Genomic DNA, 72,089 nt, shown 5'->3' with positions numbered 1-72,089 from the left:
TGTACCCATGAACTACAACATAGACGGTAGTATACTTAACACTGAAAGTGTGATGAGACCTTGGAACACAGTTGGACAGTAGTCTCTCCTTTGATAATCACATCACCACAGTAGTCAGGAAATCCTTCTACATGGCACACCTAATCACAAAAGGTTTCTCATCCAGTAAAAAAGAGGTCATTGTTCCCCTCTACTCATCACTCATTAGACCCATTATAGAGTACAATGCCCCTTTTGGTATGTACCTCACAAGACATCTACAACAACTGGAAAGGCCGCAGAAATACCTCACAAAGAAGATTACCGGCCTCAAACAGATGCCCTATGCAGACCGTCTCAAAAAACTCCAGCTTTACTCTGTCACATATCACCTACTCAGAGGTGTGATCTCTGCCTAACATACAAAGCTATGTCAAACCCAGAGCTGTTGGACATGCTCCACTTAAAGAAATCCCAATCCCTCTGAGCTACACGCTCTAGGGACCTAAACCTTGTCACCACATTAAACAGAACATGCCAGAGGGATAGATTCCTATCCAAGAGACTTCCCATACTCTGGAATAAACTACCTATCTATATCAAACAAAGCTCCTCATTAGCACTCTTCAAGAAAAATCTTGATGACTGGATGGGAAATAGGAAATTCACCCCGGGGATCACCTCTGTGGCTCTGCTCAACAGTGGCACAGGAAAATAATTTTCTTGTGTGGCAAAAGCCAGAGTACCTTTTTGGCTGGGCTTGTATAGGCCCCAGGGCCGATAGCCTAGTACCTACCTATGAACCTAAGAAACCCCTTTATTTTTTTTAAAAATCCAAGTATAGCTAACTGTGGGTGTGCCCATTGCTTAGCTGTGGTTAAAGCAGCTTAAAAGGCTGAAGAGGATAACAAGGAAGATATATGCAAATGAAGCAGCACAGCAATAGTGTAAGTGGGCAGAGCGTTCGCCTAATGAGCAGGCATTCCTGGTTCGAGTCCTACTGCAGCACAGTCTATTTTACATGGCAAAGTATGGTATAACCAATATTTCTATTGCAAAACCCACTAAATAACCTATATTTATGAACTGGACTACTGCAGGAAATGCACATGTGAAGAGTCAGTGTCATAATAGCTAAGGCAGTAGTAAGCAGGTGTATGTACATATAAGCAGTAGTAAGCATATGTAAGCATGTTTAAGTGTGTTTGCGTGTGGGTAAGCACTGCCTACACAGATTAAGTAATGTAGAAGCTAACTTGAGTGTAAGAAACTATAACCTGAAATAAGAAGCGCTTACCACCATGCAAACCCACTTACAACTGCTTTAAAGTGCCTTAATCACTCTGTATCCAATGACGTGTTCTGCCCAGCAACAAAATAAACAGCCTCTGCAAGTCTTGAACCCAGGACCCTGCAAACCATAGAAAGTGATATACCACTAACCCATGCCAAATACAAAGAAATCTGATGTTTTCAGAAACATGTCATCCAGTCCATTCATGCAACAGTACAGAGAATGTATACCAACATCTAGATGTATGTGTGTGTAAATATATTAATATCTAAACAGATACAACATATCTATATATGTAGCTATATATATTTCTAAAACTATATACATATATTAATATATATGAACATATATACATGCAAATGCCTACATCAACGCATATGTCTACACCTGTATGTCTACATATACACAGCAAGTTACATATGTGTATGCAGATATACGGACATAGTTATATATATGTAAGCAGATGTATGGCCATATATACCTATATAAATATATATATCTGTAGATAGCAATGGCAGATTAACAAAAACACATATGTCCACATGCACCTTTAATGGGGTTGAGAGGCCCCACACTATATGTCTTATACGAATAGGCATCACCCCCACAGCCAAACATCTCCACCCTGCAATACACTACCAAGTGTTGCAGGTCCCATAACCAGGACCTGACACGACATGGGCACAAGATGTTAACAGTACTACATCCCCATCTGTATGATGTCAGGCTGGTATTGGTAACATATCATGCAGTACAGTCTGCCTCCCATAGGAAATGTAAAATGTGGAAGCCATCAGCATCCCCAGGATACAGATACACAGACACAGATATATACACACACACACACACATATACATATGTAGAAGGTGTGCACAATATGGAACAGCCACTATGTCTACAGTTAACACCTGAACAACTGGACACTGTATGGGCCACCCATACAAATGACGATTGTTGCCTGCAACATATACCCACAGAGAGGTCATAGGAAAAACACCACTCACAGGTTTGCAGAAATGGAAAACCTTTGTGTACTATTACAGTTCTATATGCCACGTCATATAGCTGTTCAGACACTGACATCCATATAAACAGAGTAATGCAACTGTGAAACAGTTACACTAATACTGCAGTCTGGAAATGTTCACAACTGTTGCTGTCCAGGCCAAGCCTTTTAAATTGTACAATAGTGAAGACAGACTGGGCCACAGGATACCAAACAATCAACAGTATGTAATGCAGGTGTACAGTTCAGCAGTCTCTATCTACACTTTGTACAAAATCACTAGGTGGTAAAGACGTCACCAAATGGGTTGTAACTGTTACATAACAAGGCATAACTGACACAATCACAAGCACACTGACAAACAGAACAGTGTGTATGGCAGGAGGCACTAGGCTTGCATTAACCCATTTCATGTAAGTAATGTAAATATAGGTGAAGTATACAGTACTGTACATTCAGATACCTTAAGGCAGCTCACACCTGCTTCCCCCACATTTTGCAACAGCCTAGGTATGGTGCTCCCCCCTGACTCAAAACTACAGGGCCATATACCACTGTTATATACACTGGCCTCTGGAGTGCATAAGGGCACACATGTATTGTGTAGGTGACGCCCACACATATATGGCCCCAGCCCCACCGTATGTGTAAGGGGATACAACAGCAGTGGACTGATGGCAGCAATGGCAGTGTGACATATTCACAGCCCACTACAGAACAACCCCCAACAGCATGTCATATGTGCAAAGCTTGGTATGTAGGTGGAGGACAGAGGCTGGAACACGGGCACATATGTGGAAAACTGTTGCCATACACTAAGCAAGTTGCTGGTTTTACAGGATAGTCTGCAACATATACCCTTAGTCAGGGAATTGAGGTAAGAAACAGAAATGGATGTAGCCATGTACTGATAGCACTCAACACACACACTGCCAGTGTAATATCTAACACAGGGCCTGTGTGGTGGACAGACAAAACAAGATAGGCATACCTCTGGCCAGCAAGAGTATAGGCCCATAGTTGTGAACTATGCAGACAGACTACATTCCAAGGTAAACTAGTATGTACACACACACCATGTAACACCAGTACTATACAAAGCATAACACATCTCTACTCACACTCTGTCTGTAGTTCCTGAACCTCCTACAAATATGTAGCTGCCCTGAGTGTGCCAGTTCTCCTGTAAGAGGTATTGCTACCTGCTGTCTGTAACACTGATGCCCACACACAGGAAGGATGTCCATCACACAGGAAATGTAAAGGGACCACACCCACATGATGCAGGGATTTATAGTAGGTGGTTGCCATGACAGTGGTAATTGGAAGTTCTACACCTGTGTAATCATACATACATAGCTATCTGAATAATTATATATACATATATTTCCACCATATGTCCTGGACATGGAGTGTAGCCCTACCCCAGCCCCTATAGTCACAAACTCATAGTGCAAGGGGATGGCAGGTATGTATAGCAGGTATATTAGTAGACTATTGCTACTGTCATTGGGATTGTCTCCACAGACATGGCGTGTGTGGGAGGTCACATTTGCTTATAACATGTGTGCCACTGGATACTGACAGACATCCTAAGGACATCAAAGTAAAATACTGCTGCTGGGATGTAATGCCCCTGTGGACTGCAGCAGAGATATTGGCCAATATATGTGGACATTCTGACATACACTGTACATTCCAGAGGTACACACATAACCCCTTAATGCAAAATATGTACCATGCCTAACAATATGGATGTAGACAGCCATGTAGATGGGTATAACACATAATGACTGGTATACATTTGCCACCATAGGTTATGCATTCACACACCCCTGTCTGGCCTGACACACAATAACCACTGGTACAGGGGTGCCATGGCCACATACTACCCACTAGATATTGACATACATCTATACAGCATCCCACTGCTCTGTCTGACATGCATGATTTTTAAGGGAGGCTCGGCAGCAGTACATCTGGAAAGTATTTGCACATGTCATCTCACTGGGTAAGTACACTAAGCTGCTAGGCATGTAACAATGCACTGTGCAGGTTACAGGCAGACTGGTTCAACACTGGCCTACATCTTCTATGGGGGAATGCACATGTACATGCATCTATAGCAGGCTGTACAGGCAAGTCACAGCACAGGGTAAGATACACCTGTGTGAAAGTGCATAACCACAACCAATGTGAACACAGCCACATATGTCCCATACCGCAAACAGCCATCAGACCAAACTGTGCAGCAGCCCAGTATATGTAGGGTCAGTCTTTGAGTGGCACATATGAGGATGTTGTCGAATAGATAGTCCATATACTGTAATATTATGCTACGTTAACGTGTGTGTATGGCCCTACAAACATGTATGCCAATGCGGTACCATACAGTGGAGCAGCATGTAACATCAGATAGGATGGGAACTAGAACAATGACATCTACCACAGTCTGTACACAGGCTAAAGTACATATTAACAATACACACACTGCCGACATTCACCATAAGTACACAGACCTCAGTTCTGTACAAACATCCAAAGAATGTCCAGGTTATGTCATGAAATATAACCCCTACTGTACATAACATGTGTAGCAATTTGATATATCACTGGCTTGTTATCAGATGTGATGACACTAATTATGGTGTACAGCACATATGCACCACTTAATGCATGACATATGTACAAAGGTTGACAGAGTTGTGGTTGGAAGCACATACACAGGGCCAATGTTGACATGTTGCTGTGATAACCTCATACTTTTACTGTTGTAATGAGGTTTGTTGCAGCATATGTCCTATGAGGGATATGAAGTCAGTAACTGTCATGGATTTCACCATCTACAGACTGCAATCCTCACACTACCTTCTGCAGTTCACAGATAGATGCTCTGTGGGTAACACATGAAATCAAAGGCACAGCGCATTGCCCAGTCTGCAGATGGGGATTTCTCATAAACATAGAACTGACATGGCAGGTATTGAGACATGTAGGACAGCCATATCCACACACACAGTGTTAAATCAACATTGCTCCAAATGCGGTATAGCAGCACTTACAGTCTGTAGTCAGGTCAGGCACATCCCCCTCCTGTGTGTTGCCCTGTTTCCACAGTGTATGTTGTTATTGGTAAATCCCCAATCTATCTGAGATGCTGTTTGCCAAGCAACAGATCGAGTTCCTGCTCAAAGTGAATGAAAAGGGCCAACACCAGCATGATGTTCCTAGATATTGGAGTGTGTTTCCATACAATTGGCTATGGGAATGTTACCACAGCTGTTCCACATGCCATCAGCTAGGGGGAGGGCTGCAATTCATGCAGAGGCCATCAGCTGATCATGAGCATCACTTAAAATACACATGCTGCTGCCTAAGCAAACCAGGTGTAGGTATCCACATCCAGCAGAGAGGGAGTGGGAGAGGCAGACAGAGGCAAAGACATGTCGGGGAGGGGTGGTAGAGTAAAACTGAAGCATGTTTGTGTCACACACCTACCAGCACAGGGTATCAAACTCATGATGACTATGTAGTGCTATTACAGTTCTATGCAGTTATTGGATGCACCACATGGGTTACCTGTTGTGGAGCCCTCAGAACATATATGTGATGGTGAGTGACATCTGCAACAGGGATACGGTAGCTATACGGTAGGTGATGTAAACATGCCTGTCCACATGAACAGGTGCCAGCATCAACACAGCCACACTCTCACAGAGCTGCACACACATTGACACACTTGGCAGGGCCAGGAGTACGACTCATCAGTAGTGGGATTGCCATAATACATCACTGTGCAGGTATCACATGCACCACACAGGTCATATGGAGGTTGTATGGGCAAAGGGTATGAGGAGGTGTCTGACATCAGACACCATGTTTCAGTATGCCCATGGGGGATGTAGTGAGTGTGGATGTGAACATACACACACCATACAACACACACACAAACACACAGGGTGCCAGTACTGACATGCATGGTGCATGTCTGCACGGGTGTATGGTGGTCAACTGTGCCAGCAGGCTATACAAGGTTAGGCAATGGGTATACCTTGGCATCAGGCCACATGACAATGGTCTGCATTGTGGCTCAGGGCTGTACTTTCTGCAATTGCCCACACAGGTGGGTATTGTATCCCCATCCAGTCACCTGGGTGACTATTGTGTGTGGCCAATGTTGTGCATCACTTGCCATGTATGTGTTCCTTAGTCCATGACATGGACAGTGTCTGGGATGTGCACACCTCCCACATGCATGTACAGAGACATGTGGAACTGTACCTGGAGTGTCTGGCCCATGTTGTAAACACAGATTATCAGATGTGCCAGTCTTGCCCACCTGTGGCAGGAACTGGTAATGGGCAGCAGGTTTACCCTGCACCTACATTGATAGCATGCTAACAGCATTCCCTGGTGTCAGTGGCATCTGTCCATACAGTGCATGTTGTCAGGCAAGGTATGTCCATTGTGGGTCACGTGTGATGGCACCACAGATGTTGCAGGTGTCCATTGAGGAACATGGGGGAGGTGCACACTCTGCATGTATGTGCATATTGGACAGATGGACAGGGTGACATGGCCTCTGTAGCCCACTGCTATCACTCCATAGTTGCTATCAGTGGCCAATATACGGTGTACTACCCACATATTGGTTGTTGCCTAGGCATGTGTGTGTGCATAAGACATGGATTGAGAGTGTGCCCTGGGTAATACTGGGGTTGCCTGGCCTTGATGCTACATGTATGGGTATGGCTTTGCACCTCAGCCTCTCAGCTATTTCACATCTGTTATCCCTGTATGGTGGACATTGTGATATATAGTAAGGCCACCATATAAGAAATATGCAAAACCCACTCCATATTGGCCACAGGTGTCACACACTCACTACCACCTCTACACAGGATATGAGTTACAAACATACACCTGTCATGTCTGGGAGCAGAACCCCTACCTAACTAGTTTATTGCACTACAGTACTAAGCAGTTATAGTACGCACCATGGAGATTACTGGAGTACTCCTTCCCCAAATGTGTATTTCACAATGAATAAAATCCATAGGATTGCCAAAGTAGGGCATTTGAAATGTACTGCAAGTGACTAGCTTAAAATGCATTGCTCCCTACACAGACAGGGACACGCACACAAAACATCCACAACCAACATGTGTGGGTATAGAACCCCTAATAGAGGTCTATATCACACTACAGCATGGAGCTGTTATAGGACACACCATGGGGATTATTAGAGAGCTCAATTCTCCAAAGGTGCATTTCACAATGAATGACATCAGTAGGATTGCCATAGTAGGCCATTTGAAATGTACTGAGTGTGACTAGCCTATAATGCATTGCTCCATACACAGACATTGAAACACACACAAAACATCAGAACTTCCATGGGTGGGGATGGAACTCTACCACAGTTCTAAATCACACTACAGCAGTACGCAGTTACAGGATGTGCTGCGGAGATCACTGGGCTACACCCTTCCCAAATGTGTATTTCTAGGTGGGTGACATCAGCAGCCTTGCCAAAGTTGAATAAATGAATTGTAAGGAGTGTGAGTACCCTAAAAAGCATTGTTATCTATTTAGACAGGGTCAAACAAACACACACACACACACACTTACTTGCCATGTCTGGGATTAGAACACCTACCTAACTACTTATCACACTACAGCAGTACACAATTACAGGATGCACTCTGGAGATCACTGGGCTACAACCTTGCCAGAGGTGCATTTCTAGATGGGTGACAACAGCAACCTTGCCAAAGATGAGTATATGAATTGTAAGGAGTGCGAGTACCCTAAAAGGCATTGCTCTCTACACAGACAGGGTCAGACAGACAGACAAACACACACATAGACACACACTCGCACCCACACACTTGCCATGTCTGGGATTAGAACACCTACCTAGCTACTTTATCACACTACAGCAGTATGCAGTTACAGGACGTGCTACAGAGATCACTGGGCTACAACCTTCCCAGAGGTGTATTTCTAGGTGGGTGATATCAGCAGCCTTGCCAAAGTTGAGTATATGAATTGTAAGGAGTGTGAGTACACTAAAAAGCATTGCTCTCTATACAGACAGGGTCAGACAGACACACACACACACACACACACACACACACACACACACACACACACAGACACTTGGTAAGTCTGGTGTTAGAACTCCTACCTAACTAGTTTATCACACTACAGCGGCACACTGTTATGGGATGTGCCACAGAGATTACTGGGCTAAAACTCTCCCAAAGGTGTATTTCATATTGGATGACCTCCGCAGCCTTGTCATAGTAGGGCTATGGGGAGGGCAGTGTGTGCATGGGCCATAACCCATTCATCTAGACAAGCCACATGCAGGCACACACAAGGTCATATGTCACAGGTACATGTATACAGCTGCTAGATGACTGCTTCCTTGTACAGTCATGTTGCACAGCCGGCACGTGCACCACATAGTCTGTAATGCTGACAGATACTTGTGGCTAGTATCCGCAGTGAGTGACATCTGCACCTCATGTGTCTGGGGTCCTTTGGCTGTATGCTGGGTGGGACAGGCCTGGATGGCTCCTTGTCACAGTCACCTCTTCCACACATCTATGTACGTCTACCTTTGGCTTATTATAGTGTGTTGTCCTGACATATATGTCTGTATTCCTATCCACTGTGTGTGCAAGACATGAGTGGTGCATACTGATGAGTGTCTGTACTAACAACTGCAACTGCCAGACATTTCTGGTCCCCTGCTCTTTGCAGTCATGGCCTTCATGTGTTTGTGTGTGAGCATGCCCAGTATGACCTTTCTGTATGTTGTTGACTGACATTGCCTTCATTTCTCTAAGTGTGTGAGCATGCCCAGCATGGCCACCTGTATTGAATGTGTGGATCGTGTCCAAGTAGTTTGTGCTGACCTTTGTGTTGTACACTGACAGGTAGCATGCTGTCTCTGCAGGGTATCCCTCGATCATTTGGCTTTGACTGTTACTACATTTCTGCATAGCGGGGGGGTCACACCTGTTTCTACATTTCTACACAGGAGTGGGGGGGGGCACACCTGACTGTTATTCCATTACTATGTAGGATGTGGTAGGCACACGTGACAGTTGTCCACATTAGCTATGACTGTACTGGTATGTCAGGTACTCCATTTCATTCTGTATTGCTAACTATCATGCTGACTAGAGGCATACCTGTGTATCTGTGGCTTTGGTTGCCCTGCATATTATTGTCGGACTTCCTATCCGTCAGAACTAACATCCCACTGTCTGCACTGGTCTGTCTGTGTAGGCCTGGGGGGGGTTAACCATAACCATCATTCTGGCGCCATGGCACAGGCTCTGTTTGGGTTTGTCTACACCTGTCCTGCTGGCTGAGACTGTTGTTGGGTATGTGAACCATCATGACTGGCATGTGTGGGTCATATGGACACACATGTCGCTCAGCACATTTCCTGCAGTGGGTTTTGTCACCCTGTGTAGTACTGGCTACTATGGTGACTCCAGTATGTGTTACAGATGTCATGGTGCCACTATGGATGTCTACTGTCTGCTGCCATAACATTCAGCCACCCAATTCCCTTGCATGCTGACATCCATGCCATAGCTACAGGGTAACAACACATTCTACTCCATTTGGCACTTAGTAGGTTGATTGACGTACCTTGAGAGTGTGTCAGACTTGTTAATGATGCTGGAGGGCTGCCTATGTCTGATGCACATAGTACACTCCATATACATGGTTGAGCACAGGTAGTGTCATGTTTGGCATCCTTTTTACTGTATGTGTGAGTCAGAGAGTCATTCCCTGGGTCCCTACTGTGTCAGCGCATGTGCTATGTGTTGCCTCTTTATCAAGGTCAGGGCATACTGGGCATGCCTCCTTCTGCCTACTGGGGCAGGATCAGGCTGTTCTTCCTCTGGGTTGCTCTGTGCCTGTGCAGGCCTTGGAATTGGTGGGGGGTTGTGTGGCCCTGCCCCATGCTGTTCCTGCTGCAGCTGTTTCTGCAGGATCATATTCTGTAACTAGGCACATACCATAACAATTTGGGTACATGTAGCTGGTGAATACTGCAAGTCTCCACCAGATGTGTCCAGACACTGGAACCGTGATCTGAGCATCCCAAACACATGCTCTATTATATGTCTGGCCTGTGCATGTGCCTCATGATGATGTTGTTCAGGTGTGTGTGCATTTCTGATGGGTATCATCAGCCACGGCTCCAGTGTGTACCCAGCATCCCCCACTATGTGACCGTAGGGTATGTCCCCATTGGTAAATCTCTGGTACAGCTGCGTCAGAGGCCATATGTGGGAATCGTCATAGCTTCCAGGGCAGCCAGCACACACATTCATTATAATGCCCTGAGCATGACATACAACCTGGCAGTTGATGGAGGGGATGCCCCTGTGATTGATGTAGGCCCTACCCTGCTCACTGGGTGGTGCTTTGATGCATATGTGCATGCAGTCTATAGCACCCACTACCCCAGGGTATTCCGCTATTTGGTTGAAGAGATGCATATTGCTGGCCAGCACCTCACGGGTTTTGAGGAAATATACCTGTTCACTGGCATGTGCTGACATGGCATCCAGGAACTGGTGGAATACTCTGGATGCTGCCTGTGAGATCCATGATATCCCCAGTTCTGCTTTGGGAGGTACCTGTGGCTAGTATACCTAGGGCTACACATACCTTGGTATCCACTGGGCTCCAATCTGCTTACAGTATGCCTGACACCCCCCCCATGATGTCACCTATCTCCTAGGCTTGCACCAAGCTATTTCTACTCTTACACTCATTTGCATAGGACTGCCTGCTAATGCATAGTTACATGTCTCACAATGACCCTTCCTCCCTTAGCAACCACTACTCACTGGCCAAGTTCTTTTCTGCCTGCCATTGACTTGCATGGCAGAATGCTGATTTTAGTTAGAATGCTTATTTTAGGTTTATTTCATCATTTCCCCCTGATCTCATTTGTGCACCGGTGCCCTACGCTTAAACAGCCGAGATCGGGTAAAAAAAATAATAAGTTTTTTTTTTGTTTGCAATGCCAGTGGCCTTATACTTGGCCATTAGCATGCTTGCTACTTGATATGCAGCCTTTATTTGGAGCTGTCATAGCTCCATTTTGAATTTTGCAGAAATGTAGTCTGTTACTAACCGAGTACATTTCTGCAGATAGAACTAGTCTTGCAAGGACTGTTGCTAGCTTCCTGGATTGCAAAATCACCTCATTTGCATGGATTTCACCTGCAAATAGGGTGATTTGCATACCAGGGCTTAGTCCGTGCAAGATTAGTGCAGGAGCACCCTTGCACGCCTCTGCGGGCTGTTCCTGGATCGCACGGCAGACATATTGCCTGTTTGAGCTCCTGCACTGATCTTGCACTCCGTGCAAGCTTTTGAGAATCCAGGGGACTGTGCTAACTAACTAGTCTGCTTACTTTACTGTTACACAGTACACCATTATAAAGCAAACAAATTCTAACAAGTAGTGGACCAACTTTCAAATGCAAACTGAAGAACACACAATCTGAATATGATCATGAAACACAAAATAAGAACAATACTGTTTTATTTATACTATTTGAACTTGTGCAAATTTGCAAAACTAAAATACAATATTCTTTTAGAAAAATAACACTGAACAAATTACAATGACATTTGAACTTGTATAAAACTAAAACCTAAAATAAAGTTATCTTTTTATATAAATAAAAATAAAATTGACTGTCTTGTACTACTAACTAACTAGTCTACTTAGTTACTGCTACTACACAATTATAAAACAAACAAATTCTAACATAGTGGTGGTGTTAAAATTTAAATAAATTAAAATGAAATAAGAATAAAATTGTATAAAATAAAACTTAAATAAACACAAAATGACAAATTAAATTTTTACCTGTTAACCAAGTACAGTTATCTCAGTCAGAGGCTAGCAGCTTACACACACACATTTAAAATGAAATTTAAGAAATAGAAATAACAGCAAGCAACCAATTTAAAATAAATAACCCCACAGGCACAGACTTAAAATGAAATAAAAATAGCAACCAAATTAAAAATAATCACACACTTAAAATGAAATAAAAATAGCAACCAATTAAAAATAACCAACGATTTCTTTTTAAAATACTCAAATTAAGTGGCAGAACAAGAGGAAGCAATCGATCTGTGAGACAGTGAGATGAGACTGTGACTCACGCACTCACAGCAGATCATGGATTACTTACCTCCTCTTGCTCTTCTTCACCTTCTGCACTGATGACCTCTGGCTGTGGCCCTTCTGGGTCTGGCTGTGCTGACTGGCCCTGGGCCTGGAGAGCATGTTCTCTATTGTACACTAGACTTGCCCTTTTTGCTGCTTGTAGAATGTGTGGTGAGACTTCCACAGAAGAACAGTCACTGTCCTCATTCATTTTGATTGTTAGCAGTGAGTTGTGTTTTGACATGTAATGACTGCATCAGCTCTGTTTTAACTTTTCTCACCATGCTGAATGCTCGCTCAGGTTCAGTATTCGAATGTGGCAAACAAAGCAGTGTTATAATGAACATTTATCTGTTTCAGATTCCCGGCTGTACTGTTGCTGTGGCAGCTTGATGTTAACAACTTGATATATGGCAAGCTCAGTCTTAAGTTGAGAACGCTGTTCCCATGACTTGCACAGTCCTACATGACTTGCAATGTTCGTTATAACTTCAATGTCTAGATCTAATTTCAAAGAAGGATCCAGTACACTGGCAATATTTTGCAGTGCAGCATCACCAACAGGCAAACGTTTTTTTCATTTTCAGGAGGACTGCAACATAAAATGCTTTTACTTGTTTATAAAAGGTGTGCTCACTTACAGTACCTATGACATCACTATTGTCATGCAGATATTTTTCAACATCAGATCCAACATGGAGGTATTGCTGCTGCAAAATATTATTATTATTCTCAAAAAAAGAATTACTGGTGGTACTGCTATTATCTAGAAATTGTACAGCAGCATGTGGCTTCAATAACCTGGTTGCATAAACCTGTAGAAGATGTGTGATATCAATGTACAGAATTAAAACTTGACTGCTTCTGGCCTGCAACTGCACATTGAACTTAAGGAGAGACTCCATAGCATACTTCAGAAAAAGGAATATCAGTTTTACCTCATAACTATTCAGCCATTCTATTATGAGGTCTATTCTGTGTGACCAGGGCTCTTACGATTGGAAGTATGATAAAAGCGCAGGCCACAGGTCCAGTATTCACTTTATAACTTTATAAAGACTCAACCAATGAGTGGGGGTATGCCAGATAAGTACAAGTGGCTCAATGTCAACAAATAGTGCACAGAGGCAACAGAAGCTAAATTAATTTGCATTATGTGAAAAGTGATTATAAATGTCTGATATGTAACTACATGTGATTTCATTGCTTTTTCAAACCTGATTTGATGCAAAGGTCTGCTATATGGCACAGGCAACCCATACTGAAGAGATCAGGATTGACCGTCTTTAATCGTGACAGTACAGAATTGTATTTACCAACCATGACTGCAGCATTATCTGATGAGTATGTAGCCACATTATTAACTGGAATACTGAATCTGTAAAGAGTTTCCATAAGGCAGTTGTATATCACCTCACCTGTACCTACCACACAGTTGGGCATGTCTAAGAACTGAACAACATTTCTACACTTTGCCTGGTCAAAAAATCCAACCAGAATCACAAGGAGTTTATTACCCCCCATATCAGTGCTCTGATCTAAATAAATGCAATAAGGCTGCTGTCGACAAATTGCTGCTGCATCTTCCTGATATCTTGAACACAGGACATCATGTGTTATGCATGCAGACTGTCGCCTCACAGCTCACCTTCTTCAACACTTCATGATCACCGTAGTGTTTTTTTCATGTATTTCAGCAGATGATCTGCAGCACTAAAGGGCAGGTTGTGCTCTGCAAGTGTGAAAATCAACTTCAGTGCTTACTGCTTTCTGAGCTATACTTGATTGTCAGGCTTGGGTGGCAAACATGTCTGTCACTTTCCTTCCAGATGCCTGCTTTGCATTTGTCTTGTGCTTCTCTGTCTCCATGTGCCTGTGCAGACCATTGCGCCCAACATGACCAATACTAACGTTGCAGTGCCACACTTTACAGAATGCATACCCTTGCCCAACCTTACTCTCATCCAATCAAATGACATCTTCCAAGCTGCTTGGAATGAAGACAGTTGACCTGTTAAATAAGCACAAAACCTCCTGTAACTAAGCATGAAGACATTGATTATCTCACAGATTTTACTGCTTTTACTACTTCTACTTTTAGTAAAGAAATATATGACTGAGAGAGAGAGTGAGAACACCCAATATCTTTTCCATCTTTAGGTGTCTCTGCTTCTGATTGCTCTGCATGGGTGATGATGATTACTGGGTCCTCCTCACTTGCACTGCTTGTGGTTGGTACTGCTACTGGTTCAGCTTGAAATGAAGAAGGCATTCTTGTTTCCTGGACCTGAGTCACCACCTGACCTATTTGTAAAATGAAAGAAAAAACTACTTACCCCCTTCTAAGTATAACAGAAATTATGTTGAAACTAAGCCACATTATATTACTAAGAGACATTTTTATTTATTTTACATTTATTGACCAGGATTGTCCAACTGAGCTGGAAATGGCCCTTTTTCAGCAGAGGCCCAGGGAGAAAAGCTCCACATTCCACAAACATTACAATAAGATTAACCATTTAAAGAAATAGAAAATATTTGCATTACAGATCAATAAACCTAGCTGTGTAACTAAATAATCAAATAATCATAGTAGTACAATTTTAACAATTGTAAAAAAAGAAAATATTTCTCAATTAATACTATTACTGTTTTATGAGTAAAGGAGATGGAATAGATGAATATTTTTAATAGAAGTATTAGAAGGTAACTGTTCATGATAAAAAGAAATGCCATGCCAGCCAGGTACAAGAGAAGTTCGAGGTATTAGAAGAAAGCTTGCATATTACTGAGAACAGGTCTTACCTTTTTCAACTTCAGCCATCTCTGCTTGTCCAAGTTGACCCTTGGACTCCTTAATGGAGTTCACACTGGTTCTGGGGGTCTTTTTGCTTCTTGAACCAAGTTGGACTACAGGTGCAGCTGCATTAGAAGTATTTTGTGAAGTTCTGTAAAATCCAAACATGCTATCACGCAGCAACCAGAGTCAGTGTAAGACAAACAAACATGAAACAGTTTAGGTGAGCCAGCTGGGCTTGGGACTGGTATGATGATTACATTAGAAAAAACTGATGCTTTGGGCATCTATATCTCTCAACTGTACAGATTTTCACAGAATGTCCAGATTTTTGCCTCATATTTTTGCTCCTTGGTTTTGGATCCTCAAAAATGTGTGGTTTTCTGGCAAATGACTAAGGATTAAAGTCACCAAATAATGATATTCATTTGAGTTACCATTCAGAAAATGCATGCCTCGTCATTCTAGCAACTAAGTTTATAAGAGCAATATTTAAAATCTCTGTCTATTTTTGAGTCTTTGTTCCCCCCAAAATTGTAAGCTCGGTTTGTCCAGATTTCTTGCACTAACAGATTGAGAGGTATGAATCTTTACTCTTCAATCAAATAACTTCACTAAATAGACAGGGAGAGGGTTTATGATGAGCACAGCTAGCCAGTAGTCACTCTCAGACAAGCACAGCAATGAAGTACGCAGTTAACACACACACACACACACACACACACACACACACACACACACACACACACACACACACACACACAGCCTAGTACAGCATTTATATACGTGCATGATTTTTTTACAATTCATATGGTCTTCAAAACCATAACAGAGAAAGAGAGCTGTATGTATATGCTTGCTAGGCACTGTGTGAAATGTCATGGTGGGAGATGGGAGTGGGACACAAACGCAACACAGAAACCTGAATTAGGCTTGCACAGAAGCACGGACATACAAACACAACATGTACATGTACCATATTCATCACCATCACCAGCTGTTCTGTTTTAATTATATAATGTCTACAGACTCTACACAAAAATACAGAATCTGCTTTAATTATATAATGTCTACAGACTCTACACAAAAATACAGAATCTGCTTTAATTATATAATGTCGACAGACTCTACACAAAAATACAGAATCTGCTTTAATTATATAATGTCGGCAGACTGCACAAAAATACACAAACTGTCCCATGTGATAGTGTTAGTGTGTATGTACTTCGTAAAAATCAGAACACAAGTTACCCAACAGTGTGCATAAAATCCAAAATTAACCTGAAATGTTATATATGTTGTTCATTTCCGAATACATACTATGGACTGCAGGCTGCAGCACACATCCTCCAGGACAGCCTATCCAGTTAACAAAATAGAAGACAAAAGTAGATAGTGAATGTTTAACTGCTGCTTTTCAGATCTGTAGCAAACATGTACAATGTGTATAATAAGTTTCCCACACTAAGAGGCTTGTGTTGTCAAACCTCAACACATCTGGGAAAAAAGCCTCTTCCCAGTCTCCTCCCATATGCTGGCCTGCCAGGCCTATCACTTATGGGATCTGGACTGTAATGTAAACCTGTCACAAAGTTCTCTGTTGTGATTTAACACCTTCGTCCAATTTTAAGGAACATCGTGCAGGAGGAGGGACTGGGGAGCCAACCAAGACTAATTGAAGCAGGATAGCATAGGTCTTTTTACAAGGCCCACTGCCTTACATCATTCCACTCTCCAGCTGGGCTGCACAGTCTAACTCTCTCTGTAATTGCACACCACCACCACAAACCATAGATTAGAGGCTATCAGCTGGTGAATTACTTTCAAGAAGAAAAACAAGTCCAGACAGCATACCTCTCAATCTGCCAAGATTAAGAAATGTACATTTACAAGACAGAGCACCTAACTATGTACTTTTTATAGGACATCAAGCCTACAGTGGGCTGGCCTGGTTCAAAGTGCAAACATACATACACAAACTGACATCATCACAAAGTATCATAATACAGGACAGGTCTGAGGTACAGTATTATATTAGCAACCACAGCCAGCATACACAACATACTACACTGGATAATTTGAATATATTAGGTAAACTGTGCTGGAATAAATTCAATGCATTCTGTACTGGTTATCATAGCTCTGTACAGATTTTTGAAGAATGTCCAGATTTTTGCCTCATATTTTTGGTCTGTTCAACATAAAATTTGTGGTTTGCTGGAAAATCACTATGGATTGAAACTAGCTAAATAATGACATACATTTGAGTTTCAGACTTAGCAGCATGCATTTCCTGAAAGAGATTAACACATATCCTGTTAATCTAGCAACTTTCTAAGTTTATAAGAACAATATTTAAAATCTGTCCCTAGTTTTAGACCTTTGTCCCCCCATTATTTTAGGCTTTGTCCAGATTTCTTGCATAAAGAGGTTGAGAGGTATGGTACTGGTACTCTCCATGACAGGGATTAATACTTAAGTTGACTTGCATTATAATTTTTTACAAATACAGTGGACCTGCATTATAATTTTTTATAAATACAGCAAATTTCCAAATCTGTAACATTTTCTTAGGAGAAAATTACACAAGTATTGTTATTTAGGTCTGCACAGACTAGAGAATAAAAATCCTTAATGTCATTAAAAAAAGTTTTCTGTAAAATAATAAAAACAGTGAGAGAAGAATATGTAAATCCCACAGGAATAGGATCCATTCATGAATTACTGAAGCAGGTCTTTGTTCTTATTTCTGGCTGACATGTAACATCTCCCATAATATTGCATGTTATCAAGATTATTCACAGCAGCTATATAAAACAGTCCCTTACACAGCAGAACAGGTAACACTACTAACACAGACACGATGGAATAGGAGGAGAGGGACCACCATGCACTCGTCCACTCCACAAACAAGAATCCACAATATTCTGTTTGTTTGGCAAGAAACAATGTGTCCTAATAAACTGCTTGTTTACATAAAGCATGTCTGCAGAAAGTGATGTACAATTTGGTACTTTCCATATGTAGAACTGTAATATTACTGCAATCATCACATCACATTTACAATTTACATACAGTGGCTAAGACAAATGCATCATGCATATCATGTTGTGTAGCACTGCACACACTTACTGTCCTGCTGCTTTATAAATCCTATTTTTTTCTAAACACAGTAAACAAATTGTGTTTTATGGTTTCACTTTAAGGAGACTATAGACTGTTCTACACATGTGTACTGCCTGCTGGCTGCTATTAACTCATTCACTCCAGAGCAGCTCAGGAAAAGCTGCCTGCTGAATTCCACCATAGGAACAACAGAGCAGCCTGAGCTCATTTTCAGAAAATCCATTTGTAATACTATACAGAAAACAAATGCTCATAACTCTTTAACTATAAGAGCTACACTAAAAGTGTAAACGCGAAAGTTGTTCAGCAGACACTGACCTTTCTAACAGTGTAAATGTTGATAGTGCATATCAAAGTCATAATGAAATATTTGGCAAGGAATGCTGATATTGTGCAATTTTTTTAATTTTTTGGAAAAGCAAAGCACAATATCTTGGTCTATGTACCATGCAGACCCATACAATTTGAATTTAATTTGTTAGTATGAATGTCAGCTTTAAAATGATACTTTAACCATAACTGTGTGACACTCCTTTCATGAGATATTCACAGAAATATGATTAGTATATTATTTCTCATAATTGATAAATAAACAAAGCATAATATCTCATCACCTGTAACAGACAGAGCCTACATATCAGTGTAGAAGTTGTGCATCTGAATGTCAGCTTCAAAATGACGCATCATTTGTGTGATTACCATGCTCCCTCGCAAAGATATGGGCATAATAATGAGAAGTATTGTAAATGTAGAATTTTCATATTTGTACAAGACTAAACAAACTGTAATATCTGTACGTGTGTACAGTGCCTAGACACAGTTCTTTTACCATGTTGTAAGGAGTAACACTGTCTTCAAAATGATGCATTACTTCACACAATGTGGTGCTCCCTTGCAAAGTTATTTACCAAAATATGAAAAAAATCATAATTTCCATAACCCAAGTCAGAAACAAACTCTGTTATCTGCCTATGAGTACAACATACAGGTACCATTCTTTTACCATGTTAGAACTATAAATAATCTTTTCAAAATGAGGTATTACTTAGCACATTCAGATGCTCCCTTGCAAAGTTATATAACAAAATATGAAAAAAAAATCATAATTTCCATAACCATAAGTCTCAAACAAACTTTGATATCTGCACATGTGTCAAACATACTGGCACAATTCTTTTACCATATTAGAACCAGCAATACTGTCTTCAAAATGAGATATTACTTGGCACATTCAGATGCTCCCTTGCAAAGTTATTTACCAAAATATGAAAAATATAATAATTTCCATAACCATAAGTCTCAGACAAACTTTGATATCTGCACATGTGTCAAACATACTGGCACAATTCTTTTACCATATTAGAACCAGCAATACTGTCTTCAAAATGAGATATTACTTGGCACATTCAGATGCTCCCTTGCAAATTTATTTACCAAAATATGAAAAAAATCATAATTTCCATAACCTAAGTCCGAAACAAACATAGATATCTGCACATGTGTACAACATACAGGCCCAATTCTTTTATATGTTAGAACTATAAATAATCTTTTCAAAATGAGGTATTACTTAGCACATTCAGATGCTCCCTTGCAAAGTTATTTACCAAAATATGAAAAAAAATCATAATTTCCATAACCATAAGTCTCAAACAAACTTTGATTTCTGCACATGTGTCAAACATACTGGCACAATTCTTTTACCATATTAGAACCAGCAATACTGCCTTCAAAATGAGATATTACTTGGTACATTCAGATGCTCCCTTGCAAAGTTATTTACCAAAATATGAAAAAAAAATCATAATTTCCATAACAGTTATTTGCCAAGCTCAGAGAAATAAATTTTACATAACACATTTCATAATAGTGTTTTACTTACTATACTGGTCCAGCTTGGTCATGGGTGTTTTCCATTCTTCTCACAATCATGCAGGGCTCTCCTCATGCCATTGTGGAGGTTGGTCAAGAAGAATGCAATGCCCTCCTCAGTTAGGTGAATGCCATCCCTTCTGAACCAGTGAACATCTTCCCTTCCAGTCTTACCTTATCTGAAATAAAGCATGGGTGGACACTGACAAGGGTGCACAGCCAGGGCACATGTAAAGAGAAAAAGCAGGGTAAGGACCGCCGCTCCACTAATATGCCAAGGACAGGCATGGGGCTCCAGATGTTGGTTATCTGTAGTGTCCCATAGCTGTGCCGGCTGCCCACTCAGACTGCTGATACCACTATGGTCTCATGACCTCCTTCAGTGGCAGCAGTCTGCCTTACCTCTGCCTTTTCTCTTTACATGTGCCCATTCAGCAATGGACCTAAGGGATGAGGGACTGAAGTAACTCACTAATTGCTGTCCTGACCTACCAGAAGGGAGGGAGACTGAGGGGAGAGCTACATCAAGGCAACATGTCAAAAGACCAAGACTGACCCAGGCTGTGTCTTTTTGCATGTTTTTGCAGTACATCACAGTGGCACACCCAAGCCCATGCTTACCGAGGACAGCATCACTATGGGACTGTGCTGTAGAGTCTCCAGGTTCCCAAGTGCGATCCCGGTGGATCACAAGATCCATGCTGGCTGGGTATGCGTTCGTGCTGAAGGGCTTGGCTGCTAACTGACATGGGGGCACAGAAAGAGCACGTACACTGAAAAGGCAGGTGAGGCACTCTGCTTTACCTCTGCCTGTTCTATTTACATGTGTCCTTTCTGCAATGGGCAGAAGGGAGGAGCTAATGTAAACCCTGTTGCCCTGACCTACATACACTGACTACACCTGAAGGGAGGGAGACTGAGTGGAGAGCTACATCAAGGCAACATGTCCAAAGGCTTAGACTGACCCAGGCTGTTTTTTTTGCATGTGTCCTTTGCTGGAGGGAACCATTACATCGCAGTTGCACACTCAAGGCCCACAGCACTATGGGAGAAATTTATGGCCATGGTACTCCCCAAAGCATTCAACACACAGGTTGACCTTGCAAGTTGGGCACCCCCATGATGGCTCAGCACGTTTACCCTTGCTGGCACAGTTTTTACATCTTGATTTATGCTACTTCACTGGAAAGTGAGAGCCATGCTCAAATCGGCTCACAGCCTCTGGGACAGTAATCTCAGTGCATCTTTTCCTCTTTGTGTAACTGGCAAGTAGATGCAAGCCTAGGTTCCTTCGGAACTGTAACTGTGTTGCCGGAATAATACGTCCAGAACGTGATAGTTGCTGATGTCTGATACTTTCACGGAATATAATGAAAGCATTGACAATGGCCACATCCCATAAGAACCAGAACAAGTACAGCCACCATTTGCGGGCCTTTCTGGCACTGGGATACTGTGTCCTCAGCTGATCTGCTCTGTCCACCCCATTCATGTAACTGTTGTACATGTTTACAACTGGTGGACATGGCACTGATGTCTTTCTTCCATCACGCTTTCTTCTGTATGTGCTGGAGACTGGCAAGGTTGGGTTACAGTTAGTTGACAGGAGGAATACTGGTTTGCTATCCTTCCATTCAGTAGCTAGCAGTGGTCCACTCTGCAATTGTTTGTAGTAGCCTCGAGCTGCTTTTCCAATGGCCTGTCTGTTGAATGTAAGAGGCCATCCTGACCTATTAGTGCGCATGGTTCCACAACAGTATAGATCATCTTTCAGCAATTGCTGTGCTAGTGGAACAGAGGTAAAGAAGTTATCAAAGTAAATGTGATGCTTCTTGCCAATCAGTCCCCTAGTCAAGTCAACTACAACTCTGTGTGCCAGCCCGACCTCTGTATTCTGCTCCGTTTTCCAGTGTATACCTGGAATTCACATACATACCCATTGGTTGAGTCTGCCAACACCCACACCTTAATGCCATACCTCTCAGGCTTACCAGGCATAAACTGTCTAAATGTCAAGCGTCCACGGAAGCCAACCATGGCTTCATCTACAGCCACCTCACGATGCACATTGTAACGTGTCCTGCATGCATGAAGCACTGCATCCAGTATTGGCCGTACGTGATGTAGCTTGTCATGACCCACAGCACCATGTGGTAGGCTCAGGCTGTTATCATTGCAGTGGAAGTACTGCTGAATTTTTTCAAACCTATCTCTGGTCATGTACTCTGCTATTGGGAAGCGACCATATACATGGTGCGTTTCCCAGTACTGCCTCAATTCAGGAACATGTACAATAGACATGTATATTCTGACACCTAAAATGTGCGTATGTCTCCTGGGCACACAGGACTCCACCACGTATCAACCTTGCCTGCTGCGGCCTGCCTCTGTGCAGCATAGCGATTTGTTTCATTAGCAATACAGGTGTATAGCTCCTCTGGGAACATCAAATTCAGGAAGTCCATCTCTGTGCTATCTGAGCCCAAGTGATCTATTGGTCCTACTGGCCCCACAAATTCCTCAATGTGTAAAGTTTGAAGATGTTTTTCCCACGTGATTTTACGTGGTGGGCATGCTCGGCGTACCTGACTGGGTCGCAAGGAACAGTTGGAAATGGGAAAGGCTGAAGGGTTGAGAGATGATGCTCTCTGAATGCCAGTAGCAATTGTACTGCTTGCAGTTGGTAGTGAACTGTTGACACATGTTCCCTGCTGAGGCACACCCATATCAGTCTCTGACAAGGAGCTACTTGGACTCCTATCTAGAGGATTATCTCCATCACAATCACCAAACTGTGGACTACTTCCCACATCATGCACAGGCGAGGCACATCCACACCCTTATCAGCAGTTGCAGTGCCATGCACTGTGGAGGACTGCATAGCTGTGTCATTTAGACCAGGTGCTTTCGTGAACACAGATAAAGGCATGTCATCATCTGCGTCATACTCTGAATGCCCTTGGTGGCCATAGTGTGTGGCCAACTTGTGTGTGGGCACCTTCCTTAGTTGTGCAAGTGGCACCTCATCCTCACTGTCTTGGTCACTGACATAATTACTGGTCAGGTCTGCTTTGGCAACTGGTAGTGGTCTTTCAGGAACGGCGGGTACAGGAGCATCATCCTTATCACAGGCAATGGCCTTTTCACGTAGACGTGCGAGTGGAATGTCATCATCCGAGTCATAATCATCATCCTCGCTCTGGTTGGCATTATGTGGTACATCAAGGTGCATACCATCGTCTGAACCACTGCTACAACCATCACAGTCAGTTTCCTCACCCAACAGGTAAACGCTGCTTGCTTTCTCCTCAACAGATGGCATCTTTGGTGGTGGCTGTGTTGCTTTACACTTGAAATCACACCTGAAAAACACAATGCAATACAACATTCTGATGTAATATACCTGCAGAGGCATGTGAAAATCAATGCACCTATCGTAATATTTCTATATATATATATATACACACAAATGTTTGGGGGTGGTTACAAATGAAATAAGATAAATGCATGTTGTTTTGAGTACTACCTAAGACTGCATCACTGATGTACATTTATCTCCCTTCTGCTTCCTATGTCTCCCTCTCACAATACTTCTTTCTCCAAGAACAAACAAAAGGGGAGAAATACAGTCAAATCAAATACATTTATAGTGAAGCAACTGGCCTGATAAAATTAGAGTAACCTGCAAAAGAATAAACCCACTATCTGCCCATCTTCATCCATGCATTCAAGACTAGGGCTTTGTTGCAAAATTAAATCCTTCATGCAGCACAGAGTAGACTCATGCCCAGTATAAATGCATAATTTTCATTCATGACATGAAGCAATCGGTCTAAGTAGTACAGTTAATCACGAACTTACCAACACCCTAGGCCAAAGGTTCCTGGAATTCATAAATTCAAATGCAATGGAACAGCTAGTCACCTCTACAACAAAGGTGAGATATTGTACTAGACCTGATAATCACAAACATGGGGACAAAGTGCTCCACACTGGAAGTATACCCCTCACTAGTGAGATCTGACCACAACTAATCACCCGGGATATACAGATCCCTGGATATACAGATCCCACCTCTACCCAGAACACAAGACTAGTGAAAAACTTCTCAAAAGCCGACTTCACACTTCTTATAACTGAGATGGTATCCTTTAATCCGACTGTGCCAGTGGAAACCACATCCCACAATGCAGAATACTTCACAAATGCTTTCTACGTACATCTCCAAGAATGCATGGATCATGCAATCCCAAATAAAACCAAGACCCTCTCCACCAAGGGAAGGCGTCCTGACTGGTGGACCCCAGCCATAAACAAATTGTACAACAAAAGGAAACTACTGCATGACAGAGCAAAATCCCATAAAGAGAAGGCATCTCTGATCAGCAGTAGTAGAAAGCTATGTTCTCTCTTAAAAAACATATTTAACCTTTGCCTTACTACAGGATATGTACCTTAACACTGACGTACAGCAGCAGTAGTCCCACTCCACAAAGGAGGCACCTCTACAGACCCTGATAACTACCTCCCCATAACCTTAACCAGCCTGGTCTGCAAAGCTATGGAAAGAATCATTATGGAACTCACAGACATTGAGGACTTAGACACTTGATCCCACCCAGTTCAGCTTTGTAAAGGGCAGATCCTGCCTTTTGAACCTGGTTGACTTTTTCGAAACAGTCACTAGAGCCATTGAAGAGGCCAAAGCAGTCCATACAGCATACCTTGACTTGGCTAAAGCTTTCGTCACAATACCCCACTCGGGCATCATAGACAAGTTCAACAGCATAAATCCAGGATTTCCTGGGCACTTCTGTGTGCACACATCTATACAGTTACTATAACATGATTACTCAAGCAGCAGTAGCATGGCACAAAGCATTAACAATTACTTAAAAAGTTGCACTGTAAACATCAAAACCATGTCACAGTATCTAGTACATGTCAAATCCATGCCAGTTGAGCTTCCTCTGTAATAGTCCAGATGCCATTTAGTAACATTTCCTGGTTCCAACAGGAAAAATTCATAAACAAACACCTTACGTGCAGGTGGGAAATTGCATCAGATTATAAATTGCATCAGATTCTCTGTTGAGTAGCCATTCATTATATTCCGGGTGCAGGTGTAATAAGACATAGCAATTACCAAGTGATGTTACAAAGTACTGGATGTCCCTACAAAATGAAAAGACAACACGATCACTGTCAAGGATGCTGGCAAGAGACCTACAACAACAGTGAAGGAGCTGCATGAATTTCCGAAAAAGTACTGGTTGTGTACTACTTGTGACACCAATATCCCATATTCTCCATATGTCTGGACTCTAGGGTAGGTAGGGTTGGACAGAAGCCTTTTCTAACAGAAAAACATCCAGGCCAGGCTACAATTCATGAAACAAGATATCAAGTATCCCAGAAGCATGTGGGAAAGTGTGTTGTGGTCTGGTGAGAGCAGGTTTTAATTTTGTGGGCACATTCAAGAAGTTACGTTTGGCACAAAACCACCACTTTCTCATCACCAAAAGAACATTCTCACGGTGAAGCATGGTCATGGCAGTATCTCACTCACAAAGGGAGGTATATATTTAATGATAAATAAAAGAGAATAAAAGAGAAATACTATAACAAATAACGCAACAGAATGACTTAATAGTTCAAAAGCAAAGGAAATAATTTACCACCGCAGTGATAGTCTCAAATAAATACAACACATGAGTTTGGATATTGTCATTGCCTTAGTTAAAATAAAATTATGATTTTCTGTCAAATGAGAGGATGCAAGGCAGTCAATAATATATACTCAAATTATTCATAAAGTACACCACAAATCCTCTTATTCCAGCCACTTTCTCAAGAAAAACAGCAATTGAAGATGTAATGTCTACAATTTTCCTCCTAGACTGCTGATATTTCTTGAAATTTTATACATGATATATGAAAGTAGTGTGGAGGGGGTGGGGGTGTACTGCAATCACTGCAAGTGGAGAAAGAGCCAAATGTTAGTCGTGCATTCATCAATGTGATAACGACTTCTGCTTATGTGAATAACAGTGACAGCTGCTGACAGTTTTACCTGAAAAGTGACAATGACTCAGCTATATTGTAACTGCACTGTGCTAATGACTTGCAAAGTTATGCATAGTGCACTGTGCTAATGACTTGCAAAGTTATGCATGCCCAGACAGGTGATAATTGCTGACATTCATTACATTACCTTCTGCAGGTGTTATGCAACAGTCACAATCTGTTATAAGGCCATAGTCAGTCAAATAGTACAACACTTACATATTGCTATATTGCTATATATTATCTGTTATAAGGCCATAGTCAGTCAAATAGTACAGCACTTACATATTGCTGTGCCCTTCCTCCCACCTACATTCCAAGCGACTGACAAAGCCAGGAGAAATGCATAAAAATATGGCAGCTCCATGCTGTCAGTAGTCAGTCTGTAAAGACATTTATCTCACTCAGGCAAATATGCACTATAATCATATTAATAAGACACACAGAAATGTCAAGCTAGATAGCTTGTCTTCTGCCATTCACTTACACAGCAAAAACAGTATAAAAGTTATTATTGAGCCCATCCTCCCATCTATTTGTTAGCAACATACCAAGCAATGAGGAATGAGTCATATAACCATTGTTTGTGTAGATCAGAAAATCCTGTGGAATAAAAATTAAATAAATACACCAACACAGGTGCAGGCCATCATATGCCAAGTAATATGGTCTGATAGCCTTGTACTCCCATGCTGACCAAAACTGAATCCCCCTGGAAACATACCAGAAACTAAGCCAAGTATTGAAGTCAATCATATAATGTCTGGATGATAGATAGAAACTTTTATTAGTTCACTGAAAAAAAACAGATATCTGATACTGATGGTTTCTTTTCTCTGAACATGGAGTGTTTCAGTACATTTAGTTTTTAACATAAAAAATAAAAATAGAAAGACCTGCCATACTCTGCTTAACTTTCAAATTCTTAGTCCAGTTACAGCTCAAGTGCATTATTTACATATAGTCTTTTCATCATCCGTACTATTTCACCTTGTATTTTAGCATTTTTTCAGTCTTACATTTCCATATTATAAACTGATTAACATCTCTGAGCTGTAGAATGTGACAACTCTAGTGACCTACACACATCCTTAAATTCCAGAACACGTTTTGGAAAATCAAATTAAAAAGCATATGACAAACAGTAAGTACTATAAAAAGGTGCAAACAGCAATGTTATCAGTAAAAAAGTCTTACTTGCAGTGATAACAGTGTATTCGCTCTTTATATTAATATTGTAATATATTATACACAAACCCAGAATTATATTTTCTGTAAAGTTTTACAAACAACTCTTCATACCTACAAGAATGTACAGCCGAGGCAACCAATGTCAGAACAATTTTGTTCAGCTTAACTTGAGACTGTATAAAGTCCATTCTTCTTAGAAACTATTATAGGATAGGATGATGCTTGGACTTTATGAATGTGTCACTGCCTTTTAAATGATATGTTCCTAACTTGTAAATATATTTTTTTCTTCTGTGATGTATATCCAACTTGGACTTAAGGAATGTTTCACTCCCTTCTAAGTATTTTTTTTCTATTATTGTTTGGTCTTTTTAAAAAAAAATGTATCTCTCATGATTACTATGTTACTATGTAAACAGCTGTATTGTCTGAAAAATGTACTGTATCTGTAGTTGCGACTACCTGTTTTTTTATGTGGAGCTTTTCTCCCCAGGCCTTTACTGAAAATGGACATATATCCTGTTAGATTAGCCCAGTCCACAAATGTAAAATAAAATAAAAAAATAAATAAAAATAAAGTCTATGCATACAAGGTAAGAACTTTAGGGGACGAAAATGATTTTATTTCTTTAGTGTTTCACTGCTTAGTTCAAAATTCAGTATTGGGGGATTTCAAAATACTTATTTTAGCCACTAGTTTTACATTTAGTGGAATCTTTTGTTAGTTAGCCATGTGACAAATTTATGGGACTTTAGGGACTGGCTGGCAGTGCTTTAGCCCCACTTTGGTAAACTATGAATATGTCACACAGAGTAAGTTATAGACAATAACCTTTGCTGTTCTTTTAGTAATGAGGGACAAGCAGTAATTTTTCCTTTTTAATTTCTCAGGGTGTTATTCTTCTAGTGTTGTGTGCCTTTCAGGGTGGGAGCAGTAGGAGTTTGACAGATCTTATTTGCAACTTTCTTTGCTGTATTTTCTGGCTTGCAACCATTCTATACACTGCAGTATTCATCAGTTAGCTAGTGTTTTCTCCTCAACGATTTTAAATCATTGTTTTACTGTAGAGTTTTTAAATATTTAGTGCATTCTTATTTGCATTCATATTACACATTGCAGTGTTTGTAATGTGATTAGCTTTATGTATGCAAAGATTTTTTTTTTGCATGCTTTTTGCCCCTGCTGACCAATCAGCCTTGAAACCTTTTGTCAGCATCCTGGCAAAAATAATTTTTTTTTATTTATTGGAATAACCCTCTCCTGTTCGGGTTGGGGGGTGGGCATGATACTTGCATTACTGCAGGGGTCACAACAGCTTCCCCTACACAAGTGCACACTCCCATGCACTTGTTCAATAAAGCAACCCCACAAGTGGCTTGGTGCAACAGAGATCTACCCCTAAGATTGCAGGCCCACCTCCTTCAACCAAAGGAATGCTAGAACCTATAAATGGCACTGCCTGTACCCTCCAGGATAAGCACATCTATCTTCCCATGTCAGTCTCAGCACCCTCAAGCCCCTAGTTGAACTTGGGTCTCTTGGATCGCAGTCAGTGGTTTATTCCTCTAACCCACCAGAGCAGGATGTCTACTTTTAAAATTTAAAAGTAATTCTTGTGCAAATATTTTAAAACAATTCATTTTTTATATCTGCGTGAACAGTCTGGTGGAGAAATAATACTTGTATATAAATATTCATTTTATTATACTCTACATTTCATAATTAATGGGCACTGGCAACAGCAAGAGGATCCTCCAAGTGCTCAAATTAACTTTTCGTAATGAGTTATTAATTTTACAGAAACGAATTATTTAAATGAAATACAAATATTTTATGACTACTTTACGCTATGCTGGTCAGAAATCACAATGTGTGCAAACTTGTTCCAGTCAATCTGCTCATCATACATGTGCAAATATCTTGCCTGGCAATCTGCATTAATAAGGTGGAAGTTTATTTTCACGGACGCTACACTATTTAATTCACATATTCGTCTGCCTCATTTTAGTGTATCTCTGTTTTACACACTGAACACTATTTCTGCTTTTTGTCAGATAGAGCAGCTGCTAGGAGCAAGAGTTACGTTATGTATTAACAAACTAACCTTTATAGAGAAAACCAGTTCCACCAGCACTCCAGCTCCTAAAGTGGAAAGGAAGTCTTTCAAAAGTTCCCTTCCAACTTGAAGGACGGCAGCACAAGACAGGCTGTGGGAGAACTTGAAATTTCTAGGTTTACCTTGAAGTTGACAAAAGTGCTATGCTTGAAAACCTAAATGTACCAAACCAACGTAAAATACCAAACAGTCCACGGACTCCTTGCACTTGCTGGAGATAACGACTACTTTGTTTGTTTGCTGGAGATAACGACTACTTTGTTTGCTGGTGCAAAAGTGCTACGCTGACTGATAGGTTCATAGGTTAGTACTAGGCTAACTGCCCTTGAGCCATTTTAAGCCTAGCCAGTTATCCCCTGTGAGATTCAAACCCTGTACCTTGAGTTTGTAAGGCAAACACCTTTAACCATTAGGCCACCCTCCCAACCCCTACATTTTTTCTCTTCAACTACTTAAATCCCTTAAAACCAATACATTGGGATTCAAGTGCACAAATCTCATCAGATTCTATGAAGTGTCAAAATTAACTTGTATCAGTACAACCCCAAGAAATAGATTCACAAAAGAGTTTATACCCACATTACAAAACTGGCTGTCTCATCCAGATCCAAATACAATCTGAACCTTAAAACTTAAACTATCCTAATGACCCACTAATACAAATTAAACCTGCAAAAATGAATAGCTAAATACAGTATACAACAGATCAGATCCTCAAATAGAGAGAAATTTTGGCATTTGACAGAAAAAAAAAAGGGACTATTCCATCTGTTAAGGAAGCACATGACCTCAGGTTAGCAATTACAAATCCTTCTTTATATCAGGAAACTACGAAACACTGAATGCACATAAATAACACCAGGTGTCAAAAACTGCTATAACCCGGAAGACAATGTCAACATACAAGCAAATAAGTTTACAGCAATTTCCACTCCTGAGCCCACAATATCACCTTAATCACGCTATCAGGAGCCTTGAACCAGGTTTCAGTTACAGCACAGACATCGATGTTCTCCATACTGAGAAGGGCCTCAAGTGCGTGCATTTTGAGATTTAGACTTCTGGCATTGAGCAGCATTACCCTCAGTTTCTTCCCATTTTTGTTTTCTAGGGGGGTAGGTTTAGAATTTGAGCCTTGCCTAAAAAAGGCACTATGGGGGTGGCAAGAGCCTTAGCCAATATCCGGAATCCCAGGGGTGACAGGTGCAAGCCGTCCCTTGTGAAGCAGCGTGGCTTGTCAAGCATGTCATCCCAGGCAGACAGACACTGGATCCCCTTTGAATGACACCAGACATTAAGCCAATTGTTAAAGCTGATCATCTTGTCTCCATATTGTGGCATCATTCTTGGTGAAGGAAGGATACTGCTCAGGGTTAGGGTCATACCTGCCTGGGCTACATAATCAGAGAGCTCCTCTATGTCTCTTTTCATGTAGTCCAGGGAGGTACGTCTCAGGTCGTTCACACCAGCATGGACAATGACTGTGTCATATTTGTACTTGCTGTGGAGTGACCCGAGTGCTTGTGTTATGTGGCGGATTCTAGCGCCCGATAGGCAGCTTACTGTGACCCTCTCCTTGTTCAGCCTGGTGAGTGGGACATCAGTGTGTCTGACTATGGAGTCACCTATGACAAGTATGTTTGGTGTTGTATTTGGCCGTGACTGCTTTGCACACTGCTTTTGTGGTTTATGTGTTGCTTGTGGGGTGTCTTGAGGTAGCAGTTGTTTGGGTGTCTGCTTTGGAGGCCTCTGCTGTTTAGGTAAATTTTTACTCAGAGCCTCCGAGTATGTCTTTGTGTGTTTATGTGTTTGATTCAGTGGAGTGGTAGCATTATGTGAGGCTGGTTTTGTGGTATGTGTAGTTGCCTTCTCCTCCTGTCTGGTCTTGCCAGTCCTGAGTTGAGAGAGCTCAGCCTCCAGTTTGGCTAAATAGCTGCATCTCTCGCAAGTATTTGTGTTATGTGGGAGGAGGAGAGGGTTGTCTGTGTACATGAGGCAGTTACAACATTGCCTCAAGATTCCCAGATTCACCAGCTGGACCGGAGAGAAGATTGACAACTGACCTTTGGACATGCTAGAATAATATTGGGAATTCCTTAATTGAAAACAAGGGCCAGTGGGGAGTGAGGGTGTAGTGTTTTTAATTTTTAGTGCTGACTTATATAATTGCTTTAGTGAGCAATTGCCAGGTAACTTGAGTGCAATGTGTTACAAGTAACTAAATGCAAAAATGACAAACAGTAACTTTCTTTCAAGTGAAACAAGGAAATAAGTACAGTAAGCAATGCAGATATCACTAGTGATCCACAGAAGCGCTGAAAAGTTGCGTATTAGGTGGAATTAGCTTCAAGGGAAAGTATCCTCAGGCATCCTTGTATACAAGGTGTACTGAGAATGCATCACCACCTTTGCAATTATGTGCATCTCACTGACTTAAATCATTGCAGCAGAAAAAAAAATCAAGTTTGGTTTGTGGAAAACATTTTAAAATGATAAAGCAAATATCCCTTCATGCGGCCATATTAGACCATAGAGATCTAGGTTTACGATTCATTCCCACATGCAAAATATTTACTGTAACACCACTCCATGACAAAAAACACATCACATCACTTAAACCATAAACATTGCACCTACTCCCTTTCCTAAGGGAAACAATCCATCAGACCCAGAAAAATGAAAAAACAATTTCCATATTATCCACAGTTTCCATGATATATTATATTACTGACCCTTGAAGCAGTCACATCTAAAGAAGAAATTACACTAACCAAATATCTTTCAAAAACTACAGTACTAATCTGTCATATTCTCCTTTATAAACATAAATCATATACAATATACAGGAACTCGAGTCATCTTTATAGACATAACAAACTTTTTGTGGTGTTTCAAACAAAATTCCTTTCCACCTTGGTCTAAATCCATTCTTGTAAACTGGATCGAAGACTAGATACACAATTACAGCAGCTATAAAAAAATCCTCCTACTGGAGTCCCGCAAACCCCAGTTCTGGGACCACTACTTTTTATAAACAGCATTTTGCACATTATTGCACCTCTGTTTACTTTCTACATTACACAGACAGCCTAGCTATTTGGTCAAAAATGTATTATAAAACTAATTCAGTCAACCTATACAAAACATCCGAAAGCGGAATGCAAAGACACAGCTCCATCGAAAACCCAGTTCATTGAATGCCAAAAGCAAAACAGACCAGCACCAATGTCCCCCACCAATATTATCACAAAAACAAACACGTTTTCATCAGGTTAAGCGACTTCATCACATCATCTAGTCGCTTAACCTGATGAAAACGCTACTTGTCCCTGTGATAATATTGGCAAAAGACGCCAATGCTGATCCACTTCACTTCTGGCATTCAACAAACTGAGTTCTCCACGGAGCTGTGTCTTTGAGCAGCATAGCGTTCATCTCATTACTAACCAAAAGGAAACACGCACCTTTACATCTACGTAGAATTTTAGATTTAATAACTTGTAAGACGGGCAGCCAACGCATTCAAAATTAGAAAGGAAATTCCAATTCTTGTTAAAAATGTTATCAGCGACAACATAAACTCACAAAACAGTTAGTCAAGCACACACTATCACCAGACCTCTACCTTCCAAGATACACAGATCCAGCCGTCAACGCCAGTACTGTAGATGTTTACTGTGATAGTCAGAACCTATGTCCTAAAATTTTCAACATAGCAGCACACGTTGCTCGGAAGCTCAATGGTTTTTTTTTCTCCTGTGGTTAGTTAGATGTTTACTGTGATAGTCGGAGCTATGTTGAAAATTTTAGGACATAGGTTCCGACTATCACAGTAAACATCTAACTAACCACAGGAGAAAAAAAAAACATTGAGCTTCCGAGCATATAAAAATAAGTTCTTTGACCTACTCAAACTGAAAACAGAAACTGTAACGCTAGCGGAAACAGAAACGGGAATGCTAGGACCGAAGGGGCTATTCCTAGAACCATGCTACTCCAACAATTCATTGGACATAGCAGCACAGACCCCTTCTCCAGCTTTGAACCAGCCAAGGAGATCAGGACAAAGCCAATTAGCAGCACAAACAATGGCAACAGGTTCACCCTAGCCGACTGCCGCTTCCTAATTCTCCAACTAGAGAAACTCATCACGAACTACAAAACCACAGAACTGAACAACCACTATCTAGCCAAATGTGCCAGTCTGAAAATAGTGCCAAAAGGACTGAGGATATATAAATTCCCCAATGGCACACAAACCGACAAGGTTACTACTGATTCACTATGCCAAATCTTCAACAATGCAGGACTTGAAATGATGAAAGTGCTCACAGAGCACAACAACAGAAAACTTGCTGACCTTAAATTGTAGGCAACTTATAAAAAAAAAAACAACGCAAGTAAGGGACCGGTGCGTGCCATTGCCTAAATCTACAGGAAAAAAACAAGTAAATAGAAAAAACAAGTACAGTACCTCACCAATTGGGTAGGAAACGGCAGGAAGAGACGGTAGTTGCTGTGCTTAGATGACCGGGAACTCGAACTGCAGTGGCTGAACGGGAACTCCTCGTATGGCGGTCCGTGAATTCCTTGACTGTACAATAGAGGATCCAGTAGCAGGTAAAATCTCCAGTTCTTTGCAAAAAGAAAAGAAGGAATTACCTGCTGCTGGACCCACTATTTATTAGGGGCAAACAAAAGAAGCTTGGGTATGGGGTGGAGGTTTTATGCAAGTGGTGGCTCGGAATGCAAGAATCCGATTGGCTGCCACCACTTGCTTAGCAAGAACTTTTGGAAATGCTTTTTCTACAAAAACTTCAATGTGACCATAATGTTAAAACACACTGAATCGTAACTAGATATAATAAATTACATATTTAGTTACGATTTCAGAGTGTTTTACATTACGTTGCACTAAAAATTAGCAGTACACTTTCTCTCGCTTGTGGAAGCACTCGGGGGGAATGGCTTGAAAACTGTATCTTCTCATGGCGCGCTCGGCCTTAAAGGCACAGGCACCATGAGAAGGCACTCGGGGTGAATGAGTTAATACATGAGTAAGCAAATAACATAAAGTAAGCATCTACCTACCCAGCCACCCACTATGAATAAAAATAAACAAGACAGATAAAAGCTAAGACTGCTCCTTGGCTATCCAAAGAGACAAAACAGATTATGCAACACAGAGACAAACTATGGAAGCTTTACCAAAACAATAAACTGGACAATACCTTGCTCCAATATAAACAGCTCTGCAACCGTGCAAAACGACTAATCACCAAAGACAAAAAATCCTACTATATCAAACTTCAGTCCAATAACAATAAAAACCCTCAAAAATTCTGGAACTCAGTAAACTCACTCCTCAATCCAGGCTCCAAGAATAATCCCTGTCCTGACCCAAGTAAATCTGACCTCGAACTAGGCTGTAAATTTAACTCATTATTCATAGAAACTATTACTACCCTCACCAAGACATTTCCCAATAATAACCCAACTGCTCTACACTCTCCCCCTTCTAACTCACCTCATCTGTTTGAACTCAAACCCATCTCTACTAACTTTATAAAAAAACCTTTGTCCAAACTTAAACCTTGCTCTAACGCTCCCGACAATATTCCCTCTTCCTTCCTAAAATGTGCTGCTGATGGCACTGCACTCCCAATCAGCATCATTATCAAACGATCCATAAAAGAATCATACGTCCCCAAACTCTGGTGCTCAGCTTATATTATTCCTCTTCATAAAGGTGGCAAAAATACCAGCATCTCAAACTTTCGCCCCATTGCTTTGCTCTCTCCAATCTCAAAAATCCTAGAAAAATGCATCCACCTCCAACTTATGCCTTTCCTGACCCAAAACGATCTTCTCACTCCTACCCAGCATGGCTTCCATCCAGGCCATAGCACAATAACTGATCTACTCTCTTTCCTAGAAACTGTCAATCAAGCCTGAGATTCAGGCCACTTCGTTTCTACTGTTTTACTCGATCTGTCTAAAGCCTTTGATATGGTTTCCCATAAGCACCTTCTCTGTCATCTCTCAAACCTTAATCTCTCACATAATGCTTTATCCTGGTTCTCCAGCTATCAGACAGATCACAGGCAGTCAAATGGAAGAACTCCATCTCTACCTTCCTACCTACCCCAACTGGCACACTACAGGGATCCATCCTTGGGCCAATGCTTTTTAACATCTTCATCAATAACTTTCACACTGCTATTCCTGATGCTAAAATCATTCAATACACAGGCGATTCAACCTTAGTCTGCTCTGCCTCAAACCTCTCTGAATTGCAGACTAAAACCCAAACTGCCTTCTCAACAACTGAAAACTGGATGCTCCAAAACCACCTCTCTCTCAATGCAAATAAATCAAAGATTCTACTATTCCTTCCCACAAAGACCCTCTCCTATGATAAAAACAACTTCAAAGTCTATAGTCAAACCAACTCAGCTATAGAAGTAGTCCCCTCTGCCAAACTACTTGGAACTACTGTAGATGAACACCTCAAGTTTGATATTTATATTCAACAAAATATTAAGAAAACCCACCAAAAGCTAGGTATGCTGTATAGGAATAATTGCTTTCTCTCCAACTCTACCAGGCAAACTATGACCTTGACTTATCTTCTTCCTTACTTATTATATGGAGCCCCTCTCCTAATCAACCTGTCCTACTCTATCACCTCTAAACTAGAAAACTGCTACAACAAAATCTCTAAATTAAACTGTTTAAAGCAAGAGAAACACGATAAGAGCCTGCAAGTTCCACAAAATCCTTCGTTTAATGAGCGCTTTCGGTGAGGACAATACCTCACCTTCCTCAGATAAAACTAAAGATAATTGACCCTGTTTTTATACAGGCGTCTTCAAAGTAAATAGAAAAAAAGTTAATTGAATAATTTAAACACAATTATGTTTTAAAAGAAAACATACAACTGTGTATACATTTAAAGTATCATATCGTGTTATAACACTCTTAAAGTATTAAAAACACTTTAAAAAAATACTTAAGTAACGCCAAAATCAGCAATCAACTTTTCAAAACTTTACATGTTACAAAAGTAACATGCAAATGTTCAAAATATATTCCGGTAGTCTTCCACTCAACTTTAAATGCATTATACACACATTAAATGCGTTTTAAATGTTTGTTTTACGACCAACTAGTCGAAAGCAAAAACAAAACTGGGACCAAAAACTGCATACTAAATGTACCTAGAGGCATAATAAACCTGTGTCTATACTATAAGGACCCCAAAAATAGGGTCTAAAAATGTTAAAACAATGGTCTTACAAAAAAGCACAAATTCTAAATCCCCCTTGAAATTTCTTTTCACCTTTTCAATGTTAATAATTTAAGAATACATTTAATAGAAAGGTAATCATTTAAGCCTGGGGACATATGTGCTATTGTTTTGATCTGCCACTTGAGTTCATCGATCTCCAACAACAATTGGCAGGGGCCCCCTCGAATATCAACAAGCCTTTTAAAATGATGGTTGGGGTATTCCACAGTATGCTTCGCCAAAGCATTGTTCATATCCTTTTTACTTATTGCATAGCAATGTTAACGTTCATAAATGCATTGTTTAATTTTCCTATCTGTTTTTCCAATGTAAAAGGCAGTACAATGATCGCATAATGTGGAGTAGAAGATGCTCCTAGTCTCACAGGTAAATCTATGATTGATTTTATAAGTATTACCCCTAATATTAACTTCATTTGCCACCAAAATGTGTTTACACTGTGGACATGCTCCACATTTGAACATACCTTTACATCTGTTAGAATGGAACTTTTTCTTTTGTTCAAGAAGAACTTTAAGGTTAAAATTTCTTCTAGAAGTAATTTTTGGTTTCACCCCTAACCTTTTAGACAGAGCTTGATCTTCTAAAATTATGCCCCAATTTTTGTTCAAAATTTGCCTAATGTGTTGGAAATCTAAAGAAAAGGTACAAAGAAAGCTGGTCTTATATATAGTGTTCTTCTTGGACAATAGTGCATTACATTGGTCGACAAAGGGTGTATTGATTTGCTCTAGCTGCCTATTCAATTAAGGTTTGAAATGGCCTATATTGTGTTTAATAATGACTTCAATCTTAATGTTAAACACGAGGTTACTTGGATAACCTCTTTTTAAAAACATGCTTTCTAACCTTTCACTCTCTTCTAAAAAGTCAAATTTCTGTAATCATTCTAGCCGCCCTTACCATCTATCCTTTACCAACCGCTTTCTTTTGATGGTAAAGGGTGGCTACTGGCAAAGTGTAGAAAGGTATTAGAGTATGTAGGTTTTCTATAAATGCAACTTTTGAACTTGGAATTAGCCTTATCTTTAGATAATAAAATATCCAAAAAATTAATAGTATTTTCATCTAAGTTATAAGTAAACTGTAGAAAGTCAGTCAATGCCGTGATACTCGCTATAAATGGTGCCAATGAAGATTTTGGCCCATTCCAAATAAAAAACATGTCATCCTGGTATCTAGTATACCAGGTGACGTTCTCTTGAAAGAGTGGATGGGTGAACAATAAAGTGTTTTCCCAATGGGCCATAATAGAGTTAGCGAAACTACCACCGGATGGTGAACCCATAGCTACACCAGAGTTTTGTAAATAAAAATCACCCTCAAAAACCATAAAGTTGTTAAATAAAACAATTTCCAGTAATGTTTCAATTACATATATGTTTTTTTCTGGGACATTTTTAGATAAAAGAAAGTCCCTAATCCAGTCTAGCCCTACTTTCTGAGGGATGACAGTATAAAGATATTTTACGTTGATTGTTAGAAAGCATGCTTCAGCTTGGTATTCAATGTTGTTTATATTATGTAAAAAACCCCATGAGTCTTTACAAATTTGAGGTTCTGATTCAATCAATGGTTTCAGAATACTGTCAACATATTTAGCGCAGGCGTAAGTCACTGAACCTTACCCGTCAACAATAGGCCTGAAGGGTGGATTATTAATTGATTTATGTAACTTAGGTGTTCCAAAGAGAGCTGGTGTCTTAGGCGCTATCATAGATAGATATTGATGTAAATCTATGTCGATGTATGTTTCCAAAAACAAGTCTTCTAAGATGTTTTTAACTTTCTTATGGGCTAAGTTGACTTCATTAATAGAGACTTGCTTATAAACATCAGTGTCTAAATGTTTATTCATGCATTCAACATATGTGCTGTGGTCCATGAAGACAAACCACCCACCTTTATCTGGCTTCATGACACGGATATTACATACGTTCAACAAGTGAATGAATTCGTGCTCAGATTTTGTGATATTCATATTATTATTAGACTTGTGGGTGCTGTCATTGACCAGAGCTCAAAAGTCCATCTCACACATTCTTTCAAATAAATTAAGGCTAGAGTGTAAGGGTGGATTAAAGATACTAGATACTCTTACTGAACTGACTAAAGATGTGTTTTCACCTATCAACAAATCCAAATTTAATTTACGAACAAATAATTTTAAATCGATAACATTTTTGACAAGGTCCATTCTCCTACTTGGTACAAAAGACAGTCCTTTTGAGAAAAAGTCCACCATGTCTTGGGTTATATCCAGTTCTCTAAATCTCTAAATTTGCCTCTAAATCTAAAAATACCACCCATCACTGCCTAACCCTACAATTCCTGAATTGGCTTGAACTCCCAAACTACCTAGACTATCTCCAACTCACTACTGCACATAGACTCATATTTCACCCAACAAAATGTCCCACTCTAACATCCTTCCTCCTTATACACCCAACAGAGCTCTCAGATCTGAAAATCAGAACTTAATTTCTATCCATAAACCTAAACATCCTGCTGGCCAACTTCTCCTATCTTTCTCACTAGGCAAAAAATGGAATTCCCTTCCCTCCAAACATAGAGAACTTCAAAACCCAACTATTCAAACACCTGTCCACTAAATGGAAATGTACCTGCCTTCACCCAACCTAATCCAAGGGGGTTCTCGCTCTTAATCCAAGGGGGTTCTCGCTCTGGTTACCAAGCTCTACAACTCTCAAAGTTATCTTCCTATGAGCCTATCTAAGTTCTCAACAATTTCTATAGCTTCTCTCTAAGCTCTCACCTCCTACAGCTACCCTCACACAGCCCAACCTTGTAAATATTGTAAATAGCATTCTACTGCTGATGTGTGTATGTAAAGCGTAATTACATTTTCTTAAAAGGTTTGTATGTAAATGGTTTCCACACGTAACCCATATCTGTTTTCCTCAAATGAAACTGTCATCCCTACCTTCAAGCTTAATGAATTTGTTAACTATGCAAGATATTGCATGCATTTGAGTAACTATTCTACATAAGATATTTAATATTAACTATCATTTGTATCTACATTGTATAATGCATCTTGGAGCTTTTCTCCTCGGGTCTCCACTGAAAATGGGTAATTTCAGCCCAGTGGACTTCACCATTTATCAAATTACAAATAAATAAATAATAAATTATTCATGCTTTAATCTCATTGTCAGGCACAGGCAGTCAGGCACTTGAAAGATTTATTTAAGCAAATCACAACTTACATATCTCTTACAGTAGAGTAGGCATAATAAAATCAAATAAAATCAACTTTAGCACATCATCAATAAGCAATGACATTACCATAGCAACCAGCCAGCAATAAATGCACAAAAAATTCCAGAATAAGGAAAGAGTGCGCTGTGCACCTTTATAAAACAGCTTTGATATTAATATTAACATGCTCAAATTGCTCATCCAAGCTTAGTATTTCTGTTTGTGTTTAGATTTAAGATTAGATCTAACATCTAATCTTAAATCTAAAGACAAAGTAAGGAGCTCCAATTAGAAAACACAGAATTAATGGTTGAGCAAATCTGTTAAAAATATAATTCCTTTACAAGTTATGACTGTCTGTCTCCCGTCTCTCCTGATTATGAAGCTTCAAATACACTAACCTGCCACAGAATACAAAGCAATAAATGCATAGGTGATTAGGTGCGAGTCTGTGAGACTATGATAAATACGTCTATGCTCAAATGCAAAAGAACTTTAAGCAATAAATAAAAGTAAATGGGTTCATGAGGTGGAATAGGCTAGCTGGTATGGTTTATATCTGCTGTACTGCTCCTTTTCAGGTGAAATGTTTTTTTTTTTCTGATACTATTACCTAGAATTGTATGTAATGTAATTGCCTGGCTTGTATAAGTCATTCATGCTTTCTTGTCTTATATTGTAGCTAAGTAGGAAACCGTGTAGACAACTAAACAAATACAGAAATAAATGAATAAATCAACAAACAGAAGGAATTTATAATCCATCTTGCAGCACAGAAAAGCCTGTAACATGCATTCAAACACCAAACCATGCTCCCTCCTGTCTTAGTTTGGCTTCTAAGCTGTAGCACATTGTCTGGTCAGATAAAGATACAAAAGATGAAACAATGAAACTTGTTTTGTTTAGGCAGCAGCTTCATACCCACCTCCAGCAGTTATGTTTGTAAACAAACAATACATCATTCTACAACCACAGCCAGTCAGCCACACAATATATCCATCCATCTCCTTAGTCCCTACTCCAGTCTGACTCCTTCATACCTATACAGATTTTCACAGAATGTCCAGATTTTTGATACCTACTTCTGGTCTGACAGACTGTGTTCCTCATAAAATTTGTGGTTTTCTGGCAGAATCACTGAAGATCGAAAGTCACTTAATAATACAAAACAATGACAGACATTGGAGTTTCAGACTTTATATATCCTTCAGAAAATACAAATAATAATGCAAATCATGTTATTCTACTAACTTTCTAAGTTTATAGGAGCAATATTTAAATTGTCCCTATTTTGGGGCCTTTTTTGTCCTTCTCGCTTTGTCCATATTTCTTGCACTGAGAGGTTGACTATGTATAAAAAGATGCAACATTGCCTAATGCCAATGCATGCCTACCTAAGGTACCCATCAGTGCTGCTCTCGGCGCAGCTATATCCCCCCTACTTTAAGTCACCTCATCCACCCACTCCATTCTGTTCTGTGCCATCATCACCTCTACTTTACTTAGTTTACTTTGCACTCTGTCTCCAACACAACAACAGTTAGTTCTCAGAAGATGTATACATTCATTTCAACCTTCAATCTCAGACAGTTCCTGTCCTGAATCCTGAGCGGTATAAAATAGATCAGATGGACTACTAACTTGACTCACTGAGTTAGTTTAGTTGTTATATGACTGAAAACTACTTATTGTACATAAGTAAAAAAAAAATACATACAACAGCAGCAACAACAAGTCAACATTTCCTTTCTTATCTTTTTTTTTTCTTTACCTGCTGGTGCTGGAGGAGCCGAGGGAAGAAGCATCAGAAGAAATACATTTTTTCAAGATGACTTGAGCTTGAGACTTGATGAGATGAAGAACGAAAGATGAACAGCAGCAGTATGTTCATTGCTTAGCTTGGCTTCGAATTGAAATTACAACAGCAAACAAAAAAAAGTTTTTTTTTCTCTTTTTTTTAATTTAAAAATGTCTCTTCTCTCTGATTCTCTGTGCTGCTGTGTTGCTGTAGCCAAACCTTTATCAGCTGCACCGGCCCACATGCCTGCTTCAAATCTCAATAGTGCTGGTGCTGCTGGCCTGCTGGACTGTCACTGGTGCTTGCTCAATCAATCAAATGCTCTAAAGCAGCCCAGCATGCTTCTTCTGTAACTGCAGTGTTGTTGTTGCTGCTTCTTCTGCTCAACTTGCTAGCCCGCCCCTCTCTTTTTATAGGCTAGTAAGGCTACACAGGCCAGGCGCATGGTTAGCACGTGCACTGCTACTGGTCTGCTGCTGCTAAAATGTAAACAAAGTAGTAAATTACTTTGGCTTGTTTATTTGCATTTTAGCATCAGCAGCAGACCCAGCAGTGCACGTAGGGCTCATCAGTCACTCAAAACACATCTCACACGCACTCTGCGCATGCAAAAATCCAACCTGCTGTGCTGTAAACTCTGCAAAAATCCAACCTGCTGTGCTGTAAACTCTTTAAGTTAAGAGTGACACAGACTCAGTGTAATATTATTAATCAATAACTAACTAAGCACCTTTGTAAATGTGTAACCTAACCCTGCCCCACACCACCACAGGCCAGGCACCTTGCAGTCACGACTCACGGGGGTCGGGGGGGTCATGGCCCGGACTGTATTTAACTAACATTGCAACAAAGGAAAAAAAAAACAATTAAAATTTGCATCTTTAAAAACGCATCAATGAAAGTTGCATCTAGTTTGATTTACCTTACCTATAAATTTTTGGTATCACTGTCAATCAAACTTTAAGGTTGATGGTTGAATAATAATATTGTACTTCTTTATGTAATAATATCATGTATGAGTGTGAAAAAGTCAGTCAAGGATGGATGTTTTCAGTGTATTTGCTTTGCTCTATTAAAGTAAAATCTTGGCATAATGGTGGTGCGTAGTGGGGTGGCATTTACTAGTTCTTGTTTATATGGTTAATGACAGCACAGCAGCCAAATGGTTACCAATACCAGTCTTCCCTCCATTAAGAAAAAAAATAAAAAGTAAGTAAAGTGAGCACAATATTCTATTTTAATACTGCATTCCGCTTGGCTGACCTCTAGCTAGGCTAGCGTGCGTGTTATAATTTAATTATGCTGGTAAGTGCAGTATTTAAAATCTGTCCCTAATGGTTTATGAGAAGACTGAGTTAAAAAAAACTTTTTTAAATTAAAACTGTTAAGTGCTGTGGCCAGTAATATGAACACTCAGTGACAACATGATTAAGGGAAAAACTGTAAAATATAATTTATGAAGCTTCTGTTGCAGGCAACCCTGTGGAAATGATTATTTCCCCTCATCTTCCACTGTTTTACTTTTTAATAAAGGATTCATCTTTTTACTCACTCATTTACAATATCACTATCATTTCAAATTGCAGGTCAAAGAAGCTATATAATGCCTAATGTCTGTACAGCAGCTGGTTCTCTTCCCCTAATAACCTGTCACTTGCAGGATTTGAATGTTGTCATGCACTGCTCACGACACAGTAATGTTACCAGGCAGCCCTCTTAATGAAAACTTTAGACAAATTGTATTTGTAAAGAATATTTGATCCAAATCATCAAGAGGTTATCGAAAGGAGAAGGAGGGGGTCGGGGAAGGAAGGAGCTGCTTGTTGCTTTCATTTCTTTCTGATCCTCCTGATCCAAGAACTGACATGACACCTGAAAAATGAACAGCTCCAACATAAATTGTTTAACTGTGGCCCGAATCGCCCGATCAGTTTTATTATCTTATTAATCTGGATAGCATTAGCAGCTGTTTCATCAGAATGAAAGATATGCATAATAATCATATGATTCATGAATTATTTTGACATGGATGGAGGCCTTTTAATTTTCGCTGGCATATTTCAGCACACAACCAAATCAGAGCCTGCAGTCAAGGATTGTGCTCTGCTGCGAGTCCGGGATGTCAGAGGATGACTGTGCGTGTCACTGTGCACTCTTGACAACACCGGTCCGTAGTCATGTATTTCATTACTGTTTAGGTTAGAGGTGGCTTTGACAGACTTAATGCATGAAGTTGATTGACAGTACACCATTTTTACTAACAAAGGTGAACTAAATTGGATAAATGCAAAGCTTAGGGAGTTGGGACTCGGGACCATATTGCTCATCCTAGCACTTCCAAGGGATATACTAGGGGGCTAGGGGTTACAACAACAAGTTCTTAGTATATTTTAGTAATGTATGTGTAAAACAGACTCTCATGATGTAGTGTAAAACAGACTCTCATGACTCGTCTCACACTATATAAAATATCATAAAATGCATATATGCGAAAAAAGGATTTTCTTTTGGGTTAACTAACTTGCCTGCAGGAGTCGGGGCTGGGCAGGGGTGTGTGTGTGTGTGTGTGTGTGTGTGTGTGTGTGTGTGTGTGTGTGTGTGTGTATGATAAACTGATTATGTGAGTAACTTTGTGTTGTTGACTTCTTACTTCCTCAGTCCTCCTCAGCTGAAATCCGACAGGCTGGCAGGCTGCATACATAGCTAATGTCACCATGCGATGATGTCATGCTCAAAAAAGATGAAAAAAATGAAAAGAAAAAAGCCTGGAAAATTGGAAATTAAGGGGTGCCACTCGGGAATCTTGGCACCCCATTATTTGGCCTCCAAAACTTGGTAAAAACTGAGTAATTCAGGATGGTTGAGAGGTCTGCCAGTTGATACTAATAGGATTATTGGTAAAGTTAAGCATGAGTTTTCCAGCTTAAGGTTAAGCAACTGTATTAGTTAAGATACTTTTAAGTTTATCTCTACAAAGGCAACGGAAACCAGCTGGCCCACTCAACAGAAGTTTAATCCCAAATGCACATGAACACAGTGGTTTATGTCAGTTTTGGAACAACTCAGAAAACAAATTTCTGGAATACATTACCAACACTACTCATTTTTTACATTTTACATATCAAATAAGTAATACTGAGTTGGTTTACTTGGATGTCAATATACAGAGGTTTGGCAATGGTTTTAAATCTAGGATACATAGAAAACAGATGTTTTCTAATTCCTATTTACATTACACTAGTGCCCACCCCCCACATCAGAAAATAGGGGTAATAAAAGGTCAGTTGGTGAGGGCTAGTAGAATGACCTCTGATCAGGATTTAAATACATTATGGAAATGTTTAAGGCTAGAGGTTATCCTGGTGATTTATCTGAAGTTTACACAGAAGTCATAGAGGCCAGGGCTCACAAATTTGCTCAAATCTTGGGTAAAACTCTGCCTTCTTTGGATATGGCCACATTTAATGGTGATGATGACTGGGGTAAATTTCTGTCTGCCCTAGTCATTACTTATAACAGTGAAACTAATTTAGTGAAAAGGGTAATAAATAATGAATGGAACAGGTTTGCCAGGTTATCAGATTTAAACTGCATATTTGAGAAACCACTTAAATATGTATATAAAAATGCCGTAACATCAAAAATATACTAGAAGGATGTTCACACAACCAAAACTATGCCACTTGTTTGAGTAGCAAGAAAGGAACACACAAGTATGGAAACTGCCCTCAATGTTGTAAGATCTGGAATGGAGAGGTCCTGTTTTTAAAATGTAGAAACAAACATATTGTGAATTAAAGGGTCTGCAAATTGCAGTACCACAGGTGTTGTTTATATTGCCCTGTTCGGGTTATGTGATTCTTTTTATGTGGGTAAGACAAGAGAGCAAGTTAAAACAAAGACTATATGAGCATGGGTACGATATAAGAAAGAAAAAATGATAACGTCCTGTTCCAACACTCCAGTATGTGCAAATGCTGAGTTTAAATTCTTTGTGATAGATGTTGTACCCACTGACCCCAGGGGAGGACCCTGGGAGACCCAGCTTGAATACAGGGAGTTATACTGGCAATTGGTGTTTGATGCCAATAACCATCCAGGGTTAAATGACATGGTATCTTTAAAGCCAGTTCTGAAACTCAGGTCTGCTATATTATAAACCACAATAGTATAATGACAAATATTACATTAAATTAATTATAGAACAGCATTTATATAAATATTTATATATTTTATATAGTCAGTTTATTTATGTGATCATTCTTGCTTTTTCCACTAGATGGTGCTATTTCATGCTACCTTATTTTACCATTTTTTACATGGTTTTATGTTTTTTATAAAAACATTTTTATAAAATATTTATTGTTTTAGAACACGAGTATTTTATGTGGACAATTCACACAATGCACCCTACGTGATGCATTTTACATTATAAAAGTTTTAAGACTGATTTCACATTACAGGTATTATTTCTTTCATCTCATACATTCTGTATTTTAATTAATTTAAATTGAACCTTCACTGTTAATTGTTTAATTGATCAATGCTTATTGGTTAATTTCCATTTGAAAATGTATTTAACATGGCCTTTGGGACAGTACATGCCTATCTGATGAAGTTTGTAAGACGAAAACATAAGGGGAACTGTTTTTACAATGTTTATGTGCTTGATGTGCTTTGTGCTTTTAAACCACTGTGTTCGTGTGCATTTTGGATTAAACTTCTGTTGAGTGGACCAGTTGGTTTCCTGTGCCTTTCTACAGGTTATTAGTAACTTTTGGGCATTTTCAATCACTTTTATATGTGTGTATATATATGTACATATATATATATATATATATATATATATATATATATATATATATATATATATATATATATATATATAGTTTATATTGATTGAATATTCTGTTGTTGCAATGTTCAAATCTTTACCAAAAATACATAAGATCCCAGGAACCACCATTATGTCCAATTGTATCTGGAAGGGGGTAGGCATGCTTCTATATGGGTAGAGGGTCATCTAAGAAAGTGTTTGGTTTCTGTACCTAGAATATTAAAGGACACAGCTCATTTTTTGCAATCTTTACACAGTCACTTAGGTACCAATGCTGACTGTGTGTGGATTATTTGTTAGTAACCCTGGTTATAAATTGTTTGTTCACAGTAATTACAAAAGAATATGGCTTGATGGCCATTGAGGCCTTTTTGCAACAAGCACAAATCTTGAATCAAACTGACATTGACAGTGTATGTTTACTATTGGACTGTATCTTGAGCAACAATATTTTTGTGTATCATAATTGCTTCTATCGACAGAGAAAGGGGGTGGCCATGGGCACTTCCCTGCACAAACTCCTATGCCAACATAGTGTTGGTATATTGGGAGGATCAAGCAATATTTAAGGCAAACCATTTATGGAGGGGTACCTGAGTTATGTCCATTTTGTAGATGATGTCTTCCTGCTTTGGACAGGGACATAGGAACAGCTTTATGAGTTTACCTGCCTGGAAAGCACCACTGATTTTTTGAGATTTAGTATTTCATTCTCAGATACAACTATAGATTTCTTAGATGACCGAGTGATGAAAAACAGAGAGCAACAGATTGAGACTGTGTTATATAGGAAGGAATGCTGGAAAAATACTCTCCTAGCTTATGATACTATGCACCCCAGATATACATTTAATATTGCTCAGGGACAATTTTTTTGAACATCTAGGTTATGTACTAATGATGAGACATATAGAGAGACGTCTGCAGAATTAATGGTGAACTTAACAGCAAGGGAATATAATCAGAACATAATACAGCAGGTATTTAATAAAAGTAAAGAAGAGAGGTTGAATAAAGCAACACCCTGGTTTTCTGGAAATGCACAGGTGCATGGCAGGGAGACTGATATAAGTAAGCAGCCCCTTCAGGTTACTTTGAATCATAGTAACAATGTGGGGGGCATATGTGACATTTTCTGCCAAAACTAGAAAATCTTGTTAACTGATGATAGAGTGAAGGCATTAATAACTCAGGAACCCACATTTTGTTTCAAACGTAGTAAGAATTTAAAGGATTTGCTTTGTACAGACCAACAGGGGGTTAGGAAACTTGTCATGGGGCGACAAGGGACATTCCCCTGTAGACATTGCAAAGCTTGCCAGTATATTAGACATAATACATTCATCCATCCACTGTTTGGAAAGAGCTATTCATTGAAACAATATGCTGATTGTTTGACCAGTAACATTATATACTTGGCTGACTGTATGCAATGTTGTTCATTTTATGTTGGTAAAATGAATTGTAGATTGAAAGACAGGGTGTTACAACATATATCAGCTATATGTACAGCTAATATACATAATGCCCTTTATCAGCATGTAAAGCAGCACCCTGGGCATGTATTTTCTTTTATGGTTTTGCAGGTTATTCATCCAACTGGGGGGGGGGGGGTGATTTAAGTATTATAACAGAATGCAGTGAAACTAGATGGATAATCTGGGTGCTGACAGAGCACCTGGCCTGAATGGTGTTATTCCTATCAAGCCTTTTTTAAAAAAGAGGAGGGTTTTTTATTGAGTTATTGATTGGCTGATATGTATTTTAAAAATGTTCAAAACTTTTGTATGTTGTCTGAAGAAGGGTTTTTTAAACCTGAAAGCACTAACCTACTGCATTTTATTAAACTACTGTTTTTTCATCAGTCTGGTGGTCCGGATCATCTGTTTTTACTGTCCTGAACAATGTGCATTATTTTTTTGGTTTAATGTCAATAATGTTTTCCATTGCATAATGCCACAACAAACTTTGCTATTCACCGTTCCAAATTCACATATTTTTCATAAACCAGATACTATCTCAGCCAAAATGAGTGACACAACAGTTATTTTCAAGCAATTTCCAGTTGATCAAATAGCAATTACAATGTAGTCTGTTGTATTGCCTAACTTAATTTTCCCTTTAGGAATACTACATTTGTTGCACAGTGCTCATCAGTGCTTTTGTCGCTGTGGTTACTTGCTTCTTGTAACTAAGAGAACATAGATCCTCATCAGATGTTATTTATAAGTATTACAGCAGACAGATAAACAAGCAGTAACACTGTTCCAAAGAGTATGTTGTGCTTTGACAGGCCATCTACAAAGAAAAAAATGCAGCAACCCCCACTATGACCTTAAGCAGAGCTTACTCTGTTTATGACCACACACAGTAAAGATACACCGCTGACATCAAGCTGCAAACACTAGATATCAGGTTGGTGTCCCTTTTAGTTCTGAGCCACATGACTTACACACACACACACACACACACACACACACACACACACACACACACACACACACTAATTTATCCTGAAGAATGAGCCAGTATGCACCTCTTTACTACCACAGCTGTAATGTCCATATGTCAAACCATGCATCACAGTCAGGCCAACAGCATTCCAATGCAGCAGTTACCATGCAAATTAACAATGTCAAATACATTATACAGACAGCATCCACACACTTATAAGACACACACACACACCATTAGACATTTGGTACTATAAGGGAACAATTTATACAGTCCCAAAATACACATCCACACCCATGCTGTATGTACCTTTGTACATGTACTCATGAGTATTGTTTTGTTTGTCTTTTGGCTTTTCCCGGTAAGGGGTCGCCACAGCGGAACTCTGGTCCGCTAATTATTGGCAGTAGACTTTTTTACGAAATGCTGAGGTGCCAGCTTGATACCCAACCTTCAATGAAGGCATGCCCATTTATACACGCATGTCTTTTGAACGCTACCCAACCGCAGGGAGGACATGCAGACTCCACACAGAAGGCACTCCCAAGCCAAGCCGAGAATCAAACGGGAGAACCTCTTGCTGTGAGGTAACAATGCTACCGCCGTACCACCGCGGCATCCTAAGTCAAATACACAGTCTGTTTTATACAATGCATTACCACACCTCTTCTCACATATACCACCACAATATTTACTAAAAAATGAAAAGAAAGTCATCCAATGATCAAAATACTATTTATGTAACATTTCCATCTGAAAGCATACTGCCATGACACTATATATAGTCAATGACCGACAATAATAATAATTAATAACTATTAATAATAATGATAGACATAAGTTAACCCAAAGAATTAACCTACCTCTTCATGAAATTAATGATCCCAAAAAACAAAGTGAGATCACAGTTGTTACTTCATGCATGCTGCACTCACATCAGAAGTTCCACCACTAGGGCAGTTGGCATAGGTTCATAGGTAGGTACTATTGCCCTAGGGCATAATTAAGCCAAGCCAAAATGTTTCGGCTTGTGCCTCCCATGTGGTTTAGTTACTTGTGCCTCTGTCAAGCAGGGCCACAGAAGTGATTCCCAGGGTGAATTTCCTGTTCCCCATCCACTCATCAAGATTCTTCTTGAAGAGCACTAATGAGGAACTCTCCCTCATATATATGAGGACCTTATTCCAGAGAAAGGGGAGTCTCTGTGATACGAATCTGTCCCTCCAACAAGTCCTGTTTATTTCGTAGAAACAGCAAAAATGACACTGAGGTAAGGCTCCAGGGTATAAAAATTTAATATCCAAAGAACACAAAACACAAGCGCTTTCACCAAGTAGGCTTCTTCAGGTGTACTAAATTAAAATGGTAACATTTCAATTTATATCAATTGCCATTGAATCTCCAGATAATTCTTAAAGGCATATTGTAACAAAACACTTTGTGTATAGAGTCATAACTTATGACATAAATACATAAATATATAAACATATATAAAAAACTTAAGTAAATATAAAAACATATGTCAAAACATATGTACATTCAAAAGAACTATTTCATCTATGCAAAGGTTTATTCTTTAAAAACTGGTCTCAAAGGAATATTTTCATTTAAACCATGTCCTGTGGTTGCTCTAAGTCTGATTGTCCATCTTGCTTCTAAATTTTCATTGTGTGTCTTAACATCCCCTCCTCGTATACTTTCAGTTATTCTACCTATAACCTTAAAAGAAAATACATGTTGCATACTAGTGTCACTAATATGTCTAGCAAGGGCATTAAAAGTGCTACCTTTCCTTATGTGTACACATGTTCCTTGATTCTATCTTTGAAAGTTCTATCAGTTTTACCTACATAGAACTTTCTGCAAGTATTACATGTAGCAAGATAGACTATATGCTTAGAATCACATCTGGCATTAACATTAAAGTTATAGATCTCTTGAGTGTCCGGATGCTGAAAAGTTATAGCTGTATCTATAAAACTACAAAAGTTACATTTACCACAGGGTCTACTACCTTTAGCAGTACTTAGTACTTAGCGTTTGCTTTTGGATAACATAACTGCCTACGTAAAGATTTCTGATTCTTAAAAGTAAATTGTGGCCTAGCTCCTATGTACTTGCTAATTTGTACATCAGAACTTAAAATGTTCCAATTTCTGTTAATAATGTTGGTGTAATATTTTATATCCCTTGAATAACTAAAAGATAGTCTCAAAGGTTGTGAATTATTTGCACTCTCAATGTTCTTATGAACTGCCGTATAATTAGAAAAATAAGGCTTAGCTCTACTTTGCCTCATTTTCATTACATTTTGTAACCCTTGATCAATACGATTGGGTTCATAGCCTCTTTCTTTTAACTCATCTTGAACTTTACTAAGCTGTATATCAAAGTCAGTAACATCGGCATTTAATCTGGATGCTCTAAAGAACTGATTTTGTGCTACATTCTTGAATATAAATTGAGGGTGCATGCTGTCTCTATCAAGTAAATTATTAACACGACATTCCTTCCTATATAGTCTGGTAACATCCAAAAAATTAACTTCCATATAAGAATGATTCACTGTAAACCTCAAGAAGCTCGTAGTAGTAGTCATATATTCAACAAAAGTTTCAAGCTCATTAACTGTACCTTCCCAAACTAAAAAAAGGTTGTCCACAAATCTACGGAAGAATCTTAACTTTGCTTTAAAGGTAACATTCTCTAGTATCACTTGCTCCCATCCCAACATCACAGCATTAGCGTAGCTGTTGGCGCAAGAAGTCCCCATGGCAACACCTTGACGTTGCCAATAATATTTATCTTGAAAAATAAAAATATTATTTTCTAGAACCAACTTCAATAACAATCGTACAGATTCTATAAAATTACCATCATATTTTCCACTTTCAACCAACAATTTAATGACACTATCAATGCCATATTCATTGGGTATGACCGTGAACAAAGAAGTTACATCAAATGTAACCAACAACAATTGTGTACTTGTATCTTGCAGTCTATTATGAATAAATATGTACAAATCTTTAGCAAACTGTTCAGTGTCTTTTAATATGTGGCAAGTCTCATTAATCAAAGGCCTCAGTGTTTTCTCTAGAAAAATGGAGACTGATTCAGTGCACCAATTTCTGCCAGCTACTATAGGTCTCATGGGGGGAGGTCTATCAGGTTCTTATGTATTTTGGGTAGACCTTGGATAATGGGTATAGTAGGGCTGGTAATCAGAAAATAATTATATAAACCAATATCCAACAAATTCGCTGCAAGCATATCCTTCAGTTGTTTATGTACGATATTAATCATTATGTTAACATGTGCTTTACTTATAACTTTATAAAACATATCATCACTTAACATCAGGAACATTTTTTTAACATAATCATCATTATCTAAGACAACAATGGGCCCTCCTTTATCTGCTGGGCGTATCATAATCATAGAGTTAGTTTGCAAGCCCTTCAAAGCTAAACGTTCATCAGTTTTCAAGTTATGCCACTTCTTACTGTCATTCTTTGTTTTCAAGTCCTAAAAGACTTTGTATGCATCATCTATGCACACTTTTTCAAAAGCAGTCAGTAATGGATTCATCTGAGGCGTATAAGTGCTAGGTTTTCTAAAAATATTAACTTTGCTACTATCATTATTATCATACAACAACTTAAGCATTAAATTCCTAGTGAACAATTTAATATCAAGCACAATATCAGCAATGTGAGAGTCCATAGTTGGAATAAACGACAGTTCTTTATTCAAGACATTGTATTCAGCGTTAGAAAGTTTATACCTAGATAAATTAATGACTAATTTTTCATTTTGAGAAATGCCTTCTTTATGTTGTATGGACTCACCAAGCTGTCCGTTTTTCTGTCTGTTCCTCATTGTGCTTCTCCCCCTTGGCTATGCCTGATCCGTCCTTCCTCTGCCTCGACTCACAGACCTGCTCCTTGTTGGTAGTGGAAATTGCAGTCCCATAGGATGTGGACTGCCTAAAAAATTAGGTGTTGCTGGTTGCAACTCATCATTGCCTTTTTGTATACTGCCATTGATCTCACAATGTACCTGGGCTTGAGTTACTAAAGCTTTCTTTTTAGGGACCACTGCTTTATTCAATGAGCATTCACAACCTAACTCAAAGGTTGTGGGACTCCTCCTATCCGGTTCCTTAGGCATGTGAATGTGATTCTAAGCATATAGTCTATCTTGCTACATGTAATACTTGCAGAAAGTTCTATGTAGGTAAAACTGATAGAACTTTCAAAGATAGAATCAGGGAACATGTGTACCACATAAGGAAAGGTAGCACTTTTAATGCCCTTGCTAGACATATATTAGTGACACTAGCATGCAACATGTATTTTCTTTTAAGGCTATAGGTAGAATAACTGAAAGTATACGAGGAGGGGATGTTAAGACACACACTGAAAATTTAGAAGCAAGATGGATAATCAGACTTAGAGCAACCACAGGACATGGTTTAAATGAAAATATTCCTTTGAGACCAGTTTTAAAGAATAAACCTTTGCATAGATGAAATAGTTCTTTTGAATGTACATATGTTTTGACATATGTTTTTATATTTACTTTTAAGTTTTTTACATATGTTTATATATGTATGTATTTATGTCATTAGTTATGACTCTATGCACAAAGTGTTTTGTTACAATATGCCTTTAAGAATGATCTGGAGATTCAATGGCAGTTAGTATAAATTGAGATGTTACCATTTTAATTTAGTACACCTGAAGAAGCCTACTTGGTGAAAGCGCTTGTGTTTTGTGTTCTTTGGATATTAAATTTTTATACCCTGGAGCCTTACCTCAGTGTCATTTTTGCTGTTTCTACGAGGTTTACTTTTTTCTGAGATACCTGGTCGCAGTTGGAATTTTTATACTTCTTATTTCAGTCCTGTTTATTGTTGAGGTCAGGGTAAGGTCCCTAGAGCATGTAGCTCGGGTAGATTGGGTTTTCCTTTGCTGGAGCATTTCCAGCAATTCGGGGTTAGACATAGCCTTGTATGTCAGGCAGAGATCACCTCTGAGTAGCCGGTATACAACCAAGTACAGTTGAAGTTTTTTTAGCCTGGTGGCATAGGGCATATGTTTTAGGCCCGTTATCCTCTTGGTGAGGTATTTTTGAGGCCTCTCCAGTTGTTGCAGGTGTCTAGTACGGTACATCCCAAATGGGGCATTGTACTCAATGGGTCTAATGAGTGATGAGTAGAGGTGTTCAATAACTTCCTTTTTTCTAGATGAAAACCCCTCCGTGATAAGGTGGGCTATACAGAAGGATTTTCTAAACACTTTAGCAATGTGGTTATCAAAGGAGAGGTTACTATCCATCATATTGATGGAGATAAACACATTATTAGGTCTCTTATCACACACTCTATGATAAGTGAGCTGCCACCTATGTGGTAATTCGTAGGTACTTGTTTTTCCTGAAGGGGATGACAATGCACTTTTTATCATTTAGCTTTAGGCCATGATTTTGGCACCATGTATCTGTTTCAGTGAGACCCTTTTGAAGGATATCTACATCAGTAGGAGTCTCAATTATGGCACCCAGTTTGCAGTTGTCTGCGAACTTTGTTAGCCATAGACCCTCTGTGTTTGCTTGTACCTCATAGAAATAAATAATGAACAGGAGAGGTCCCAAGACTGAGTCCTGGGGTACTCCACTTATCACAGGTTTGGAGTCGGACCTAGCATTTCCTATTTTCACTGTATGGATTCTGTCTGTGAGCCAGTTAGCAACCCATCTTGTAATGTAAGGGTTTATATTTAGGTTAGTGAGTTTGTCTATAATTCCTAAGTGGGGAATGGTATCAAAGGCTTTCGCAAGGTCAAGGTATGCCGTGTGGACCACCTTTCCCTCATCAATTGCTTTGGTGACCATCTCGAAAAAGTCAATCAGGTTTAGGAGACATGACCTGCCCTTTACGAAACCAAACTGTGTAGGGTCTAGGGTTTGTAGGTTCCCAATGTTGTTGTTTATGAGTTCTATGATGATGCGCTCCATGGCCTTGCAGACGAGGCTCATCAGGCTGATAGGGCGATAGTTCCCGGGGTCGGTGGTGGCTCCTCCCTTGTGAAGCGGGACAACCGTTGCAATGCACCACTCAGTGGGCACATAGCCTGAGGTGAGGCTGTGGTTGAATATGGTATTTAGGTGAGGGATTAGTTCATTTTTGAGTTCATGTAACACACAGCCTGGGATGCTGTCTGGTCCCATGGATGCTGTGTTTTTTGCTTTAGAAAGTGCCATTTTCACCTAGGTATCTGTGATTTATGGGGGCAGCACAATCTTCTGGTATAGATATGGGCCCTTTAGGGGATGAGGGTGGGGTAAAGTTTGCACTGAAAATATCTGCCAGTATATTGGCGATATCAGTTGGTTCTGTGAATTTTAAACCATTATGCTGTAGCTCAGAGCAGATCTGAGAGTTGCCATTTAGGTTCTTGACATAGCCCAGAAATGCTTTGTGGTTGTCTTTAGTGTCCGTTGTGATTTTTCTTTCAAAGCTCGCCTTTGAGGATTTTATAAGGGATCTTAGCTTTTTGCTAAGGTTGGTCACGGAGCTCCTCCATTCCTGGGTTTTTACTCTTTTTTTGTAATAATTTCTTCCTTCTATTATAGTGCTTGTTTAAACTCCTACCACATTGCATGAAAGTTCTGGAGAGGGTGATTGATAAACGGATACGCAGAATAGTAGAACGTAAGATGGGAGATGAACAGTTCGGATTCAGATCAGGATGCAGCACAATTGACCCGATGTTTGCATTGAGACAGATACTTGAGAAGAAACTAGAGAAGAGGAGAGAGTCAAACTGGGCTTTCCTAGACTTGGAGAAAGCATATGACAAGGTCCCAAGAAAGCTGATCTGGGCAGTACTGCAGTGGTTTGAAGTCCCGGAAACATTGGTAGAATTAGTACAGGCTATGTACAAGGACCCAGTGACTCGAGTACGAACAGTGTTTGGCCTCACTGAGGGTTTCCCAGTGGGAGTGGGTGTACACCAGGGTTCACTCTGAACCCACTGCTGTTCATACTGGTAATGGACTACATCAGCAAACAGGTTGGAGGGGTCAGAGCAACAAAGCTGCTGTATGCAGACAATGTGGCAGTACAGGCAGACTCTGATCTAGAACTTCAGCAAAGGATAGGAGAATGGAATGCAAATCTGAAGGCACATGGGATGAAACTAAGCACAGATAAGACAGTGGTAATGGCAGCAGATTGGGGAAATCAGAAGAAGCTGAGAATAGAGATAGATGGGAAGATAGTGGAACAGGTAAACAGCTTCAAGTATCTGGGAGGGGTGGTTGAGGAGAAGGGTAGTCTGAATGAAGAGGTCAAAGCTAGAATCAGAGGGGCTGCAGCCAACTGGCATAGAGTATCAGGTGTAGTCTATGACAGAAGAATGCCAAAGAAGTTGAAAAGTAAGGTGTACAAGACAGTGGTGCGACCAGTACTACTGTATGGTACAGAAACCTGGGCAGTAAAGGCAGAACAGTTGAAGAAGCTAGAGGTGATGGAAATGAAGTCCCTGAGAAAGGTGGTAGGATGCACACTGCAGGACAGGCGAAGAAATGAGGACATAAGAGCAGAAGCCAAAGTAGCTCCAAGTGCAGAAAAGATCAAAGAGAACAGATTACGATGGTATGGGCACATGTGTAGAAAAGCAGAAGACAATCTGGTGAGGGAGATTTGGGACAGACAGAAAGAAGGTAAGAGGAAGTGAGGGCATCCAGCAAAGAGGTGGATGGATTGTGTGAAAGAAGATCTGCGACAGTCAGGCATGAGTGTTGAAGAAGGCAGGTGAGTGGCACTGAATCGAGAGAGTTGGCGACAGTTAATATGATAGCCCGACCCCATGTAAATGGGAAAAAGGGGGATGATGATGATGATGATGATTTATGGCCGGGGTCCACCAGACTGCTTTCCTTTTTTTGGAGGAATTGGTCTTGGTTTTGTTTGGGATAGCATGGTCCATGCACTCATGTAAGTGCTTGTAGAGTGCTTTTGTGTAGGCTACAGCAGATTCAACCAAATTGCCATTGTGCATGGGAGTAACAAAGTTTGCCATCTCCATCTTAAGGAGCATAAAGTTTGCTTTGGAGAAGTTTTTCACTGTAGTTTCCTTGGGGGGGGGGTGGTATGTGGATATCGAGGGTGATGAGTTTATGGTCTGATGTAACCCACGAGGGATTTACCTCAGGTATGGAGCACTTGTCCCCCATGTTGGTGATGACCAGGTCCAGTATATTGTTTCCCCTTGTAGGGGTGTTGATAAGCTGGTCCAGGGCATTTGAGTTAATATATTCCGGAAAGCGTTGCGCAAAGTTATTACTGCTTGAGTCGTTTTTCCAGTTGTTTTTGTAATTAAAATCACCCAGTATTAGGGTGTTTGGCTGGACCTTCATGTTTTCCAGTACCTCGAGGAGCGAGGAGTGGGGGTCTTGGGGCAGGGATGGTGATCTGTAGCAAGCTATAGTCTGGATTGCAGTTTTGCCCATTGTCAGTTACACTTGGATGATCTCTGAGACATCATACTTTGCAACTAGTCTGGAGGTGTGGTTATCCTTGATGAGTATGGATACACCTCCTCCCTTGGTGTTTCAGTCTAGGTTTTGTGGCCAAAATGTGTAGTAGGAGTTGTAGCCTGGAATTGCTGGGGTGCTCTCTTGAGCCTTGAACCAGGTCTCAGTTACTGCACAAATATCGATGTTCTCCATTTTGAGAAGAGCCTCTCGTGAGTGCATTTTGAAGTTTAAACTCCTGGCGTTGAGCAGCATTACCCTCAGTTTTTTGTCACTGGTACGTATTACTGTGGTGAGTTTGTCTTTTGAGCCTCGCCTAAAAAAGGCACTATGGGGGTGGCAGGAGCCTTGGCCAGTGAATCCCAGGGGTAACAGGTGCAAGCCATCTCTGGAGAAGCATCGTGGCTTATCGAGCATGTCATCCCAGGCAGACAGATACTGGATCCCCTTTGAATGACACCAAAAGCTTAGCCAATTATTGAAATTTATCATTTTTTTTTGTACTGAGGTATCATTCTTACTGAAGGTAAGATGCTACTCAGGACTAGGGTCATACCCACCTTGGTTACATGATCAGAGAGCTCTTCTATGTCTCTCTTCATGTAGTCCAGGGAGGTATGTCTCAGGTCATTCACACCAACATGGACAATGACAGAGTCATATTTGTACTCGTTATGGAGTGACCTGAGTGCCTGCATGATGTGGCGGATTCTGGTGCCCGACAAGCATCTTACAGTAACATTCTCTTTGCCCAGCCTGGTGAGTGGGACATCGGTGTGCCTGACTATGGAGTCCTCTATTACAAGTGTGTTAGGTATGATGTTATGCCTTATGGGCTGTGTTTGTGTGGCACACTGGTTTTGGAGGTTATGTGTTGGTTGCGGTGTGTTTGTGGGTGGAGGTTGCTTGCGTGTCTGCTTTGGAGGTCTCTGTTATTTCCGCAGATTTTTATTTAGAGCCTCCGAGTATGTCTTTGTGTATCTATGTGTGGGATTTTCAGTTGCAGGTGTAGTGGGTCTATGTGTAGTAAGTGGGTTGTTGCAGGTTGTTACCTGCTCCTCTTGACTGTCTATTCCAGTCGTGGCTGGAGAGAGCTTTGCCTCAAGTTTGGCTGTGTAAGTGCAACCAATCTAATCTATGTCTTCTACATTGCCATCTATTGCACCATCCAAACTAAACAGCCACACTTGATGAACCATGGGAATTTGCCTACCTCTTCATAAAACAGTGATGGAATAACTATGGGCAACCACTGCTTGATAAGGATCTCAGTTCAGTGCAACCAACAGCAGCTGGAGCAAGCCCACTGTACTAACTCCAGACATTACCCTAACCAGGTTGGTGTCACCCTTGCTAAGATCCTTCATTCTCTGTGTTTGTGTATGTGTATTTTAGTATGTGTGGTGTAACACACAATGTACCAGTGAGCTGTAGTGCTTTGTCCACCTCTCCACAAAATAGCAATACAACAGCTATTGGGGGACCCCAGCTCCTGTTGATGTCAGCTCAGGACACCCAACAGTTGTTGCTACAAGCCCACTGCACTGGCACCAGATGCTCCAAAAACAGGGCAGGTGGCAGTCCAGTTCACTTTTATTGTTCCCCATTAAACCATCCACCATTAAATACACACACACACACACACACACACACACACACACACACACACACACACACACACACACACACACACACGTGTGTTTACAATGTGCCACTACACCATGGGCATTTGCACACTCCTTAATAAGAGTGGTGCACTAGCTACGATGAACCACTTATTTAAGCATCTCAGCTCAGTGCAACCAACCACTGCTGAAGCCAACTCACTGCACTAGGTCCAGGCATTCCCCTAACCAGGTTGGGTAAACACAGCTAGGCCTTTCATTCTTTGCTACACCACCCAAGCTAAATACACACACACACACACACACACACACACACACACACACACACACACACACACACAAACATGATGTGTACTGATGAACTGTGTGGCTTTGCCACCCTCTCCACAAAAAATGATGTGACAACTGTGGGGGACCCAGCTTCTGGTGGTGTCAGCTCAGGGCACTTAACAGTTGTTGCAGCAAGCCCACTGCACTCACATCAGCTGCTCCCCGAACAGGGATGGTCTCAGTCCAGCTAAGCAACAGTTTTCATCATCACAACACACACACACACACACACACACACACACACACACACACACACACACACACACACACAATGTAGAAGTGAACCATGCTGCTTTTCCCACTTCTCTACAAAGCAATAATGCTACACAGGACCACAGCAGCTAATGATATCATCTCAGGACATACAAATTTCTTGTAAGTCCACTCCACTGACACCTGATCTCCCCTAATAAGGTGTCAATTCCTGCTCAGATCCATTGTTATAGATTGCATTATATATACTAAACAATCATACATACAATCACAAATACATGTGCAGACACACCCACCCATACCATTCTTGTCATACCTCTCATCCTCAAATGTCAGGGTAATTATGTGCTTATATAAACCATTGGAAACTGAAGGAATCACTAATTTTGCATTAAAACTGTCTGAAAGAAATGGTCTGACCGTCATGGCTATCATTATTAAATGACTTCAATTATCACTAAATCGTAAATTCTGTACATTCAGCAACATTATGGCCACTCATACTTCATAAGGCAAACAGCACTCACACCAAAATCTCCACCATCACAGCATGAAGCAGCAAGTGTGTTTCCAGCTTTGAATCTGAGTTAACCATTATATCAACTATAAAAAATACACTCGCGCAACCTGTGTTTTTCATATAACCTCTCCTCATAATATGTACAAGTTCATGTACAAGCTGAGCTATGAAAGTAGTAATACTGTGACAGCTATGGGGAATTCAGCTGTTAATGACTTTTTAGATCAACATGTGTGTGTAGAGCTTTATGAAGCTTTCTAGAGACTTGCACAAGTGTATAAATACTGAGCACATGTGAGCCTGACTGCCATTTTGTAGTAAGCTGTTGAGATGTAAGCATGTATGTCTGTATAGTTTGTCTGTTAATCAGTTCATTTAGTTTTTGTAATGCTGCTATCCCTCCTGATGTGTTTCTATGTAATAAATCATATAAACAAACTACCCCACCTATTCATCATCTATACAAGAGAGGGACGAGTGACATGGTGCCAGAATGGGATCCAGATTCTTCAGTTCAACAGCAAGAGGCACTCAGTAAACACTGGAGGAATATAGAGGAGTGAATCATTCCTATTGCACATATAATTCACAAAACATTTCAGAAATTAATTTTAGGTATTAAAACTTGCTCAAACTATTTTTTATTTGCAAAATATGAAACAAGGCATTCAGAATGCTCTAAATGAATTTCTAAGTAACAGAAATATCCGAAACTATGATGTATTAACAGAAATATTCAAAATAACTATGGAAAATGTTTGAAATACAGTCCGCACTGCATAAATTGAATAAAATAAGGGAATTGACAGGTGTCAGACATGGTAATGATGCTGGAGGGCTGCCTATGTTGGATGCACATAGTACACTCCATATACATGGTTGAGCACAGGTAGTGTCATGTTTGGCATCCTTTTTACTGTATGTGTGAGTCAGAGAGGTGTCATTCCCTGGGTCCTTACTGTGTCAGCGCATGTGCTATGCATTGCCTCTTTGTCAAGGGCAGGGCATACTGGGCATGCCTTCTTCTGCCTACTGGAGCAGGCTCAGGTTGTTCCTCCTCCGGGTAACTCTGCTTGTGCAGGCCTTGGCATGGGTGGGGGGCTGTGTGGCCCTAACCCATTCTGTTCCTGCTGCAGCTGTTTCCGCAGGATCATATTCTGTAGCATAGCACATACCATAACAATTTGGATACATGTAGCTGGTGAATACTGCAAGTCTCCACCAGATGTGTCCAGACACCAGAACTGTGACCTGAGCATCCCAAACACATGTGTGGCCTGTGCCTCATTATGGCGTTGTTGTTCAGGTGTATATGCATTTCTGATGGGTATCAGCCACGGCTCCAGTGTGTACCCAGCATCCCCCACTATGTGATCGTAGGGTATGTCCCCACTGGTAAATCTCTGGTACAGCTGTGTCAGAGGCCATATGTGGGAATCGTCATAGCTTCCAGGGCAGCCAGCACACACATTCATTATAATGCCCTGGGCATCACATACAACCTGGCAGTTGATGGAGGGGATGCCCCTGTGGTTGATGTAGGCCCTACCCTGCTCACTGGGTGGTGCTTTGATGCATATGTGCATGCAGTCTATAGCACCCACTACCCCAGGGTATTCTGCTATTTGGTTGAAGAGATGCATATTGCTGGTCAACACCTCATGGGTTTTGAAGAAATATACCTGCTCACTGGCATGTGCTGACATAGCATCCAGGAACTGGTGAAATACTCTGGATGCTGCCTGTGAGATCCCCATGATATCCCCAGTTCTGCTTTGGGAGGTACCTGTGGCTAGTATACCTAGGCCTACACATACCTTGGTACCCACTGGGCTCCAATCCACTTACAGTATGCCTGACACACACCCCCTCCATGATGTCACCTACCTCCTAGGCTTGCACCAAGCTATTCCTACTCTTACACTCATTTGCATAGGACTGCCTGCTAATGCATAGTTACATGTCTCACGCTGAGCTTTCTCCCTTAGCAACCACTACTCACTGGCCAGGTTCTCTTCTGCTGCCATTAACTTGCATGACAGAATACTGATTTTAGTTAGAATGCTTATTTTAGGTTTATTCCATCATTTCCCCCTGATCTCGTTTGTGCGCCAGTGCCCTACACTTAAACAGCCGAGATCGGGTAAAAAAAAATAAAAAGTTTTTTTTGTTTGCAATGCCAATGGCCTTATACTTGGCCATTAGCATGCTTTTGCTACTTGATATGCAGCCTTTATTCGGAGCTGTCATAGCTCCACTTTGAATACTGCAGAAATGTAGTCGGTTACTAACCTAGTACATTTCTGCAGATAGAACTAGTCTTGCAAGGACTGTTGCTAGCTTCCTGGATTGCAAAATCACCTCATTTGCATGGATTTCACCTGCAAATGGGGTGATTTGCATACCAGGGCTTAGTCCGTACAAGATTAATGCAGGAGCACTCTTGCATGCCCCTGTGGGCTGTTCCTGGATTGCACGGCAGACATATTGCCTGCTTGAGCTCCTGCACCGATCTTGCACTCCGTGCAAGCTTTTGAGAATCCAGGGGACTGTGCTAACTAACTAGCCTGCTTACTTTACTGTTACACAGTACACCATTATAAAACAAACAAATTCTAACAAGTAGTGGACCAGCTTTCAAATGCAAACTGAAGAACACATAACCTAAATATGATCATGAAACACAAAATGAGAACAATAGTGTTTTATTTATACTATTTGAACTTGTGCAAATTTGCAAAACTAAAATACAATATTCTTTTAGAAAAATACCACTGAACAAATTACAATGACATTTGAACTTGTATAAAACTAAAACCTAAAAATAGTTATCTTTATATAAATAAAAATAAAATTGACTGTCTTGTACTACTAACTAACTAGTCTACTTAGTTACTGCTACTACACAATTATAAATCAAACAAATTCTAGAATAGTGGTGGTGTCAAAATTTAAATAAATCAAAATGAAATAAGAATAAAATAAACTTGTATAAAATAAAACTTAAATAAACACAAAATGACAAATTAAATTTTTACCTGTTAACGAAGTACAAAGTTATCTCAGTCAGAGGCTAGCAGCTCACACACACAGACTTAAAATGAAATTTAAGAAATAGAAATAGCAGCAAGCAACCAATTCAAAATAAATAACCCCACAGGCACAGACTTAAAATGAAATAAAAATAGCAACCAATTAAAAATAATCACACACTTAAAATGAAATAAAAATAGCAACCAATTAAAAATAACCAACCATTTATTTTTAAAATACTCAAGTCAAGTGGCAGAACAAGAGGAAGCAATCGATCTGAGAGACAGTGAGATGAGACTGTGACACACACACTCACAGCAGATCATGGATTACTTACCTCCTCTTGCTCTTCATCACCTTTTGCACTGATGGCCTCTGGCTGTGGCCCTTCTGGGTCTGGCTGTGCTGCCTGGCCCTGGGCCTGGAGAGCATGTTCTCTATTGTACACTAGAGTTGCCCTTTTTGCTGCTTGTAGAATGTGTGGTGAGACTTCCACAGGAAAACAGTCACTGTCCTCATTCATTTTGATTGTTAGCAATGAGTTAAGTGTTTTGGCATGTAATGACTGCCTCGGCTCTGTTTCAACTTTTCTCACCATGTTGAATGCTCGCTCAGGTTCAGTATTCGAATGCGGCAAACAAAGCAGCATTAAAATGAGCTGCTTAAAGAGAGGTGCTCATCCTGCTTCAAGACTTTGTAGGACTGTTGACCAGTACCTGAGGAAACATTCATCTGTTTCAGATTCCCGGCTGTGCTGTTGCTGTGGCAGCTTGATGTTAACAACTTGATATATGGCAAGCTCAGTCTTAAGTTGAGAACGCTGTTCCCATGACTTGCAAAGTCCTACACGAGTTGCAATGTTCATTATAACTTCAATGTATAGATATAATTTCAAAGAAGGGTCCAGTACACTGGCAATATTTTGCAGTGCAGCATCACCAACAGGCAAATGTTTTTTTTCATTTTCAGGAGGGCTGCAACATAAAATGCTTTTACTTGTCTATAAAAGGTGTGCTCACTTACAGTACTTAAGTCATCACTATTGTCATGCAGGTATAGAAGGTGTGCTCACTTATAGTGCTTATGTCATCACTATTGTCATGCAGGTATAGAAGGTGTGCTCACTTACAGTACTTATGTCATCACTATTGTCATGCAGATATTTCCCAACATCAGATCCAACATGAAGGTATTGCTGCTGCAAAATATTATTCTCAAAAAAAGAATTACTGGTGGTACTGATATTATCTAGAAATTGTACAGCAGCATGTGGCTTCAATAACCTGGTTGCATAAACCTGTAGAAGATGTGTGATATTAATGTACAGAGTTAAAACTTGACTGCTTCTGGCCTGCAATTGCACATTGAACTTAAGAAGAGACTCCATAGCATACTTCAGAAAAAGGAATACCAGTTTTACCTCATGACTATTCATCTATTCTGTTATTAGGTCTATTCTGTGTGACCGGGGCTCATACGATTAGAAGTATGATAACAGTGCAGGCCACAGGTCCAGTATTCACTTTATAACTTTATAAAGACTCAGACAATGAGTGAGGGTATGCAAGATTAACTACAAGTGGCTCAATGTCAACAAATAGTGCACAGAGGCAACAGAAGCTAAACGATTTTGCATTATGTGAAAAGTGATTATAAATGTTAGATACGCGTCTACATGTGATTTCATTGCTTTCAAACCTGGCTTGATGCAAAGGTCTGCTATATGGCACAGGCAACCCATACTGAAGAGATCAGGATTGACAGTCTTTAATCGTGACAGTACAGAGTTGTATTTACCAACCATGACTGCAGCATTATCTGATGAGTATGCAGCCATATTATTTACTGGAATACTGAATCTGTGAAGAGTTTCCATAAGGCAGTTGTATATTGCTTCACCTGTACCTACCACACAGTTGGGCATGTCTAAGAACCGAATAACATTTCTACACCTTGCCTGGTCAAAAAATCCAACCAGAATCACAAGGAGTTTATTATTCCCCATATTGCTCTGATCTAAATAAATGCAATAAGGCTGCTTCTGACAAATTGCTGCTGCATCTTCCTAATATTTTGGACCCAGGACATCATGTGTAATGCATGCAGACTTAGTCGCCTCACAGCTCACCTTCTTCAACACTTCATGATCACCGTAGTGTTTTTTTCATGTATTTCAGCAGATGATCTGCAGCACTAAAGGGCAGGTTGTGCTCTGCAAGTGTGAAAATCAACTTCAGTGCTTACTGCTTTCTGAGCTATACTTGCTTGTCAGGCTTGGGTGGCAAACATATCTGTCACTTTCCTTCCAGATGCCTGCTTTGTATTTGTCTTGTGCTTCTCGGTCTCCATGTGCCTGTGCAGATCATTGTGCCTAACAGGACCAATACTAATGTTGCAGTGATACACTTTGCAGAATGCATACCCTTGCCCAACTTTACTCTCACTTAGCCAATCAAATGGCATCTTCCAAGCTGCTTGGAGTGAAGACAGTTGACCTGTTAAATAAGCACAAAACCTCCTGTAACTAAGCATGAAGACATTGATTATCTCACAGATTTTACTGCTTTTACTACTACTACTTTTAGTAAAGAAATTCATAGGTTCAAAGGTTCATAGGTTCATACTAGGCTATCTGCCCTAGGGCATTTATAAGCCTAGCCCATAGTTTTGTGGCTTATGCCACCCCTTTGATTTGGAGAAACTATGCCCATTATTTTGCTGTGCCTCTGTTGAGCAGTGACACTGAGGTAACCCCTGGGGTGTATCTGCGATCTCCCATCCATTGGTCAAGATTCCTCTTGAACAAGGCCAGCGAGGTACTCTGCCTCACATAAACTGGGATTTTGTTCCACAGCATAGGGAGTCTTTGGCTGATGAATCTATCCCTCCAGCACGTCCTATTAATAACCGTGTCGAGGTTTAAGTCTCCCGCCCTTGTGGCTCTGAGTGATCTAGATTTTTTGAGATGAAGCATGTTCATCAAATCTGGGTTTGACATGGCCTTGTATGTCAGGCATAGGTCACCTCTGAGCAAGCAGTAAGCAACTGAATATAACTGGAGTTCTTTCAGTCGGGCAGCATAAGACAGATTTTTGAGACCCTTTATCCTTTTGGTGAGGAACTTTTGTGGCCTCTCCAGCTGCTGCAAGTGTCGGGTCAGATACATTACGAATGGAGCATTGTACTCGATCATTGGTCTGATGAGTGATGAGTAAAGGGAGACTATGACTTCCCTTGATCTAGATGTGAATCCCTTCATGATAAGGTGGGCAATGTAGAAGGTCTTCCTCCTGACTACTTTAGCAATATGAGTGTTGAATGAAAGGCTACTGTCAACCTGGGTTCCCAGGTCCCTAATAACTTCTTCTGTGTTCAGGGGATTGCCACCTATATGGTAGCTATTGGTAACCTTATTTTTCCCGAAGGGTATGACTATGCATTTCTTGGCATTTAACTTTAGGCCATGGCTCTGGCACCAGCTATCTGTTTCTGTGAGGCCCTTCTGAAGGATATCTGTGTCGGATGTGTTTTCAACTATGGCGCCCAGTTTGCAGTCATCTGCAAACTTTGTCAGCCATAACCCTCCTGTGTTTGCTTGTACTTCAGAAAAGTAGATGCCAAACAAGAGTGGGCCCAGGACTGAGCCCTGTGGGACACCACTTGTGACAGGCTTTGAGTCTGACATGGCGCCAGCAACTCTGACCCTGTGGGTTCTGTCACTCAGCCAGTTTGCAACCCATCTTGTAATGTATGGGTTTACTTTTAAGTTGAGGAGTTTTTCAATGATACCCGAGTGAGGTATTGTATCTAAAGCCTTCGCCAGGTCTAGGTAGGCTGTATGGACTGCCTTTCCCTCGTCAATGGCCTTGGTGACTGTTTTGAAAAAGTCAACCAAGTTTAAAAGGCATGATCTGCCTTTGACAAAGCCAAACTGGGTTGGATCCAAAGTCTGCAAATTCCCTATGTCTTTATTTATGAGATCCATTATGATCCTCTCCATGGCTTTGCAGATAAGGCTTGTCAAGCTAATGGGATGGTAATTTCCAGGGTTGGTGGAGGCACCGCCTTTGTGGAGTGGGACCACAGTCACTGCCCACTCCCTGGGTGCGTATCCAGAGGTGAGACTAAGATTAAACAGCTGTCCTAACTGTGGGTTTAATTCCTCGTTGAGTTCATGGAGCACACAGCCGGGGACACCATCAGGTCCCATGGATGCTGTGTTCTTTGCCTTGGAGAGAGCAGTTCTCACCTGGGCGTTAGAGATGTTTGGGGGGCTACAATCATTTGGTATAGATATCTCTCCTTTAGGGGGGGAGGGGGGGGAGAAGTTTGCACTGAACCTGTCAGCCAGTATGTTGGCAATGTCTGTAGGATCAGTAATCTTCACATCATTTTGAACTAATTCTGAGCATATCTGGGAGTTTCCTACTAGGTTTCTGACATAGCTAAAGAATGCCTTATGGTTATCTTTAGAGTCCTTAGCTATTTTTTCTCAAAATTAGCTTTGGATGATTTTATGAGAGCTCTTAGCTTTTTACTTATAGTGATCAGCGGTGTCTTACCTTTTAAGGATTTTGCTCTATCTTGTAGTAGCTTTCTCCTTTTGTTGTAGAGTTTGTTTATGGCTGGGGTCCACCAGACTGGATGCTTGCCTTTGGTACAAAGAGTCTTTGTTTTGCTTGGGATTGCCTGATCCATGCAGCCCTGCAGGTGCTGGTAGAAGGCATTTGTAAGTGATTCAGCGGTTTGAGTAATGTTAACCGCCGCTCAGGGGCCTTAAAGGAGACCACACTAGTCTTTAGAAGTGTGAAGTCGGCTTTCGAGAAGTTCTTTACTGTGGTCTTTTTCATTTCAGGTGGGGTGGGATGAGGACCTCCAGCGAGATTAGTTTGTGATCAGATCTCACCAGTGAGGGGTATACTTCCGTTGAACATTGTGCTCCCATGTTCGTGATGATGAGATCAAGTATGTTTTCTCCTCTTGTGGGGATGGTGACTAGTTGTTCCATGGCATTTGAGTTTATGAATTCCAGGAACTTTTGGGCTAGAGTGTTTGGGCTTGAGTAGTGTTCCCAGTCTATATTAGGGTAGTTGAAGTCACCTAGTATGATGGTGTTCGGAGATACATTTATCCCCTCCAGTGTTTTCAGGAAGGCCATATGAGGTTCCTGAGTTTGCGAGAGTGGCCTGTAACATGCTACAAATTGCAGAGCAGTCTTGCCTATGGTTAATTGCACCTGGATGGTTTCCGATGCATCGTGCGATGCCACCAATCTTGAGGTGTGGGTGTCTTGAATATGGATACCCCTCCTCCTTTCTTGGTATTGTCCGGGTTTTGGGGCTGGAACGCATGATATGAGGTAAAACCTGATAGTGCTGGGGTGCTCTCAGGAGCCTTGAACCAGGTTTCTGTCACAGCACAGACATCGATGTTCTCCATACTGAGAAGGGCCTCGGGTGCGTGCATCTTGAGGATGAGACTTCTGGCATTGAGCAGCATTACCCTTAGTTTTTTTCTTTGTTTTGTTCTAGGGTGGTAGGTTTAGAATTTGAGCCTTGCCTAAAAAAGGCACTATGGGGGTGGCAAGAGCCTTTGCCAAAATCCGGAATCCCAGGGGTGACAAGTGCAAGCTTGTCCAGCATGTCATCCCAGGCAGACAGACATTGGATCCCCTTTGAATGACACCAGAGTTTAAGCCAATTGTTAAAGCTGATCTTATCTCTGTATTGTGGCATCATTCTTGGTGAAGGTAGGATACTGCTCAAGGTCAGGGTCATACCTGCTTGGGCTACATAATCAGAGAGCTCCTCTATGTCTCTTTTCATGTAGTCCAAGGAGGTACGTCTCAGGTCGTTAATACCAGCATGGACAATGATTGAGTCGTACTTGTACCTGCTGTTGAGAGACCTGAGTGCATGCGTTATGTGGCGGATTCTAGCACCCGACAGGCAGCTTACTGTGACCTTCTCCTTACTCAGTCTGGTGAGCGGGATGTCAGTGTGTCTGACTATGGAGTCACCAATGACTAGTGTGTCTGGCATTGTGTTTGGCCTTAAGGGCTGTGACTGCTTGACACTCTGACTGCGTGGTCTGTGTGTTGCAGGTGTTGTGTTCTGAGGTGGTAGTTGTTTGGGTGTCTGCTTTGGTGGCCTCTGCTGTTTTGGTAGATTTTTGATCAGAGCCTCCGAATATGTCTTTGTGTGTTTATGTGTATGATTTGAGGTTGTGATGGTATTATGTGAGACTGGGTCTATAGTGTGTGTGGTTACCTTCTCCTCCTGTCTGGTCTTGCCAGTCCTATGTTGAGAGAGCTCAGCCTCCAGTTTGGCCGTATAGTTGCATCTCTCGCATGTATTTGTGTTTTGTGGGAGGAGGAGAGGGTTGTCTGTGTACATGAGGCAATTGTAACATTGCCTCAAAAATCCCAGGTTCACCAGCTGAGCAGCAGAGGACATTAGCAACTGATCCCTCGACATGCTAGAAGGAATAGGCAGAAAAACTTAAAAAAAGGTTCTGGGGGATGTGGGTGACCGAGAAATGGGGTTTGCTTTTTTGGGGTACTTTCTATAACAAGAGTGCTGTATCGAGGTGATAAGTACTGTAGGAGCACGTGCTTAGCTATACAGATAGAGAATAGTCTACTTGGGAGTCAAGTAGAGATAATTTATAGTTGTAGGATACACTAAATAGAACAGTAGTATACTTTGAGGAAGGCAGTTTTAAGGGAAAATTTGAAGAGTGGACTTTAGGTAGCCCTAATAGTTTAAATCTGCTTAACCGGCGCTGCCCTAGTGTGCAACGGTAGCAGCTCGCTAAAAGCGCCAACGTGCTTTATAGCAGGGGCTGGAAAAAACAGGAAATGACCCAAAATGGCCAATAAATTACCAGTTGCTGCTTCTAACCACTCCTCTGAGGACAAACAAGCAGCTCAGTACTCCCCACTCCCACTGGTGAGTAAAGAAACTACCTCTGGCCACACAAGAAAATGGAGGAACACAGAAACCAAATACAAAGCCCAGGGATCAGCAAAATCTGATCACTGGAACAACTAGCTAGGAAAGTTTAGGAAAGGAGAAATATTTTTTTTTTTTTTTTTTCAAAAAGACAGGAAAAATGCAGTAAATGCTTTGTTTTCGACTAAATTGCTATCAAAGGCTGGTACACTTGAGTGTATTAGCCTGTTTGTTACACAAGCAATACTTTAGCCCACAAGTGCAATCAACAATATAAGCTCAGAAAAAGAGGAAAATAAGGTAATAAAACAGTAATATAGGCACAAACAGTAGTGAAAAAGCTCAAAAGATCAAAAATGCAAACTAAAAGTTTAAAAAATACTTATGATCAAGAAAGTTGCTTTTCTGCTCTCTGCTGGCTTAGGAACTCTGCAGGGGACCACGAGGAGCTATGCCAAGTTCTCTAATGCCAGAAAAGCCCGCCAAAGCGTGCTTTATAGCAGGGGGCTGGAAAAAACAGGAAATGACCCAAAATGGCCAATGAATTACCAGTTGCTGCTTCTAACCACTCCTCTGAGGACAAACAAGCAGCTCAGTACTCCCCACTCCCACTGGTGAGTAAAGAAACTACCTCTGGCCACACAAGAAAATGGAGGAACACAGAAACCCAATACAAGGCCCAGGGATCAGCAAAATCTGATCACTGGAACAACTAGCTAGGAAAGTTTAGGAAAGGAGAAATATTTTTTTTTTTTGTTTTTTTTTTTCAAACAGACAGGAAAAAATGCAGTAAATGCTTTGTTTTCGACTAAATTGCTATCAAAGGCTGGTACACTTGAGTGTATTAGCCTGTTTGTTACTTTTAAGCAATACTTTAGCCCACAAGTGCAATCAACAATATAAGCTCACAAAAACAGGAAAATAAGGCAATAAAACAGTAATATAGGCACAAACAGTAGTCGAAAAGCTCAAAAGATCGAAAAATGCAAACTAAAAAGTTTAAAAAATACTTATGATCAAGAAAGTTGCTTTTTCTGCTCTCTGCTGGCTTAGGAACTCTGCAGGGGACCACGAGGAGCTATGCCAAGTTCTCTAATGCCAGAAAAGCCCGCCAAAGTGTGCTTTATAGCAGGGGGCTGGAAAAACAGGAAATGACCCAAAATGGCCAACGGATTACCAGTTGCTGCTTCTAACCACTCCTCTGAGGACAAACAAGCAGCTCAGTACTCCCCACTCCCACTGGTGAGTAAAGAAACTACCTCTGGCCACACAAGAAGATGGAGGAACACAGAAACCAAATACAAAGCCCAGGGATCAGCAAAATCTGATCACTGGAACAACTAGCTAGGAAAGTTTAGGAAAGGAGAAATATTTTTTTTTGTTTTTTTTTTTCAAACAGACAGGAAAAAATGCAGTAAATGCTTTGTTTTCGACTAAATTGCTATCAAAGGCTGGTACACTTGAGTGTATTAGCCTGTTTGTTACTTTCAAGCAATACTTTAGCCCACAAGTGCAATCAACAATATAAGCTCACAAAAACAGGAAAATAAGGCAATAAAACAGTAATATAGG

This window comes from Protopterus annectens, chromosome 1.part1, assembly GCF_019279795.1.
Source record: "Protopterus annectens isolate FY-2018-M chromosome 1.part1, PAN1.0, whole genome shotgun sequence".
Classification (NCBI taxonomy): domain Eukaryota; kingdom Metazoa; phylum Chordata; order Ceratodontiformes; family Protopteridae; genus Protopterus; species Protopterus annectens.
This window is presented reverse-complemented; position numbering follows the sequence as displayed.